Source organism: Jatropha curcas, chromosome 6 (genome assembly GCF_041381405.1).
Source record: "Jatropha curcas cultivar XTBG-Jc1 chromosome 6, XTBG_Jcur_1.0, whole genome shotgun sequence".
NCBI lineage: Eukaryota > Viridiplantae > Streptophyta > Magnoliopsida > Malpighiales > Euphorbiaceae > Jatropha > Jatropha curcas.
The window spans coordinates 21,869,614-21,941,702 of record NC_143156.1 but is presented as its reverse complement, the minus strand read 5'-3'; the positions used below and the strand labels follow the sequence as shown (position 1 = coordinate 21,941,702).

Here is a 72,089-nt window from a genome sequence, read left to right as displayed (position 1 = left end):
TACTTAGAGTTCTCATTCTGAAAAAACTTGCTTTATATGCATGTGGCTACACAGATATCGTTATTTAAGGAAGGGCATTAGCCATTTTCTTAATTAATGCATAGAATATGCAATATTGAATCATAAATAATGAAGATGATCAACATTCTGAACAAAAAATTTTTATTATATTTTTTGTTAATCAAACTCCAACTAGGGATTTAAACTTGCAACCTCATCTAAAGATGACTCAAGGATCACTAAGCCAAAACTCATTAGTGGTAACATAACTATTAACCTACCAACTAGCATGCATTCATTTTAATTTGATATACGAATTCATAATCCAACAACAGTAACTACTACATCATGGAACTATGTGTTTCCATAACCTTATAATTAAAGAAGAAGATTAGAACATACCCTTCTTTCCCAGTAAAGGAAGAAAGCACACAAAATTGTAAACAGGAGTAATAATTGACACCAAGATGACATTAAGTCCAGTAAACACCAAATGTGCTGTAATAGGCCGCGTTCTATGCGGCAACTTTTTTACTTTATGCGTATAGGTTTTTGATCTACAAACAAGATATCAATGGAAAAGTAGCTATACAACAAAAACATGAAATTCTAATTGATTCCACAAAAAAATGAATCGAAAAAGATAGATAAAAACCCCAGCAACAGAAATGCACAATTTTTCTTACAGTGACTGCAGCTGGAAGCAACAAGAGAGAGCTGTACGGAGTCTCAAGCAAGTTAAGAAAGAGAGGTAGAGCTTGAGATTTATGAAGAAAGTAAAAAACCCTTCTTTTATTTGGGCTTTGGGCTTTGATTAAAGTGATGCTAGCTAACCTGCCATTTGTGAGTGTTTGAACCTAAAAGTTAGCAAAAGGTCGACTAGGTCAAAACCGAACTTGATCCAGTCCAAACTGAAAAAAATTGGCATTTTTTGCAATAAAACCCGAACCAATTAAATTTCCAGAATGAACCAACCAAATTGTACCAGTTCAATTCAATTTGGTTTATTTAGTTTTATGATTCTGATTAAAGAGAGTTTTGATTCCAAACGAAGCAGTTTGGCTTGGGATTTTGTTTCTTAATGAATTGGCTAAGCTTACTATATTGTAATTCAATGGAAATAAAAGAACTTTCATTTGCTTCACACCAGTTTGTATGTACACAAATGCTAATGTTGTTATTTAAATAATGAATACAACTCCAACTATAAAAATGAAAAGAGAAAATACAAAAATTGTTCACTTACGAAGACACAGAAACAAATATCTTCAATAAATCTTTAAAAGTGGTTCCTCTTCTCCTATTGGCTTGGGACTTAAGAACAAAGATTGGGCTCTAGTGACTAGGTAAGACAATGTACAGAAGATGACTCTACTTTGACGAGTTAGGACTTCTTTTTCTTGTTTCTTTCCTTTTTTTTTTTTTTTTCCTCACCCCATGAATATTTATTATTTTTAATTTCCTAAAATATATGTATTTTTTTTCTATAAATTTAATAAATAAAGCCATAAATAATATTTTAAATTTTCCGTTACGAGCTTAGAAATTGAGTATGGAAAATTGTGAATTAGCCCTCGTTAGGAGTAAAGCTAAAGTATTTATGTTGGAGTTTTAGGACAATTGTATTAGGATAATGATTATAAAAATCCTACGTAGCCTATCAGTTAGAGCTTAATTAGGAGTCCAATATCTCATTAACGTATTAGTGTATTATTTTTATATAATATATTATCAATAGTTCCCCTTCACTTTTTGTCATTTATGTCCAAAAAGAGGGTTTATTAGGCATCTTTATTATTTTTATTTGTCATTATAATGTCTTGTTAGCGTGAAACTTTTTATTTACTTATATTGTAAAAAGATAGCTCCTTTTGAAGAGAATGAGGTGTCGGTTTGTTTGCCAATGAGTGTTCCAAGGATCTTTTCATTAATTGGTGTGTCTTTCCAGTGTCTCATCCGTCTATATATAGGGGTCTTACTGGACACATTTGCTTCATTCTTTCATTTGCGTTTCTCAGAGCTTCTCTCTAAAAGTTGTTATTTGCAGAGCTTCTCTCTCTACATGCTCTTCTAAGTAAGTCTTTTTACTTCGTTTTTCTCTTTCTTCTCTTATCTATTATTTGAGCGAAGCTATAGGTTTGTCTAGTGACAAGAATGTGCGCATTTTGGTTGATCATTTTGCGGATGAAATTGCGAAAGCAAACAAATTTGGGGTGGGTGAAGCCCAGGGTAAATCGGAGAACGTAAGAGTTGCAGACATCCCTTCTGACATCAACGAAGCCAAGCTGCTTGCCATAATTTCCAAGTATGCATTGCGCCAGAATACCGGTTGGTTCGCCCTGATCTAGATATGCGAATCTACACTTCTTTAGATAATGAGTCTCTCATGATGTACAAGGAGAGTTTTAGCTCTAGTGTTCGATTTCCTTTGTCCGAGCCTTTGATTTAATGAATATGGGATTAGTATCAGCCAGCTTCACCCTAATGGCTGAAGGCTACTGTGTGGGATAACTAAGTTAGCTCACCGCGATGGAACTAATTTAATGGCTCGAGGGATGCGAGAGCTTTATCGTGTGTACCACCAGGTGAATGAGAATCATTGCTTCCTACAGGCGAAGAATGAATGTAATGTTTTTTATAAAGCTTCAAAATTTCTTCTTTGAAGAATTGGAAATAGAAGTATTTTATCGTTCGACGAGCTGGAGGGTTCGGTATTCCAACCCAGTGGTCTAACGATTTTGCAAGACATCTCCCTACTTCGCCTACCCCTGAAGATCTACAATGTGTAGATTTGATAAAGGATAGAGGCTTAAAATCGGTGAGCCTCAAGCAAGTTATTGCAGATGGTTACAGAGTTCATCATCCTTCACCTTCTGGAAAACATTGTCTCTAGATTCCTTAAAAGTTGTCCTTGTACTGACACTTCTTAATTTTTCTTTTCTTTTTCTATTTGTGTAGGACTGGCTTCTAAGAAGGCGAAAGGTTCAACGCTGTCCAAGGTAGCATAGGCAATGAGGAAGAAGTCTGAGGTGGAAAGCAGGGAGAAGAGAACGCCTTCAGTGGTTAGTGACCCTCAAGTCACCGAGCCAGGAGTTCCTTCAGAGCCTCTTGGTGGAGAGCCTACTTCCTTAAGTCCACCTACCAAGCCGACCCGCAAGAGGCAAATGGAAGTGCATGTTCTTGGTCCTCCTCCTCCTACCAAGGTTGGCAAACCTCTAGACATCCGAGCCTACTTTTTAAGCAGATATGGGGTCAACTGCTATCTTCAATCATATGGGCCTAGTCAAGAGATGGATTGCCGTTGTTTTTTTCCTGTGGATGTTCATTTTTTTTTATACTATGGATGACCTAGCGAGGAAAGACTTCATCAATCAGTGCCTGTTTTAAGCTTTGAATGCAAATAACATCAACTTTGGTCGGATAACCAAGTTAAAGGGCAGCTATACAAAGATGTAAGTGAAGAAGAACGAGATGGAAGATGCATTAAAGAGCATGGATGCTGCTATGAGGGAGTAGGGGGCTCAACATAGAGCTGAGATCGCCGCTCGGGACGTCGAGCTTGAGAAGTTGAAGGAGGAGAACTGGGCTTTGCTAGGAAAAAAAATATCTTGAGAGCAGGAATGAGCAGATGAGGGAGGAGTTACAGGAGTTTCAAGACTAGGAGGTATTTATGGCGGAGGACCTGGCCAAGGCATGCCTAAGCCCTAGGACGAACATCTTGTCAGAGTTGAAGACTCGAAAACTAGGAGAGGATTGGAGTTGGGTGAACAAGATATACCCTGATGGGGATGACGAGGAGGTGGATGTATCGGCCCTTGGTGACTCTAAAGTAGGTGATCTGCCTTCTGTTATTGAGGTCACTAAAGAATCCGAGCTCAGGACTCTATAGGCAACTTAAGCATTGATCAACATATGGAGTCCGAGGCACTCGTAGATATTCCTTTTGTGGAGGCGAGCTTCAATTTTGACCTTCCTAGCAACATCGAGTCTTGAGTAGTTTAAGGTTAGTTGAAGTTTGTAACATTTTTGGTGTATGTAGTGAAAGAACCTTTTGTATTTTCTTTTTAACTTCATGAAAAAGGAAAAATTCCTATTTATCTTTTGCATCCTTTAAACTTTCAAATATCTTTCTTTGAGTGGGCTTGTATTCTTTTAATAAGGTGAATGTCTGTTATCTTTATTTTGGCCTTTACTTAGCAAATTAGAGAGAATATTGGGTTCATATCACCTTTAACTTAAAACAATAGCTTATTTTAATATCGAATTGACTAATTGTCCGAGCTTATGGACTTTATGAGTTTGAGTCGAGGGACTATTTAAGTCCGAGCTAGTAGGCCGAAGTGATGGACTTGTAAAAGCTAATGGACTACTTAAATTTGAGCTCTTGAACTACTTAAGTCCGAGCTAGGGGGCTGTCCGAACTAATGGACTTATGATAGGGGATGGGCTGCTTAAGTCTGAGCTTTTGGACCACTTAAGTCCGAGCTAGTGGGCTGTCCAAACTGATGGACTTGTGTGGGGTAATGGACTACTTAAATCTGAGCTCTTGGACTGCTTAAGTTTGGGCTAGGGGGCTATTCGAATTGATGGAGTTGCGATAGGAGATGGCCTACTTAAATTTGAGCTCTTGGACTATTTAAGTCTGAGCTAGGGGGCTGTCCGAACTGATGGACTTGTGTGAGGTGATGGACTACTTAAATCTGAGCTCTTGGACTACTTAAGTTCGAGCTAGTGGGCTGTTCGAACTGATGGACTTGTGATATGAGATAAACTACTTAAGTCTGAGCTTTGGGACTACTTAAGTCTGAGCTGATGGACGATTTATGTCTGAACTGATGGACGATTTAGAGAATGAGGAAAATTTTTTTTTTTTTAAGTAAGATCCTCTAGGAAAAACTTTAAATATCATGTCTTTCTTACCTTGATCATGATCTATTAAGTGAAAAAATCTGAGGTCTTTTTATTATTTCAATTTAGAATTACTTTATATCTTATATGGTGGAAGTACAATATGCTCACTTTAGGTTGTTGCATTCCATGTTCGAGGTAGATCGGCCCCATCAATCTTCTTGAGCTTGTATGGGCCTAGTCGTTTCGTGACTTCATAGGGACTTCCTAACTTTGTCCTAGGTTGCCCACTCCTGCCGAGCCTTTTGTTATCTCTGCTTTTCGCCACACTTTGTCTTCTTTTTTGAGTTTCCTACCTTGAACTTGTTTGTTGAAGCACCTTCTTATTTTTTGCCTATATGCCTTTGGACCGCCGTCTCCTCTCTCTGTTCTTTTGCTAAGTCTAGGTTGATTTTCAGGCTTTCATTGTTACTAGGTTCTTCATGCTCGGTTGTTCTTTTGTTAGGGATGCCTATCTCTATAGGTATCACTGTTTCGGTCTCATATAATAAAGAGAAAGTGATTTTACCTGTTGCTTGTCGAGGTGTGGTCCTGTACGCCCAGAGCACGCTATTTAATTCTTTTGTCCAATTAGCTTCCTCCCCATCTAACCTCTTCTTTAACCCTTGTAGTATGGTCATGTTTATAACTTTAGTGAGGCCATTAGTTTGGAGATAAGTTACATAGGTGAAGTGAAGCCCCACGTGCTAGTCTTCATAAAAGGATTTGAATGCTTCATGGTCTAACTACTTACCATTATCAGTAACAATCTTATGGTATGCAATACCTGAATATTACAATATTCTTAAAGAACGTGATCCTTTGAGCTGGGGTGATGGTACTAAGTGCTTCGGCCTCTACCCATTTAGAGAAGTGGTCAATGGCTACTGCCATGAATTTTCTTTGTCTGGTTGTTAGAGAAAAAGATCCCAGGATATCTATTCCCCATTGAGCAAAACGTCATGTCGAACCTAGAGGTTGTAATTTCAAAGAATGTTTTTAGGCACGCGATCATATTTTTGGCAAGTAATATAGTGCGAACATATTGGCATACTTCTTTCTTCATTATTGGTCAGTAGTAGCCCAAGAGTAGTATATTCCTCAGCATTGCATCTGAGCCTTTATGGCTCCACAGACATCTTCATGGGTTTCTCTTCTGATGTAGTTTCCCTTTTCTTCAGTTAGGCACTTCGCCTAATAATGTGATTTTAATCTCCTATAGAGTTCTCCATCCTTAAGTGCATAAGTCATAGCTTTTCTACAAAGTTTGATCGTTTCTTGCCTATAACTAGGTCGGTCATCATTCTATATGAAGCCAATAATGGGGCTCATTCAATTGCTGCAAGGTTGAGATATGAGGACTTTATTTATATCGTAGCTTGGCTGACTCTGATGTTCAAGCATTACTTCTTTAGGCAATTCCTCTTTTTGAGCTGCAGTCTTGGCCAAGGCATTTGCTTCCTTGTTGTTCGCCCGCTCTATTTGGGTTATTTTCCAAGTACCACCTTCCTCTTCTAGTTTGTGTAAGAGAAATAGTGCTAGAGAGTGGTTTTTGGTTAGGGTCGCCTCTTTAGTGATGAATGCGCTTGTAATTTGATTAACTACAAGTTGTGAGTCTAAGAAGATATGAAGTGCTGGGTTTGTACTTCCAAGGTGAGCTTAAGTCTTATGATTAGACCCTCATATTCGGCACCGTTATTGGTTGCTATGAAATCTAGGCACACGACATATTGTACCTTATTTTCCCTGGCGCTTGTAGTATGATTCCTGCAGTAGCTCCCGAACCTCTCAAACCTCCCAAAGCTTCGTCTATGTGTAAGTGCAAGATGTTACTATTGGGTTTTGGCACTTCGGTCTCCGGTTCACCCTTTTCATGCTCTTTGGAGAATTCGGCCTCAAAATCTGCAAGTATTTGGGCTTTCATAGCAGTTCGAGGTGTATACTTGATGTAAAATTCCCCTAGCCTGATTAACCATTCTACCAATCTCCTAGAGGTTTTTGCTCAGTGTAGAATCTTCTTTAGAGGGTGATTAGTTTGGACAAATATGACATGAGATTGAAAGAAATGACATAACATGTTTGCCAAAGTAAGGATAGCGAAAGCTAGTTTTTCAATGTTTGGGTATCACAGTTTGACACCTTGGAAAACTTTGCCGATGTAATAGATGGGGTATTGTTTGCCCCCTTCTTCTCTAACCAAGACCGACGCCACTATATTTTCAGTAGCCGCTAGACACAAGTATAGAGGATCATCCTTTTTGGATCTGCTCAGGAGAGGAGCTGAGGATAGGAACTCCTTTATCTTTTTAAGGGTGAACTGACATTTGTAGCCCCAGTAGAAACTCTTTAATTGTTTTAGGGTTCGGTAGAAGGGCACGCATCTGTGGGATGGTTGGCAGCCTTTGTACTTTTGACGATCATATCGTCTGTATATACCTCCACTGTTCTCCCTATTTGGCCTCGGAATATGCTTGTAACCAACCTCTGATGTGGCCCCTGCATCCTTGAGATTGAAGGGCATTACCTGATGCAATAAAATTCCCCTGTCTGCAATGAAGCTTGTCTTCTCCTTATCCACCTTGTTCATTCTTATTTGGTGGTATTCGGCTGCTGTGTCTACCAAGTTGTATACCTCGTATCCAATTATTGAGTCTACCAATTGATCTATGCTGGGTTGTGGGTAAGGATCTTTAGGGCACGTCTTATTCAGATCGGTAAAGTCGACATATAACCTCCACTTCCCATTGGACTTAAGCACTAGAACTATGTTTGCTAGCCACTCGTGATCATTAACTTCCCTTATGAATCCTATTTTTAACAATTTATCTACTTCGGCTGCTATGGCTTGCTACCTCTCGAAACCCTGGTTTTGCTTTTTCTATTTCACCGGCTTGTAATCTTGATCAATACTGAGCTTATGGGATATGATGTTAGGGTTAATGCTAATGATGTCCTCCGCAGTCCAGGCGAAGCTGTTAACGTTATCCTATAGAACCATTCTAATGTTGTTCTACACTTCTGTGAATAGCTCAATTCCCAATGTTAGGAGTTTCCCAGGCCCTACTTCCCACGTGATCAACTCGCCCACAGGTGTTGGGCTTGAATTTGAGGTATGCCTAGGTATGTCACAAGGCTGATGATCTTTTAGCATCTTGGACGCTTCCTCTTCTAGCATCCACAAAAATGTAGGGCGAGAGACAACCCTTTCAATGCTACCATATATGCCTCTCGAGCTGTATTTTTGATCTCCCCTTATAGTAGCAACATCATCATCATCCGATCAAAACTTCATATTGAGGTAACTGATGCACGTGGTTGCCTTAAATTCATACAGGGTCAGATTGCCAACTATGGCATTGTATGGGAAGCGAATATCCACTACCATGAACTCTGACTTGAGCTTTCTTGATGCTCCATCATTTTCGAGCTCTAAAATTACATCTATGGATCCAGACACTTGTACAGGCTTCCTTGCTAGCCCAATCAGAGGGATTCGAACAAGTTTCAACTTTGCCTAATCTAACTTCAAAGCTTTAAAGAACTCCATAGTCAACAAATTTACTGCACTGCCTTTATCCATTAAGATTCTCTTCACTAAGATATTTTCCAAGATTCTTCAATTACTAAAGCATCAGTGTGGAACTCATAATACTTGCTCTTATCTTGGTAGCCCGAGGTGTCTTCCTTCATTTTCCTGAGGTAATATACCTGAACCTGGTCCTGCCCTCTTGCCCAAGACAATATCTTTGAGCAAGACCTGTTCAAATGGGTAAACTCTCGGTCTTACTGTAATTTGTCATCTCTTGAATATGGTGGTCTAACAGCCTAGCTGGCTCGCAGGAATCAGAGAGGCTATCTCTCCTGGGCGATCATCTCCTTACTATTCAAATGGATCCACACATGTTATGAATCGAGCCTGGAATGCTATGGTTAACTGGGAGAATGAATGAATAAACCATGTTTTGAGTGTTTGGTACCATTCTTGAACTGCTCCTTTCAGGGTAATTGGGAAGACTTTACACATGAGGTCCTCAGAATTGGTTTGAAGGTACATCATGGAAGGTCGCTAGATGGCTTCGAGGATCAGTGGATCCATTATACAGTTGAAAGGTTGGAATTTTAAACTTTGGGGAAAAAGCTGCACACACAATATTAATTGATAGGGGTGAGTCCTATTAAAGGCCATAGTCCTCGACCTCCCCCATCACTCTACACTCTCTAACTAGTTCTTTGACAATGTTTCTAAGATTAGCTCCTGACTATAAGGGGGATCATACTAAGGTTTGCCTCTGACTCCTCCTCTTGGAGTTGTTTAGATGTTGGGTGGCTGGGTGGCCTGGGAGACGGCGAAGGTGCACTATGCTCTCGGGGGTGATGGTTTGTTGGTCCATCTTGGGGTGTTAGTTCACCATTTAGGTGAGGGGTCTTCAGGAGGCGCTTTAACAAGGTGGCGAATTGTGAGTAAGCTTGGGCCAGGGTAGCCGCTACCTCAGGATTAGTAGTTGAAATACCCCGAATTTTTATTTTCGAAACTTTCGAATTTTTATTAAATCAAAAATCTCGATTTTCAACTATATGGGCTATAAATACCAAACAATTTCAATTCGAGCCCAAGTTTGCGAGTTGGGCCTAAGCCCAAATATATCATCGGAAATTTCCGATTTGAGAACAGTTAAAATTTTCGAGAAATAATTTGAAACTCCAGCAATTTAATCTATTATGAATATATAAAAATTAATTATCCTGAAATCAAATATTGTTACTATTAATATTTTTTTTTTATTCTTATTGAGTTGATGGAGAAAAAGTTACAGAACCTAACTAAAACAATCGAAATAAATCGAACCGAACCCGAAAATCAAATTGATTTTCGAAAACCACACGAATAACTTGAGAACCAGTGGAAAAATCCGAGAATCAAGCGAAAATCAAGCAAAAAGCATCAAATTAGACCAAATCGGTTTGAATCGAACCGGAATGGCCTAGAATTTGCTAGAAACCGACTTTCTTTCTTTCCTTTTTTCTCTCCTTTCTTCTTCTTCCTGCAGCGCGACCTCACCGGGCCATCTCCTCCTCTCGTGTAAATTATTTTCAACCCTATTCAATACATTTCATGAATTTTGATCCTGAATAGGAGAGTTGATATAGAAATGGAAATTCTTAGCTACTGTTATGAAGATTAACTAGGAAATTTTGATAAAAAGAAAATAAATAAATATATATATAAATGGAAGCTATAAATTGAATTCATATATAGAATAGCTAGATTATTGAATCTATTATGAATTTTTGTAAGGAAATGATGATTCGTTAGTATGATAGTAGGTACTTGTGGTCGTTGGTTGAGTTCTTGCTATGTTATGAAGGAAACCTTAACTGTACCATTTCAATTGGACTATAAACTGAAATGGCGAATGAATTGAGAAACTTTTGGTAGTGGCAGCAGCTATTTTCAATTGCTTGATATAGAATATTTGAAATAGTAGATTTAATTCTTGTTAAGAATTAGTTAGTTGGTATATTGTAAGTTGTAAATTGGATTTCTTGGTAAGATGTACTCATTAAATTTTAATTTAATTGAGGCATTTGTTCTTATTGGCTAATTTAAAGTATGATAAAGGTATGAATATGTGATTGTCACCTTTAAGCAAGGATGAAGAAATGAAGGTTTGATAAAGAGTTCTATAATATTTAAAGGCTAGGTAACTATCAAACGAGGATGGCTGAATTTAACTTAATGATACAAGTTTTGTTTATAAATTGTACATTTATTTGATAATTAGTTAGAGAATAATTAATAATGTCGTTGGAACATGCTTGGAGGTTATTATAATTTGTAAATTAATTGGTGCGTGTTGACATGGTTGTTTTGAAAGGAGGATGGGAATTAAGTTGATTGATTGCCCGTCGGATGGGCTGTGTGTATTGATTGATAAATATATAATAGTATTGTGATATTTAAACAGGTGGATAGTCAAATTTTTAGAGGAGATGCTGCCGAAATTTCAATAGAACTTAGACTAGTTTTAAGTAATAACATAATTAATAAGTTTATTTAGATTAACTCTATAACTTAATAACTATTAAATAGAGTGCTCTAATTATTTATTTATTTTCATTATTATTCATTGAATTATTCAGTTATTTATTTATTTTCATTATTATCATTTATTTTAGTGTTTGTTTATTGTTAATACTATTTATTTATTTATTTATCTATTTGCATTGATTTTGGATGTTTAATTGTGCATTACATTACGAGGTCTAATTGATTAATATGTCTGCATTCGATTGCAATGTTTGATTAATTGTGTTGTGATATTGCTGTGCTTTGCTTGTGTGGAATTAGGATGAAGTGGGTCACCATGGGTTTGTGAGACTGTTTCTGTTATACGGATCCTCATTTTGATTTCTGTTATATTCTGATTCTGTTATATGGATCCTGATTCTGTTTCTGTTAGCCGGATAAATGGGAGATTGGCGCCCCCGTGTGCACCTACCGTTACCGTTACCGTTAACCACGGGTTGGCTTCTCGTCATTGCGCACCGGACAGTCTAGATTTGATCGCAGCCCGCAGGGTGGCCTCCTGTTGTGAGCGCTTGATGATCTAGATTGGATGGAGACCACCGGGTTGCCTCCTGTTGGTATGAAAAAGAAAAGAGAGGATAGAAAAACAATGAGAGGGCTGGTCAAGTGAGGATTAGACCAATCGGCCAGTATGGGGGATCGACTCCCTGGTGCACATGTGAGAGGATGAGCCATGTGGGAGGACGGCTCATCGGGGGTTCGGTGACTCCACTGACTAATTTCCATGTGATGTGATTATTTGAAGGTGATATTGTTTGTGAGTGCTGGTGACATGCCATTTGTGTGACTAACTGCGTGAGCATATAACTAGTCGGATGACTAGATTGATATGTTTACACATTTGTGTGACTGCGTGTGTTGTGCAATAATTATTACTCCTTAGAAAATTCACATGTCTTGTTTGATTTTTCAGGAAGTAAGTTTTTCTTTAATCCGATTTATGCTATGGTTCTTCGGCGCAGGGCAATACAGAAATTTTCCTAGTTCCATAATTATTTCACTATGTAATTATGTGTATAAAAAGCTATGTATACCAAGAGTTAGTGACTCCGCAGTTGTAGGATTTACATATATTTAGTCGTGAATTAACATAGACAAAATAATTTTGTAAGCCATATTAGAATGTAATGTATTGTAAACTGGGCCCGAACTATAGAATGCTGTAGAAGATAAACTTGGGCCGAGAACTAATAAAATGTTGAGGTTTATTTTTCATAATCATATGGGCTGAATGTTGAAATTTATACCGAGATAATAGATTCTAGTGTTTCAGGCTTACTACGGGCCTTGGGGGCCTTAAGCTTACCTGGGCCCTAGTGCCGGTCCGGCCCATGGAGTCGGGTCGTGACGAAGTTGGTATCAGAGCTTAGGTTAAGGTTTTAGGACACAACTGCGGAGTATAGGAAATTTCTTTATGTTGGGATCGACCGTAACCAACATGAGGAAGGAAACTTGTGATTTTTCCCCTCTAGGGATGGTGGACGCACTAGACCCTATGATGTGGGAAAACCCACACCTATTGTGTCGATCAATAGACTATAGAAGGAGTAATTCAAGGTTGAAGTGAAAGCAGTAGACAATAAGATAAATCCATCACAATACCTATAAGGGCTAGAGTTGGTACCAACCCTTAAGCTAGGGAATAGAGTAATACCTGATGGTAGTGGATTGGCCTGATCACCCAGTACACTACTTTTCATGTGAACTCTATTCCTATCAGTGAACAGGATAGTGTAGAGAATAAGTAGGTTTTCCAATTGTATGGTGGATTGATGAATTTTGGGTGATTAGGAATCGGTATTTTAGTATTTAGTTCGGCTACTGAATTTCTTTAGAATTTCTTTTTATTGTTTTATTTACTTGATATTTGATATTTAAATTTAAAACCCCATTTTTATTTTGAATTCAAATTGTGTTATGATAAATAAATTGAAAATTGATTATTTATATAGAAAATTATTTTTGAAAGTTGTCTATTTATATCACGGGGCCAGTTAGGTGAAATAACAAGATAAGTTGATCGTGAGTATGGTTAGAACTTAAAAAGAATGTTTTAAGAAGAACACGATAAAAGGTAGTAATGAGAAATGGTGATGTTAATAAGAAGTAAGTAGACAATTAATAGTTGAATTAAGGACATAAATGTTGGAAAAGTTTGAGGAGACAACTTTAGTTTAGAAGCTAGGTTGCAAAATAAATGGAAGGAATAACATTAGGAATGGACTTGAATGGTTTAAGGATATAGAAATGGTATATGTAACAAAGTGTAATATATGTTAGGAGCAAGTGGTAGACAAATCAAAGTAATTTATAAATATCTTACTCGACTTGAATAAGAGAATATTGTTTGATTAAGGACAAAAGAGATAGGTAAGTTAAATATAAAGTTGACTCAAGTTAGTGATAGGTAGACGTATGGCTAATTAAGACTTTTAATTAAATGTTAAGATTATAGTTTAGAAAATTCTAGTCCATGATATGGACAGAAAAGTGAGAAGTTATTAGTATATATGCATTAGGCGATAAAAAGCTAATGAGATTGATTTGATGTGATATTTGGGTGTTAAGATAGCATTAGGTCAGGACTTAAGAAATTTTTATAGAAGACATTAGTCTTTATGTGTATTAGATGAAAGCATATATTTAGAGTAAGTAATAAGTTTTTGAATTTTTGATCAATAAGAGTTTTAGTAAGTATATATGTAAATTAAATGAGATAATTTTTATCACTATATATAAAATCAAATTTCAATTAATCGTTTTTTTGTAAAATTATATGCTTGGTTTTCATGAAGGAATGTTTAAATTTTCAAATGAATCATATAATCTTGAATATATATATATATATACATATAAATGTGCAACTTACTGCTAAACCGGTTTTAAGATAAAATATTATTCAAAGAAAGATTTTCTAAAGATTTCAGTAGCTGTCTGAAACTAGTAATTGGAGATTTGGGTAATAAATTTACGGTTCTTGTAAGTTTTAGCTAGGTGGCACTAAATAGGATGGTTAACGGTAGAATTACAATTAGAATACCTGACCCTTTTCTTTCTTCGGTTCATATCATCCACTCTTGAGCTGTCTCCCTAGTGATGGAAATAATTTCTTATGACCTTGAATTCCCTATGTATCCATTCTTGCTCTCTCCTACTAGATTTCAATTCGAGGACGAATTATCTTAAGGAGGGGAGACTGAAATACCCTGAATTTTTATTTTCGAAACTTTCGAATTTTTATTAAATCAAAAATCTCGATTTTCAACTATATGAGCTATAAATACCAAACAATTTCAATTCGAGCCCAAGTTTGCGATTTGGGCCTAAGCCCAAATAAATCATCGAAAATTTTCGATTTGAGAACAGTTAAAATTTTCGAGAAATAATATGAAACTCCAGCAATTTAATCTATTATGAATATATATAAATTAATTATCCTGAAATCAAATATTGTTACTATTAATATTTTTTTTTATTCTTATTGAGTTGATGGAGAAAAAGTTACGGAACCTAACTAAAACAATCGAAATAAATCGAACCGAACCCGGAAATCGAATTGATTTTCGAAAACCACACGAATAACTTGAGAACCAGTGGAAAAATCCGAGAATCAAGCGAAAATCAAGCAAAAATCATCAAATTAGACCAAATCGGTTTGAATCGAACCGGAATGGCCTAGAATTTGCTAGAAACCAACTTTCTTTCTTTCCTTTTTTCTCTCCTTTCTTCTTCTTCCTGCAGCGCGACCTCACCGGGCCATCTCCTCCTCTCGTTTTTTGATTACCGGAGACCAGCGCCATGCCTTGCCGTCGCCTCCACGCCACAGTGGATTCCGGCCTCCCTTCTCATCTCTCTTTTGTCTCTGGCGTGCGCAGAAGGTGCAGGAGAGCCGCGACATCCTTCGATCGGAAAATCGCGTCGAGCCTCCTCCTGCTTGATTTTCCGGCGGCGTCGATTTCTCTCTTGTCGGTGAAGAAGCTTCGGTCTCTTCTTCACTCTCCCCTTCCTGTTCCGGCTGGCGCAGCAAACCCAGGAGCTGCTCGCAATAGGTACAGTCGCGTTATCTGCTTTTTTTTCGAATTTTCGACTAGTCGGGTAAATTATTTTCAACCCTATTCAATACATTTCATGAATTTTGATCCTGAATAGGAGAGTTGATATAGAAATGGAAATTCTTAGCTACTGTTATGAAGATTAACTAGGAAATTTTGATAAAAAGAAAATAAATAAATATATATATAAATGGAAGCTATAAATTGAATTCATATATAGAATAGCTAGATTATTGAATCTATTATGAATTTTTGTAAGGAAATGATGATTCGTTAGTATGATAGTAGGTACTTGTGGTCGTTGGTTGAGTTCTTGCTATGTTATGAAGGAAACCTTAACTGTACCATTTCAATTGGACTATAAACTGAAATGGCGAATGAATTGAGAAACTTTTGGTAGTGGCAGCAGCTATTTTCAATTGCTTAATATAGAATATTTGAAATAGTAGATTTAATTCTTGTTAAGAATTAGTTAGTTGGTATATTGTAAGTTGTAAATTGGATTTCTTGGTAAGATGTACTCATTAAATTTTAATTTAATTGAGGCATTTGTTCTTATTGGCTAATTTAAAGTATGATAAAGGTATGAATATGTGATTGTCACCTTTAAGCAAGGATGAAGAAATGAAGGTTTGATAAAGAGTTCTATAATATTTAAAGGCTAGGTAACTATCAAACGAGGATGGCTGAATTTAACTTAATGATACAAGTTTTGTTTATAAATTGTACATTTATTTGATAATTAGTTAGAGAATAATTAATAATGTCGTTGGAACATGCTTGGAGGTTATTATAATTTGTAAATTAATTGGTGTGTGTTGACATGGTTGTTTTGAAAGGAGGATGGGAATTAAGTTGATTGATTGCCCGACGGATGGGCTGTGTGTATTGATTGATAAATATATAATAGTATTGTGATATTTAAACAGGTGGATAGTCAAATTTTTAGGGGAGATGCTGCCGAAATTTCAATAGAACTTAGACTAGTTTTAAGTAATAACATAATTAATAAGTTTATTTAGATTAACTCTATAACTTAATAACTATTAAATAGAGTGCTCTAATTATTTATTTATTTTCATTATTATTCATTGAATTATTCAGTTATTTATTTATTTTCATTATTATCATTTATTTTAGTGTTTGTTTATTGTTAATACTATTTATTTATTTATTTATCTATTTGCATTGATTTTGGATGTTTAATTGTGCATTACATTACGAGGTCTAATTGATTAATATGTCTGCATTCGATTGCAATGTTTGATTAATTGTGTTGTGATATTGCTGTGCTTTGCTTGTGTGGAATTAGGATGAAGTGGGTCACCATGGGTTTGTGAGACTGTTTCTGTTATACGGATCCTGATTTTGATTTCTGTTATATTCTGATTCTGTTATATGGATCCTGATTCTGTTTCTGTTAGCTGGGTAAATGGGAGATCGGCGCCCCCGTGTGCACCTACCGTTACCGTTACCGTTAACCACGGGTTGGCTTCTCGTCATTGCGCACCGGACAGTCTAGATTTGATCGCAGCCCGCAGGGTGGCCTCCTGTTGTGAGCGCTTGATGATCTAGATTGGATGGAGACCACCGGGTTGCCTCCTGTTGGTATGAAAAAGAAAAGAGAGGATAGAAAAACAATGAGAGGGCTGGTCAAGTGAGGATTAGACCGGTCGGCCAGTATGGGGGATCGACTCCCTGGTGCACATGTGAGAGGATGAGCCATGTGGGAGGACGGCTCATCGGGGGTTCGGTGACTCCACTGACTAATTTCCACGTGATGTGATTATTTGAAGGTGATATTGTTTGTGAGTGCTGGTGACATGCCATTTGTGTGACTGACTGCGTGAGCATATAACTTGTCGGATGACTAGATTGATATGTTTACACATTTGTGTGACTGCGTGTGTTGTGGAATAATTATTACTCCTTAGAAAACTCACATGTCTTGTTTGATTTTTCAGGAAGTAAGTTTTTCTTTAATCCGATTTAGGCTATGTTTCTTCGGCGCAGGGCAATAGAGAAATTTTCCTAGTTCCGTAATTATTTCACTATGTAATTATGTGTATAAAAAGCTATGTATACCAAGAGTTAGTGACTCCGCAGTTGTAGGATTTACATATATTTAGTCGTGAATTAACATAGACAAAATAATTCTGTAAGTCATATTAGAATGTGATGTATTGTAAACTGGGCCCGAACTATAGAATGCTGTAGAAGATAAACTTGGGCCGAGAACTAATAAAATGTTGAGGTTTATTTTTCATAATCATATGGGCTGAATGTTGAAATTTATACCGAGATAATAGATTCTAGTGTTTCAGGCTTACTACGGGCCTCGGGGGCCTTAAGCTTACCTGGGCCCTAGTGCCGGTCCGGCCCATGGAGTCGGGTCGTGACAGTAGTCGGTGGAGGAGCTAGCATGGGTTGTCCAGTCGCTTCGCCATGGTTGTTGTCTGGCCTTCCATGTTAGGATGTTCAACTACATCGTTCGCCATAGTATTCAAGGTGAAGAAAGATTAAAGGTTGTTTAGGTATGAAGGTATGTTGCACGCTCACAGCACCAATTGTTACGAACTTAGAAATTGAGTATGGAAAATTGTGAATTAGCCCCCATTAAGAGTAAAGCTAAAGTATTTATATTGGAGTTTTAAAGCAATTGTATTAGGATAAGGATTATAAGAATCCTACATGGCCTATTAGTTAAAATTTATTTGGGAGTCCAATATCTCATTAATGTATTAATGTATTATTATTATATAATATATTATCATTTTCATATTAACTTCATTCCACCTATGTATGCCATTGCCTAGCAGAAGAAATACAAAATAGCTGCATCCTATACAGCATACTGTAGGCTAAATGTTTGAGGAGATACTGCGCTAACAATGGCAACACACACCTCAGTTCATGCTCTGATAGTGGCAGCATTGGTAGAAACTAAAGGAAATGATAACAACGCTAATTATAGCGATGGCTATATAGTAGCACAAGCAACAGAAGTGCAATTGAAATGAGGTGAGCACCACCTAATTAATCCAGGTAGAGCTTAAACAGATAGAAAGATGACAGGGATAATGAAGATGATAGATAGAGTTCAGTTCAATCACTCTTCAATTGAATAATTTGCTGCCTAAACTATTGAATTATGACTAACATTAAAGATAACAGTACCATTGAATAGCATGAACAGTTGAGATCATCAAATAATCACTGACTTGATAATATAAACCAGATAGCATTAAAAAATTTAAGGCCTCACCCTAACTTCATGAGAAAAGCCTCATTAAGCAATTTCAGGTTGTGCATACCCAACCCACCAAAATCTTTTGGTTGTGTGATATACTTCCATGGGACTAAAGCAACTTTCCGGTGGTAAGTTGAGCCTCCCCAAATGAAATTTCTACAAGCTTTATCAATTTTGGAGCAAATATGGTTTGGAAGCTTGACATTTTGCATCCCATACTATAGCATATCTGCAATAACAGAACTGGCCAAAGTGATCCTTCCAGCCAGAGAAAGATGCGTGACATTTGACTCCGATAATATTTTGTAGGCATGATCCAAAATATAAGAATAAGAAGCTAGAGATGCTTGACCATGGATAATAGGTATACCCAGATATTTACCCAAGTTATATGTAGTACTGAATCCTAAGGAATAACTCAATTGTCATTTAAGTGCACTCGGGACATTCATAGAATAAAAAACTTGGAATTTTTCCTTCAACTCAGCTTGTAATAAAGCAAAGCTCATTCCGGGATCAACAGCCAATTGAGATTCTAGTTTCTTCTTCACCCACTTTGCTGTTGCATTTGGATTCTTGTTGTTTAATGGCCTCATGCATTTATGCTCAGGTTGGAGGGTTTTACTACAAAAGTGACTAAGTCTGGAGCCACACTAGCATGGAATCTAAATGGGCAACCCTTCCCCTTACATTTTGCTGTCACTCTTTTACTATCATTCTTGATCATCCTTATTATGAATCCTCCCCTAATAGCATAATCCCTTAATGCTTCCCTACAACTATCAACACTTAAGATGCCTAACTCTGAATTCAATATCACCTTCATCTGGTGTTTCAAAAATATTGTCATATATTTTCTTCCAAGGATCTCCTATTTTCTTTCTAACTCTTCTCCTTTCTTGGTTTATCAACCTCCATGTCACTACTACTTGCAGCTGACTGCTCCTTTTCAGTATCTGAGACCATCATCAACATCATTATTGACGTCAATATCCTCTTCTGGATCTGTTTCCACACCCCCCATGTGTCTCAGATTCACTACTCTCATCTTCAGTACCAGAAAAGACAGTCATCATCTGTGGATTGGCTATCAGCAACAGTTTCTGTTTGTCCCCCTTTCCTATCCAGTGGTTGTTCTTGTTGTACCCTATGTCTAAAGCTATAAGAGGTTCCAACTGCAGTTGCTCTTTTCCCCTTACTATTGTCCCTATTCACATTTGCCTGATAAACTTTTGCCCTGCCTCTACATCTCCCTCTCCTCCTCCCTCTGCTCCTGCCTAAACCGTTTACATAGCCTGAATACTCAGTGTCGTCAGCCAACACATTATCCCACATCTGTGATCCTACCAAAATTTTTGCCCCTTCCCCCTACCCCTACCTATACCCTCTTTATTTCCAATCCCACACCCTACATTCTCATGGTCAATAATAATCACATCTCCAAGATCCCCACTTATCTCAATCTGTGACCCGACATTACTTTCTGCCTCCCCAACACCATTACCTGGAACTTCCCTATTCTTAGGCTGCAAATTTTCATGATGGAAACCCATATTATCTGCCACCTGACTCTGGAACACAATTGGCATAACAACACTCGGTTCACCTTGCTTTCTAACCAAATACATTTCAATATAAGCAGTGTCCTTGAATCTTTCAAACATTAAAGTCACTTCTGCATCTTTCTCTATGCTATAATTTTCAGAAGATGTAATATCTACATTCCCATCTTTTATCTTATGAACTTTGCATACATTTTGTAAGAGAACAATGTAGCTTTTAGGCAAAGCCATCAAATTCAAGCTTTCCTACATTGCAATTTAACACATATGTTAAAAATAAGCATTAACGTATGCAAAAACCCCAAATGCATTCTCATTATAGAAATAAGATTCGTAACGATGCTGGAGCATTTCAATATACCAAAAATCATCATCATAAACATCCTCAAAAATATGGGTTTTCAATTTTTTCAAGAACAAACTGAAATGGGTCTCAGTTTTTGGTATTTACCTTAAACACGAAGCTTCAAGATTGTGATTCCACGCAAACGAAGCACTACATGCTACGAGCACTCACTTCGTGTCGTCAACAAACATCATTTTCTGGAAAATTTCTTCAAAACGTGAACTGGCGATCAGCGAGGTGTTTGATTGACAAGTTTTCATTTTGGAGAACTGGCAAAGTGGGTCTGCCTTTTCATTTCCCGCCCTTGGAAGGTCATACTAGTCCACATCAGCGCAGGAGGGGTGTTTTAGTATTTTCGTCTTCCATTAACGGCAAAACACCCCACTTTCAAAAGGAAGGACTTTTTAATTAGATGGAGTTAAAGGTAGGAATGCGTTACATATTATATAAAACGTCGGGGATTACTTAGATAATTATGGCAAACCTCAGGGATCTATAAATAATTTTTCTTATTAAAAACACTACACAACATAGTATTGATCAAATACAATAAAAATTGCTAATCAATACATATGTTTAACATGTATTGTCAAATATGGAAAGGATTCTTATTTAAACATTATTTCTTTTAATTATTCAAATCATGAGAAGGAACATATTGGCATATCCAAAGCCAAAAATTATTGTCTCTATGAGTATTATTAAATATAAAAGATTTAATATCATTATAAACAAATAAACATTAGCAATCAATTTACAAATCAAAGGGTATTAATGTGTCGAGTGTTATACTCTATATATTAGATCAAATCAATCTGTAAGAATTAATTACTTTGAATTTTTAAACTCAATTTAAAGCAACCGTACGTTTAATATATGCACATAAGGAAAGAAAGAATCAAAATTAAAAATTTTATTTCCTTTCACCATAAATTATATTATTTTATAATTAATAATATAATTTTCAAGAACATATAGATAATTACCTTTTGAGTGTAAATAAGTTAAACACACCAATATTAATTTTGAAAGTCGCAAATAACAAGTTATCCTCTCTTTAAGTATTTTGATCAACAAAGTCGTAGAACGAATTCAAAGCAGTAGAATAAAATCGTACTAATAAAGTGTTATAAAATATAATAAATAGAGAATATATATAAACATATAGTAAATAAAATATAGAGAGAAATTGAATCATTGTACTAGAATCTTAGTTACCATGCATAGGATTAAAGAACTATTTATAGGATACAAAATGCAATCTAAAAACTATTTATAGGATACAAAATGCAATCTAAAAGATATAACCTTACTTATTAAAGAATATAATTATTCATCCTAAATGATATAACTCTTTATTCCAAAGGAGATGACTCATGGAGAAGACAAATAATTTCTTTAATAACCTTAATGGATATCCATATTTTAATATAGTATTTCTAACAATTTTCAAAATTTTTAATTAGTTTATTAGCAATCTTAATAAACTTTAAATAAGTTTAATGTCAATATAAACATGCATCTGTAGTAGAAATCACTTTTTAAACTGGGTCAAAAGGTATTTGATGCCAATTATGATATATGTTTTTTTGGTAATTGATTATATAGTCCTTTCCAACCGATTTCATGGATGAGAACTATTTTTTTTTCTATTCAAAAGAAAAAAAAAATATGAAAAAGCAAAGTAACTGTTATTTTGTATATCCTACAGTCAATCAGATGATTGCACGTGCACGTCATATTTTCAATTTTATTTAACTAATAAAAGGCATTATTTATCTTTAATATTCAATTAATGAACCTCCATTAAAGATAAATTTCTTGGGACACTATTTCTTTGCAGAAGAAATTATAATATGGTTGTAATTCTGAGATTCTTATGGCATCAAAAGTAATGTTACTAAATATTTCTAGTCAATGCCATATCAATATTGGATGATGACGAGATGTTCAGACCGGTACATATTATGTTATTTTCTTTATGAAAGGAAATAGTTGTTCTCATAAGTTGAGGTATGTGTGATATCCATAACTAGGGATGGAAGTGGTGCGGGTATTTTAAATTACCCGACCCACTCTGATCCATTTAAAGAGGATATAAATAGTTATAAAAGGGTTTAGGACAGGTACGAATAGTGAAATTACTACCTATTATGCATACGGATAGGGTATGGGTATAGATCGTTGGGTACCCACTACTCGTTACTGGCTATATTAAACGCGTATCTTATCCACTATTAATAAAAATTGTATTTTAAATAAGTTCAGATTTAGATAGTTTAAGATTCGTAGGTATCCTACTCGTATAAGGGTAATTTAAACGGGTTTTGGGCGGATACGAGTAGTAAAAATTTAAACAGGTTCAGATAGGGATACTTAAATGAATATTTAAATGGATTTGGATATTAAAATTTTAAATGGATACGGATATGGATAGCTTAAAACTCGTGGGCATCCGCCCTGCTTCCATTCCTACCCATAACTAATATACAGGTGCTTGTTGTAAGGATAAGTTCAATAAACTAATCCAAACAAGAATTTCATACGGAGAACTACCTATGCCTGTAAAAGACTCAAGTGATGGTTGTGTAAGTAAGCTTTAACTTAAGATTATTAAGTTATCTTATTTAGGGACTACTATGTTTTGATCCATCTACACGTTACTCTATTTAAGATAACAAATGGAAAATAGCAGAAATTGTATAAAGTGACATGAGTGATCAAGATGGGTTCATCATCCTCTGTAAATTAGAGAAAAATTTTCACTTGTTCTCTACTAGTATTGATCATGCAATCCTTGCACAAGATGAAATCAAATTAGTAAATTGGATTTGAAATCTTATTCAATGAATCAATAACTATTGCTAAGAAAATTAATAAAATTTAACTTACTAGACATGTTCCGTACTTAAATGAAATAAATCAAAATATTATTGATGAATAGATTTTAATTATATTGAGAGATCATTCACTAAAAGGTTAAGTCAACCTACTATAGACTTTTCAAATATTTAGATAGTCTTGTTATGTTGCTAGATATCGCAAATATAAATTTAATTAATTATATTTGGAACCTAATGTATCATATGTATAAGGATTGATATGAAATATTAAAAATGAGAAATTAAATCAAGTTGAATTTGATTAAAAATGAGTTTTAAGTAAAATTTTATAAAAATTATAATTTTGATCTAAATTATTAAATAGGGACTCAGAATAAACGTTTCTAAAACTTATTGGGTTTAAATATAAGATATTTTAAAAGGTGAATTAATTATAATTTATTTATTTTAATCAATTTCTAACTAGGATAACTTCCCGCATTCCTCTATATGTAGACTTGACTTTTATAGCCATCAAAATAATATAAGCGTATTTTGAGTTAGAATTCAAAATACTTTTTGCTTTTCAAATTCTCTAAAAATAATTTTATATTTTTTTCATTGTCAATTGGTGAGGATATTGTTAAAGACCATTCAATTAGACGGTTTATGAATTACGACAATCCATTGAATAACAAGTTTCTAACTCTACTTATGAAAGATTTGATAATAGGTATTATTTTAAATTAATTATTTATTACTTTAATCATTTAAATGTAATTCCGTTAATTAAAAATTTTATAATATCGATTCCATTGCACATTTTATTCCATATAAAACCAATAGTAACTCCATTACCAATCTCATGGATGAGATACGTACATTCAAAGAAAAAAAAGAAATAGCAACAAAACGGATAGGGATGGCAATTTTACCTACGTGGTGAAAAAAAAAAAGTAATAAAGCGAAAGATGAATTGGTGCACACTTTGGTTCAGTACCTACGTGGTGAATAGATGTCAATCAATTATTTGTAATCCTCCAATTGATGGAACACAAAAAGCGAAGAACAAAAAGAAAGAAAGAAAGGAAAGAAGAAAAGTGAAAGCTTTTAATTCCAATGAACTTTTCCTTTTTGGTGGGATCATATGCGTCAATAATTGTTATTCCCAAGCACTTGAGCTTACAGCTTTAACGAGTTCGGTTGGAAGAATTACACTACTAAAACACATTACAACTACTTATCCTTCCAAGTTTATTGCATTTAGTGTAAGTTCTTTCTGCACACTAGAGTTTCTTTTAATATTCTTGAATTGCTATTTAGTTGGTTCTTGTGATGTGTATGTGCCTCTTCTTTTTCTCCTCTCTCTTTTATATACTTCTTCCTGTTATTTTCTGCATACAACATTCTTCGGAACACAGGCATCTAAGCCTTTGATTCCATTATTATGTCTAAACTTTGAAGTTTTTGAACTTGTTTATATTAATCTCTGTTTCTAAGCAAAATGTATGTTTTACTCTCAATTGGTTTATCAGTAGGCCTATAGATCCGATCTAGTTATGTCATTCTTATGTTAAACTTACTTAGATCCGGACTATGACTTCATGCACCAAACTAATGAAATGAAAATATAAATTTTTTAAAAAATTGTTCCTTCTTTATGGTCTCACCCATGGATCAAACCAATGAAAATAAGGTAAAAATTGCTCTCCTTAAAAAAAAAAAAAAAAAAAAAACACATTTTTCATTGGTAAAAATTCCATGGGTAGATTCACACGGGTCTAGATAAGTCAATCCGGTTAAAGTTCTTCTGATTTTCTTGAATCGCTATTTACTTAGTCCTTTTCTCCTCTCTCGAATTGCTATTTACTTAGTCCTTTTCTCCTCTCTCTTTATAGAATTCTTGCTGCTGTTAATTTTTTACATACAACATTCTTGGGAACATTGGCATCTAAGCTTGTGATGAGTTTCATTATAATGTCCAAACTTTCAAAAAACTTTTGAGCTTGTTTGTTGTTTACGTTATTCTTTTTCAATACAACATAAAGAGAAGTTTAGGCAAATGTTGTTATTTCCAGTTTGCATTTATCCTCAGGCATTAAACTCAAACCCAAATGAAACCTTAGAAAGTGAATAAGGAAAAGCAATTACTTCACTCTCAATTCAATTTGTTGATTGTTGTTGTTGTTTTGCTATGGGTTTATTTAGAACTAACCTTCAGTGGTTCAACAATTATTTGATCTTCCCACGCTTTCGATGTAAAAGGTTGTCCTTTTTATAATTGACAGTTTGAACATACATCCTAGGATCAAGAGGATAAACATGGCAACAAAGATTGTCCTTCAAGATCTAGATGGAAATAATTACGCAGACTGGAGAATTTGGATGAAGAACTATTTGTTGGCAAATGATCTATGGGATGTTATTGAAGCAAATGAGAAACTGGAAGAGGATGAAGCTGAATTGAAGGCTTGGACAAGGAAAAATGCTGCAGCTTTACATGCAATTCACGTTTCATGTTCGTTGGAGGTATTTTCTCACGTCAGAGAGATTGATTCTGCTAAGTCTTGCTGGGAAACTTTGGCTATAATGAATGAGGTAAAGCCAGCTGTCAGACCTCCAGGTAATGCATTCCTCTTCTACGTCTAAAGACTACGGGTCTCGTTTTTTTTTTTTTTTTTTTTTTAATGAAATCACCGGTATCCAATCCTATTAACAAGGACCGATTAATCTGACTCGGGTGTTTAATCACAGTTCTTGGAGGTGCTACACTACGAGTCTCTTTAATATTATGGTTAAAATTGCTTTTTGAAAAAAACATCATATTACATGCTCTTGGAAAAACAGTTTTAATTTGTAATTTTTTTTGTCATGGTCATCGTCCTCCTCGTGGTCATCATCGTCCAAAATAATTTTAAAATATACTTTATTGTCATCTAAAAAATTACTTTTCTAGTCAGCAGTTCAAATAACAATTTTAATAGGATCAGACTTACTTAAATGTAATCTATATAAATATTTTTCAAAAATTTTTTTACTTTATCCCTTTTTTTCTCCAATGAATGGTAAAAATACTATTGTTTCAACAAAAAATTATTTTTCATTAATTTAGTTCATAGATGGAATCATAGACTGGATTTAGCCAAGTCAATCCCACTCCAACAATTCCCTAATCACCGAAATATTTATTTATCTCATAGAAAACTCAAATTCTTCGGCTGAAAATTTTGTTTTGTGAAACAAAAATATTAGACTTGTACTTTACATTTCTTCTTCCATTGGCATTTCTCATCTTAACTAATGAGTTGATAAAAAATGACAGCAACAGAGGTCGCTGCCTACGTTCAATTTCATCCTTTACGAGAGGCTATAGAGAAAGGGGACTTGAATTCCGTGAAAACCTTCCTTCAGCTTCACCCAGACACATTACACAGAAAGGTTTCAGGTTTTGGTGAAACAGCGCTTCATCTTGCGACAAAGGCTGGGAACATAAAGATTGTGGAGTTTTTGGTGGAGTTAATGTCAGTAGAAGAGTTACAGGCAGTTGATGAAAGTAAAGGGACAGCTCTTCTTTTAGCTGCTGTTATTGGAGCAACAAGAATTGCCGAATGCATGGTGGGAAAGACGATGAATCTGGTTACTATTGCTGCAGACAGTGATCTTCCAGTAATAGTAGCATGTAATAATGGCCATAAGGAAACAACTCGGTATTTATACTCTCTCACTCCTTTTGAAATACTGCTTGAAGATAATGGAGCCTTTGGATCTTTGCTTCTTCATGCTTCAATTTTCAGCGAAATGTTTGGTAAGTAATTAAGAGTGATTGTCATTTTCAAATCTTGCATAATCAGTAATTTGTTTTAGGGTAGATCGATATGGAGCTCATAAATGAATTGAAATTCATTTATAAATTATTTTATTTGTAAACGAACTTTTCAAATTTGTAATAAATTTAAAATTGAAAATAATTTTACTTTTATTTTCTAAAATTAACTTTTTTTAGTAGAATTTGGTTTAGTTATATTCAGATATATAGAATTTAATTTTTCATTTTTTTAGGACCAATACAAAAATTTGAATTTATAAATAGATTCTACGTAATTTTATGGAATTTATTAATTTCAAACAATGGATTAAACTTGATTAATTTTCTTTTAAGTATATAATAAAAAATTTTCAACGACTAAATAATAATTAATTTTACTTTTAAAACTTGATTTAACTCTTGTAATTCTAATTTTGATAATGCTATACAAACACCAGATATATCCTTGGATTTGCTCCAGCGTTGCCCAAGCTTCGCCACAAGACGAACACTTTATGGAAGCACCCCACTTGTCGAATTGGCTTGTTTCAACGATTTATTTCCTAGCAGCAACCGTTATGTCTTCTGGAAACAATGGATCTATTCCTGTCAGTACCTCTTCATCTCCCTCTTCCATTTCTTTTTCCCCTTTGCTTTGTTTATTCTTTCAGATTAATTGCAATAATTTTAAAGATTCTGGATTTCAAAACTAAATTCTGGTTTGGTTTTATATAGAATAACCATTCTTAGGTTTGGTTTAATTTTTGAGAAGTTTTACTAATTAAAATTCCCTTTATTTTGAGGTCATTTTTATAATTTCATTCCATTACACGAAGCATGAAGAAGTTCCTACAAAAATATGAACCCGTGATATGTTTGTTTTGAATTAGGAACAAACATAAAGGAATTGATGACAAAAGGAAAAAATTGTGCACTAAACCATTCTGAATACCCCAAATTATACGAGTTGTTATAATTGCATCCCAAAATGAACTTAACCCTCAGACACTCCAATTTTAAATTTATGTCATAATTGCATCCTAATCGCAAAATTGGTCAAAATTGAGATTTAAAAAATACTCTCTCCGTCATTTTGTTGCATGATTTGACAAAACACGCATATTAAAAATTTAGTGAATAAAAGTTATTTTTTCATTTTTTACCTTTAATTCATTAAGATATTAATGAAAGTCTTTCATTTAATGAACAATCATAAATGTTATTATGAGAAAACTAATTGTTTACATATCTAAATTTAGAAATCTTGTAAATATTTTGAAACATCCAAAAAGGTATAACAAGCAAACAAAATAGAATGGAGTAGTAAATATAGGTCCCACATGAGTTGGCTAACCCAACATGAGTTAGCTACAGTAAAATGCAACTTTTGAAGGAGCTAAGAATTTTCTTTCTTCCTCCACAGACCGAATATGCTATTTTCTTCCTCCATCTTTGTGCAAGCAAATAGATAGATCAAGAATTGTTTGAGTAAAATTCAACTCAAATTAGGGTTTAAGAGAGTATGTAAAAATTAATTAAAGCTTCATACCTTGATTTTACAAAGGGGAAAAAAAAAAACAGCCCTAGAAAATAAAAACACTTTAATATCCAAAAGCGACTGTGATCTACATAATCAGGCCAAAAACATATTTACAGCGAAAACTAAAAGAATCTCTTAATGTCGTATACATATCTCAAGGATCTAAACAATAAAGAAAAAGAAATTAAAAGAAGAAAGTACATGGTCCAATTTAGAAAGGTCAATGAAGATTGGGTTGTTAAGCAGCTTCATACTCACCATGAACCGCTCTATCTCATCACCGACGTACATCGTAACATGACCCTCAAGAACTGGCTTGGTTCCACCAACGTGTCGGCAATCACCGGAGGATTACCTCTGTTTTACAATATCATGGGCACACTTAATCGGGTCAGAGTTTTATAAGATTCAAACCCACTCGATCTCTATACAAGCAGTTGCTCTCTCAACTTTTCTCGATCCCCTTAAGCCACTTCCCTCCTCCACCATTGTCTCCTTCTTGGTTTTGTTAGTAATCATCCATAATATTTTTTTTATTCAATGATTATTAATCCAGTCTGATAATGTCTAAATTGTGTGTTTTGAGTTAGCTAACTGAAGTTGAGTTAGCTAACTCATGTGGGACCCCACATTATTTTTAGTCTCTATTTCGACCAATTTTATAATTAGGGTGTAATTGTGATATAAATTTAAAATTGAAGTGTTTGGAGGATTAGATTCATTTTACGGTGTAATTATAACAATTCTCAAAGTTTGAGGTATTAGGAATGCTTTAGCCAAAATTGTGTTTGTTACTGAATATGAGTTAATGATTTTTATATGGAAGGTATTCATGTCCAACTACCTGCTTTTCCTGGTGATGTTCGAATTGCCATTCTAGAGAATGATCATGTCAAACAAGGTAAGATTTATTTAAGGTCGACATTCCATTATCATTTTTTGTCATTTCAAATTTAATAACTAATCAAACAATTATTTGTATAAAAAACTTTTGTTTTAAACCACTATATTAAATAGTTAACAGGTAACAACTAGTATCAAACAGCAAATAGCTACTATAACAGTTACTATTGTTGAGTAGACCTTAAATAATGAAGTAAAGGAAGCATAGTTAAAAAAAGGCGGCTATGTTGAACATTCTTTATCTAAGCAACAAAATTGAAATATATTCCACCTCCAAGACTCAAGAAACACACACACACACACACACACACACACATATATATATATATATATATAATTAGGTTGTTTTAAAAAACGTTTAACTTAGTTGTTTAATTTTTCAGGGAAGGGTGAAATGCGGAGTTTGAGTTCAAAGGTCCTAGACTTTTTTGGTAATGTTATCTCTAATTTCTCATTTTGTTTTATTAAATGGCATATTACTTTATTACCTAGTGGTAAGACTGCTTGCCACTCTCATAGTGGCCAGAGTTCGAGTACTTCTCTTCTCCCCAAATTTCCCCCCACCCTCTCTCCTATAACATAGCTTTCAAAAGAAAAATAACTTTATTAAAGGGTAACTATTGAGTAACCCATGAATTTTGATGTCATAAACTGCTCAACTATTAAACTTTTAAATAGTAAATTACTATTTAATCCTTCTCTTTTGATAAATATATTAATACATTTTTGTAGTATTTATTTATTGTGTAGTCATTATGTCAGAAACGTGTCAATTTGCCTTTAAATACCGCTACCCATTAACATATATTTATAAATTAAAGAGAAAAATAGTTCTATAAAATTTTAAATAATTAAAAAGGAAAATAATTTTTAAAAATTTTTCTACTCAAATTTCCTCAAAAAAATTATTCTATAATTTTTTAAGGTTGACGTTATTTCCAGAGTACTGATTGTTAATGTTAAAGCAATAACATTCTATACAATATCACTTGATGAAATTGCCCCTTAATGAATTTATGTCAACTGTCCTTCCTTTTTTATACATTTAATTCAATTTTTTTAAAAAAGAAAAAAATATAAAGAAAGAATTAGACAATCTAAATAAATTCAATTTTAATCATCAACATACACTGCATACTAGGGAATTTGCGAAAGGCAGTAGAGTATATTTAGGTGTCCGGTGGTCGTAGCAATGCTCAGATCACCATCACACTCAAAACCAACACCATTTTTTCTAGTCCAAAGCTCTCTTTTGCTTCATAATAACATAACCTTTCTTTATAAATACCATGCTTGGATTAAAAAGGGAAAAATATGTATTAAGGCCTTGTCTTTTCTTATTCTTTTTATCCTTTCATAAATAAATTTGGATCAATATTTGGGAAACAACTCTCTTCTATAAACCAATTGAAATATTACCTTACCGCAATTTTTTATAAATCCATTCTTAACTTGTCAAATTGCATATATTTTTTTTATCAGATAAATTTGCTATTGCAAGAACTTTGTGTGAGAACTAAGTATAGCAACTGAATTGAAAGCATTCATTTCAAAAAAAAAAAAAAAAAAAAAGAATTCAAAACATCAAGTGATAACTGTGTATGCAATTTAATCCTATGGGAGTTCTTACAAAGAAAACGGATATTTAATAAGGGGCAATTTTGTCAAGTAATATTATATAGAATGTTATTAGTCTGGCATTAACAATTAGTGTTCTGGAAATAACAATACCCTGTTTTAATACTAAAAATCCTAAATTTTGGCTTTATTACATAATTAAAACTATTTTTTTGTTAGCTAAATACTCAATTTTGTTCAAGAAATAAAATGTTTTGATATATTTTATATTTCAAAATAATTAAAATAAAATAATTTTTGAAAACGTAAAAACAATATTTTTACTCCAATATTTGTCATTATTTAAATTCCTTAGAGAAAATGAGTGGAAAAATTAAAAATAAACTAACAAATAATTTTTTAATTATTTAAAATGTTTTAAAATTTTGTATCTTAATTGTTGAGTATGCATTAATAGAGATCATATTGGTCTTTTCAAATAACATTAATTAGGGGTTGTGAGTAAAATAACACTTTTTCATATTCTCAAAAAAAAAAGAAAAAAAAATCCTTGCAATTTAAATTAGATTGCTGCAATTCTTCACTTTTGGCTTGGTTTTGCATGTGAAAATAGGACTGAAGCAAATTTACGATAGGAAATTAAGGCATACCTATGCTCTTAAAATTCTAGAGCTGATGGCCAAGCACGTATCTTCTATTGATGACACTAAACTAAAACAAAAAAGAATATATGATGCATTCTTTAAAGCTATCAAATATGGAGTTGTTGAAGTTGTTATTGAGATGATCAAAGCCAATTCTATTCTTTTGACTGTCGCCAACAAAAATTCAAGAGACATGCTTATGAATGCAATCCAATATCGACAAGAAAAAGTTTTTAGCCTTATATATGGGCTTGGTTCCAGGAAGCAACTTCTGATTTCTGGATCCGATGAATTCGAAAACACCATTTTACACATGGCTGCCAAGTTAGCACCTCCTAATAGACTTGCTGACATCTCAGGTGCAGCATTGCAGATGCAAAGAGAGCTACAATGGTATAAGGTGATATTTTTTGACTTGTTTAAATATTTCTGCAACATCATATTAGCGAAGTAAACTGACTAAAAACCTAGAGGATTCACCTACTCTGAAAGTAGGATAAGACTTTCTTTCACCATTCTAATGGAATATTTCTCTTTTCTGAAATATTGAATTTCTTTGGAAAGGCTCTACCTCATCTATAATTAGAAGGAAGGACTGGTTTAGCAACTATTATTCATGGTTGAACACAATGAGGGGTTAAGAATCTGATTCTTGATTTATTGTCAAGATCTCTAAGGACTCTCTTACTGTCCTTATTCCTCACAAAGTAGTGACACTCCCAATCATTTGCAATATAAACAAACAAATGCACTCATATCCCTTGTAGAATTAGTTTTTAAAGTGCAAAGTTTTTAGATGATAAGTTATTTTTTAAGTTATGTTCAATCACATAAATTTTAGTTTTTAATAAAAAATTTCGAATAAATTCAACATTCAAAAGAATGGGGAGAGAAATTATGCTCACAAGTTAGTTTTTTTATATTATAGTTTGACTTATACAATAGCAAAATGTTTTTAATTCAGGAAGTAGAAAGCATTTCGATTCCTTCAAATAAAGAATACATCAACAGTGACAATGAACAAGCTAGTGAGATATTTTCTAAAAGCCATAAAGAGCTAATAAAAGATGGAGAAGAATGGATGAAAGAAACAGCAACGTCCTGTACAGTAGTGGGTGCACTTATTATTACTATAATGTTCACGGCAGCATTTACAGTTCCTGGTGGTAACGTTCAAGAAACTGGTTTTCCTATGTTTGCACATGAAAAATCATTTATGATATTTATAATATCCGATGCCATTTCTCTCTTTGCCTCCTCAACATCAGTGTTAATGTTCTTAGGGGTCCTTACATCACGCTATTCAGAAGATGATTTTCTCAAATCTTTGCCTACAAAGTTGATTATTGGTCTTTCTACTCTCTTCATTTCTATTGCAGCCATGATGGTAGCCTTTTGTGCTACTCTTATGATAATGCTAGAAGGAGAATTGAAACTTGTCCTTCCAATCATTCTTTTGGCTAGCATACCTGTCACCCTTTTTATATTATTGCAATTTCCCCTTCTTGTTGAGATTTTTGTATCTACTTATGGACCAGGCATCTTTGATAGAAAAATGAAGCCATGGTATTGAACTATGCATGTTCAGGAAGCTATATTGGCCTTTCTATTGAATTTTATGTTGCAAAGGCGTTGAGTTGATGTAATAAGCCAATGTGATGCTTTTAGCTAGCATACCTATCACCCTTTTTATATTATTGCAAGTTCCCCTTCTTGTTGAGATTTTTGTATCTACTTGTGGACCAGGCATCTTTGATAGAAAAATGAAGCCTTAGTATTGAACTATGCTTGTTCAGGAAGCAGAATTGGCCTTTTCTATTGAATTTTATATTGCAAACGCATTAAGTTGATGTAATAAGCCAATGAGAGGTGTTTTTCTTTGGGTAACATTGTTTTATGGTTATGAGTTATGATCCACAACAAAAAATGCAAGTTGTGCTTTGGTGGTCATTCACTACTAAACCACCTATGCATTTCACTGGAATACAAATAGTTTTCTCTAATTTGGTTTATTTTTACCATAATCATGATTCATTTGTGGGATTTTTGTAATTATTAGATTGAAAAATAGTCAATTCTGACTTTATTTCAATATTGACTTTTCTCTTTTGCATTATAGATGTACATTACTCTTTTCCATTTCAATGAATGGTGTTATTCTTGGTTCAACACATGTGTGCCGTGATACTTGTGAATGTGAAATGCTCCATGTTTGCATTATTTTTTATGACAAGATGAAGGATCAAGGATGAAGTCGAGCTTTAGAATCCCTTAGTCTAGATGGAACTAGAGTTTTTGGACCTAGAAATTAAGTCCTTTAAGGATAAAAGGGGTGTCAAAGAACCTAACAAATTTCAATTAATGCAACATCATGAAAGTAGATAATATTTTGTTTATGACACATCCTTTATACATTGAGAAAATATTTAGGGTAACCTAGCTAGGATTTGCCATCCTTCAAGAATAGATCCTTTTCAGATTTTGTTGCAACTTGCATTAGATTGTTATGATGGGATACTGGTGCTATAATTGACCAACATATAGTTGGAGACCTCCTTTCTTTTATTGTTACTTTGCTTAGCCATTGCTTTTCTCTTCTACTTTTTGGTTAGTTGGTAGAGTAAGTAACTCCTAGTTTAGTTCCATCTTGTTATTATCTCCAAGGTACTTAATAATCACATACTCAATAATCCAATCTTGTGGTAATGATATCTTATTATTTGTATTATTCATATTATCCCCTAGTTAAGTTCCATCTTGTTATTATCTCCTAGGTACTTATAATCACATACTCTACAACATATTCCTATAACCAAACAAAGGAATTAAACTAGAATTTCTATTCTATCATGCATACCAAACATAGGATTAGAAATTTATTTCCATTCCATTTCATCTTCTATTTTATCCCTTATTTTTATTCCATTTCGCATACCAAACCTAGCCTAAAGGCTTCTTTCTTTTTTTTTTTTGAAATCAAGAAGTTTCACATGATAGGAGCATTTAGCTCCAACTATGCCTACTAAAGCCTTTTTCCTTCATTTCAATTTTTAAAAAATTTCATAATAACAAGAGCAAGTAACTCCAAAAGAGGCCTACTAAACATTGAAATAAAGTCAGCTCACTGTAAAATATATGAAAATAAAGAAAGTGGTCTTTGAGAAGGCCTTTCAGTTACTTTAGTTTTCAAAATAGCTTTGGTGCAACCTGCATTGTCAAATGCCAAATTAGATGATGTCATGTGTCAAAACTCTAAAAATTTTCAAACAATAACCAACACTTACACATTTATCAACACAATACAAGTAATCAAAGTATTGCCCAGTACAGTGCTTTAGCCCAAGTTCTTCTCCTTCTATTCTCTTTATACATGTAAATATTAAGTTGAAAAGCATTTTCCTTTTAGTAACAGTGAAGAAAAATAATAAAGTCCCAATTAAAAGTATTTTCCTTTTATATTAGACCGTTTAATATAAAAGTATTTTACCTCATATTCAATTAAAGGCTTCACACATTTAGGCTTGCAGAAGTCCTCCAGATATTTCTTTTGATCAACAAATTCTTCATCCGCCCTAAATTTAATTAAAATATATAGATATAAATAAACAAATAAGGAAATTTTAGAATTCAAAGAAAAAAGAAGTTTTATATTATATAACAATTTGGATGAGAGTGCTATAAGGTCTACCTTTTATATAAGAATGAAACTATCAGTTGTTAATTTAAAATTTTATCGAGATAAATATAGTTATTATTGATATGTTTGACTTTATATAGTTATTAATTGCAATGACTAACAGATTTATTCTTATAAAGGTCCAACTTATAATAGTCAAAGCTAATAATTTTCAATATTATACGTGACGCCTTATTTAGGAAGGGCTATGCAACCCATCCCCAACTATGATTGATGTTGATATATTAATAACTTAAAACACTTACACCTGTTATATGAGTGGGTTAATCTAATGCAGACATATAGAACAAATGAGGGTATTGCTGAATATTTACTCAAAAAAAAAAGGACAAAAAAAAGTAGGCAAGTAATTTTCATTAATCACATATACCGAAAGTAGGCAAGTAATTTTCATTAATCACACAAAACAAAGTACAATGCTATTAAATGAATAACCTTAACTATAAGAGTAGATAAGCTTACATAGAAGTTAAATTGTATGGTACAAGAATTTACTAAGCCTTCAAAGCTATCTTTCCTGCATAAGAAAAGTACATATTGATCATTTACAATGATTAAGAATATTGATCCACATAGAGGAATTAACAAAAATCATATGAATATAAAAAAATTGCAAAATAACAACTAAATCGTGAGCAAAAAATATGAACCAATATCATAAATTAACAATAAAACTATAGTGAATCAAGAACGACTATTAAAATTTAAATTTATTAATCACCATAATCACACCTTAAGCTGCTCTAATTACTGCGGGTTTCCTATTTTGTCAAAAAAGGGGAAAACAACGTAGATTAACAAAATTAGAGCTTACAAATGGAAATGGAGGATTTGGGGTAGATAAAAAAGCTGCAAAATGGACCATAAAAAAATTTGGAAGTTATGATTTACAAATTACACATATATAAAGGTTAAGAAACCTTGCCTTTATCCTATTGATATGTATCAATGTAACTTTGAGCTTCAACAACGCAACAAATTGGTATAAATTATCTAACAAACTTGGTTATATATAGCATAGAGATGCTTATATGTTGCCTTGAAAGTGTGGATACTCATAACTTTATGACCATTGAACCAGTCAAATACTTGGCACATGATTATTGATACTATAATATTTTATAAACATATTTTGTTTCATATTCATATATTGATACTATATCCCAATTATTTGATATTCAATTAAAAAGACTCAAACCTGATATCTATCACGGATTAGAAATCTCAATCACCACTTGAAGTTATATTATAATTTTATGCTCTATTTAGTTTGTTAAGAATCAACGGTTGACTAATCACTAGGTGGTGTTTCTTCTTATAATTTAAATTAAATATCATGTGGATATCTTTTTGTGTAAACTATATTCCTCCAGTCGAATGTATATATAATAAAATTAAAATGATACTTTTTTGTTATAAAATATAATAAATAGAGAATATATATAGAGATGTAATAGATATAATAGAGAGAGAATAGAGAGAAATTGAATTCTTGTAGTAGAATCTTAGTTATCAATCCATAGGATTAAAGAACTATTTATAGGATACAAAATACAATCTAAGACATAACCTTATACACTAAAGGACATAACCTTACACATTAAAGGATACAACTATTCATCCTAAAGGACATAAACCTTTATTCCAAAGGACATGACTTATGGAGAAGATAAATAATTTCTTTAATAAACTTAATGGACATCTATTATATAATATAATATGCATAATATCTCCCCTTCGATGTCCATTACACAAAGAATATATCTCGTTAAAATTTTACTAGGAAAAAATCAAGTGGGAAAAAATCCTAGTGAAGGAAAAAGAGTATAATATTCTGTCATGACCCATTTCCGCGGGCCAGACCGGCACTAGGACCTAGGTGAGCTTAAGGCCCCCGGAGCCCATAGTAAGCCTATATTTTTAACACTCATATTCTATTCATAATTGTGGATTCAAGCCCAATAAGTTATTTCACATACGTATCAAAAATACAGTTCATATATTTAATATAGACTCTTATTATTCATTTACAACCCAATTGGAATACAATTGCGGAACTCTACCTTTACATTTACACCGTTATTTCTATCATTAACAGTCTTCTATAATTAATGTTTCAACTCCATAGGGGCTTTTCTTCGTTTCTATTACCTGAAAAAAATAGTAGGCAAGGGTGAGCGCCAAACTCAATGAGTAGGGTTAGATAACCCTCTCACCCTACACAATTACACATATGCTATCATAAATCATTTTAGTCCTCCCACTAGTTATATGATCATGCAGTTTATCACACAAATGACAATACAACAGCAATCACAATTATTATCATCTTCATGTAATCACATCACGTGAAAATTAGTCAGTGGCGTCACCGAAACCTCCGACGAGTCGTACTCTCACATGGCCCGTCCTCTCAAACGTGTGTACCCGGGGAGCCAATCCCCCATACTTGGTCGACTGGTCTAATCCTCACATGACCAGTCCTTTCATTGTTTTTCCATTCTCTCTTTTCTTTTCCATACCAACAGGAGGCAACCCGATGGTCTCCGTCAAATCTATATCATCAGGTGCACACAACAGGAGGCCACCCTGTGGGCTTCCATGACATCCAGATTATCAGGTGCACACGATAGGAGGCCACCTATGGTTTCTATATAATCCATGGTATCAGGTGCACACGGGGCACCGATCTCCCATTTTCCCGGCCGACGGTGCAATTTCATAATTTCATCATAATCAGGATCTATGCTTTATCGACCATCCTCACAAACCCATGGTAACCCACTTCATCCCAATTTCACACAAACAAGGCACAGCAATATCACAACACAGGTAATCAAGCAAATTTTAATCGCAACAATAGTGCAGCACAATATAGCCATTCAACAAATGAATGTAACATTTAGCCGTAAATGCATGAATGCAAAGATGCAGACGGATGATGCGAATTATCTACCACTACTCACAGTTCTTCATTGTCCTTTAAAGGACTATGTAACGTCCCATTTTTCTATTGAATCGGGTCGTTGCTTAGAGTCGAGTCGGGCTGATCCAAAACCCGGTTCGATCCATTAGATTCTAGAGTGGGCTAGAATGGGATGTAATTGAAATAAGGAAAAGAAGTGGACCTACTTGAAGGAAACAAAAAGATCAAAGTATAAGGATTAGGACTTGATTTCACTAAAGTGTAAAGTTGAGGTATTGAGTTGTATCATTTTGACACTTGAGGTACCATTTGGTAATTTTCATATAAAAATCAATGACATTCTAGAGACTACCCGTGGATTCCATTTCATTTTCATTTCTTCATCCTTATCTTCATCTTCTTCCTCTACTTTTCTCTTATACTTTCTTTTCTCCATCACGTTTAATGGTGGGGAAGATTTTAATGGGAGCTAAGCATTAATTCAACTTCTATTCTATCCAAGTAAGTAAACCTTCTTGAATTTCATACTTGACTCATTTGGTGATCCTGTTAGATAATTTATAAGAATTTTATTGTATAGGAGAGGTGAGCCAAAGGTAGAAGGAAGCTAAAAGAAGAGCTTAAGCTTATTGGCGTAAAGGTGTGCTATCTCTTTTAGTTTAATCAATATCTTTGCATGAGAAATTGTGTGGTGTGTTGTTAATGAGATAATATTGCTTCATGTTGAGTGGGAGGACTGGTAATGGTGAGAAAACAGGGGATGGAATGAGTTTATGCTGAACCAGAGGTTGCTGGAAATTTTACTAGCAACTTCATCTTGATTTTGACCCCATTTAATGATGGAACTAGGAATTGTCATAGAAGAGTTATTTGTTCCTCTATGTGTTATCTTTACGTGGGCTTTTGAATCATTCAATTTGGAGTTGTATATTGAGAGTTATGGCCAAAAGAATACAGACTGCACAGAATCACGTCGCGCGCTCGCGCATGCTGGAAAGCACGTCGCGCTCGCGACTTCCCATTGCGCACTCGCGACTTGAGTCAGGTAGCTCTCTGACTCTCAATTGCACAACTCGCGCTCGCGAGGATCACATGCGCGGTCGCGACTTCAGCCAGAAACGCACTGACTCTCAGGATGCACAAGTCGCGCTCGCGACTTTCACATACGCGGTCGCGACTTGTGCTGTGACACTCTTTTGCTTTTCATTTGCTATGTAATCACATTCCTTTGCTCAACATGCATGCATCCAATCATTTTACAACAAAAATACAACATAAGAACATGGATTAAAACAACATACAAGCATTCATATGATATGAAATCAAATCAATATGATGAACGATGACGTTGTGAAACCAATTATGTGCTATTGTGTTACATTGTTGACATGCTAATCTTAAGCTCCATTGAGGTTAGGTAGAAACCATGTAGATAAGGCTATGTCGCGACATAGAATAGCAGATCTGCGCCCCATACAGTTTGGAACTCCGGCTACAGGCCGTTGAGTGGATATGATTAAACCGTGCGGTGCAAATCCGGTTAGGGGCACCAAAACGGACAATATTGGCATAGGCGAATCCGGTTCGGGGCCTATCGCCTATAGCATACATTTTCATCCAGTTTCATACAGTTTATCTTATCACTTAGGTTTCACTATAACCTTATGGAGCTATACAGTTATATCGACTACAAATTGCATAATCATACAGTATACTAAACAGCAAGAAAGATCATTAAGGGAAAATGAAAGTATCATGATATGTGTGCTTACATTCCATATGTGAGTAAATGTTTAGTTCTACATATGTATGTGCTTATATGTTTCTTCATTCATTGTGATATTCACTGAGTTTAATCAAAGTTGCAGAGTTCATACAACATAAAGAACATCAGGTAAGATTATGAAAGTATCATGTTATATATGCTTACAAATTTATTTATTTAATTCTTAATGAGCCATACAGTTATGAAATGTTGTTAATCATACCTTATATGCTGTGACTAAAGTGCATCAGTCATACAACATAATGAACAGCAAGTAAGAAAATGGAAATATAATGTTATGTATTCATACATATTTATTGATTTCATGCAGACAACACAATGAACAGCAGGTAAGACCATGATAGTATCATAATGTGTAATATAAGGTTCATGTAAAGGAGTTATGAGAGAAGTAGATTAATTATGTTTATGAGTTAGAAATTTATTCGTTGCTATAAAGAGACATTTATGTTGAAATTTATTGATTCTATGAGTATCAATGCTTTATAAAATTGGTATTTGAAGTTAGTTGCCATCGCACTTTGTTTAGTATGTGAATTATGAGCACCACTGAGTTTTATACTCAGCGCGTCGATTTTCATCACGCGCAGGTTGAAGATCGTGGTTGCTACTTGAAGACTTGAGGAGTCCTATCAAAGCAGAAGTGCTTAATTTGGTCATAATAGATTGAGAGATGTAGAATTAAGATTTATGGCATGTATTAAGAGTTATGGCATGTATAATTCTTTTATTGTTAGAGCTTATGTGATTGTAAATATAAGTGAAACATGTAATTATTTTGGTGTAAGTAGTTGGTGATAAGAATAATATTTATGAAATGATTGAAGATGAAATAGTTTACTATAGTTGATATGATTAGGTCATGAAAACTTGATATAGATTCTGAATGAAATTAATTGCTAGATATTAAATGCTTTTGAGGATTTATATAATTATGTAAAGATATTTATATAAAGGGTTATTGTGTTATGATGATTCTTGGAGATGTTGGAAGTTTAGAGTGTAATTGGGAGTGTTTATATTCATATTTTGCATACAGTATGCTGTCAGCATGACAAGATATAAGTGCAACCAGATTGTAGCGTCTCGGCTCGGTTCATTCGGGTTAACGGGTGGACCGGGAAGGGGTGTTACAGACTATCTCTACTACTGCACGCTTCCAGCTTTTGTCTTCACATTTCAGAACTTTATAAATATCTAAAATAAAAAGAAAATTCTAAATGAGTTATAATTCGAGAAATGTATTTCACGTTCATTTATTAGTTTTGGTTACTAGTCGCTTGATTAACTTATCAAACTAAACTATGTATATATATATATATATATATATATATATATATATATATATATATATATATATATATATAATGTTCACTTATTTATTCTCATTTATAACTTTTTACTAAAACTTCTAATTATGCGGTAAGTAATAATAATAATAATACTAAAAGTTTTAGTCGTTACTACCTATTAAGGATATAACTAATTTAATTCTTTATTAAATGTTTCGCTGAAAATTCAGCAGCATTTCCTCTATAAACTGTACTACCCAATTTTATATTTTTTCTGCATGTCAATACACAGCCCATCTATCAAGCAATTCACATTAACCGATCCCATCCGCCATAACCATCATTCATTCGTTCATTCAATTCACACAGTCCATTCATCAGGCACATTCTTAATCAAGCTAAATTCCCATTATAATTAATTGTTCTATAACTATTTACTTGTTTATACTAATACTTAATAAAATTCCTAAAATTTACTTACAATATTATTAGCTAGGAATTCATATTTCAATATCAACCTTGTAGTTATAATTAATATTCATGGAATATATTTAGCAATTTTCAATTTAATTTACTTAAATACCCAATTAAATTCATTAATTAGTTAATTCGAGATTTATACAAAAATTGCGAATTGAGTCTTAGAGTGTACCGGTTGAGAATCGGACAACGAATCCACAGTCTACACGAGGAGAGGAGAATTCTGCCTCTTGGTGCCTCGCCGGATGCTCGCCGGCTGGTCACTGGACCGTCGCTGTGGACGGTGGTCGGAAAAGCCAAATGACCCAGAATAGTGCAACACCTACACCAAAGTGCTCGGAATCACTTGTAGAAGCTGAATTTGGTGTCGTTTTAAGGAGGTAGTGGTTTGTTTGGGCGGATCGACCGCCATAGTCACCTTCAGGCTGCCACTCATGGTGGTTTCAGTTCCCGCCATTGTTTCCGTCGATTCTTTGATGGAAAACGTTCGCGTGGAGAAGCTGAGTCGATCGAGACTCACCTTGCAGCTCCACGTCGCCGGAGTCGCCTGTTATTACCGGAAAATGAAGAATAAGAATTGTCGATGAAGATAGTCTCGTTTCGCGCCTCTAGAGGTTCTACTAGTGTGGAGGGAGGTTGGAATCATGTCCGCCGATGCCAGACGAACCGATCGCCACCTCGCTCTGGTCGAGCGGTGGCCGGAAATGGAACGAGAGGGAGAGAATGGCGCTGCCTAGCGCTCGCGAAGGAGAGAAGACAAAAGGGAAAAAGATGCGGTCTTGAATTTTCTAGGCCATTGCAGTTCGATTCGAATCGATTTTGTCCAAATCAGCGATTCAACTCAATTTTTATCTGATTTACTGGTTTTTTGCGTGGTTTTCGAAAAATCAAAACTGATTTACGAGTCCAGTTTAATAATAATAAAATATTTTCCGTTGATTTCATTGGTTGGATTTTATGATATATTTTAAATGAAAAATTTTTGAAACTAATTTTTCTGGGTCATTTCATATTCTTTGTGTTTTAAAAATTTATTTCTCCCCTTGATGAAGACATCATTACTTGTATTTTCCTTTAATATATCATTCCTTCAGGCAATATATAATATTTTAATATTATCTCCTACAATATATGGAGCTTGTTTTCTATGCAAGCAGATTATATTTACTTCGTACGTATCAAAATATCAATTTCAATCAAACACATTACTGGCTTGCTTCATAAATTGTGATGTCTTTCATAAATAAAGAAATGTAAATCATATATCTATCATTATGAGTATAATGATCCTTAATATATATACTCAATATGATACTATGATACTATGATACTTCAGGACATAGTATTTCATTATTGCAAAAAAATATAATACTTCAGGACTAAAGAGCTCTTTATCATTTGGAGGTTGAAATTAGTTCTTTGTCTTAGTAAATGACCTCACAATTATCAGTTTCACTAATGAATTAGTTTTATCCATATACAATCATTTCGATCCTTTGGATTATATGTATTAATTAATGGACATAAATTCCATTTATAAAATTTTCGCTCTTCAAGACGAGAAAAAATTTTGTATTTTCAAGTTCTTTCATCTCAAATTTCTCCTTTGGAAAAACTATAATCTTTAGAAAGCTCTTCAAGAGTTTTAATAATTTTCATAAATCAAAATAATGGTACATTATATTTAATTCTCTTATGAATATATTCTATCAATAAATATTCACTAATTAATTTACTCCTAAGTAGAATAGCATATAAAACAAATATCAATACTTTATCAAAGAAGAGTGGAAACATGATAGAATTAATTTACCTTATGAATATATTCTATCAATAAATATTCACTAATTAATTTATCTCTAAGTAGAATAGCATATAAAACAAATATCAATATTTTGTCAAAAAAGTGTGGAAACATGATAGAATTACATCATATATTTTTTTTCTACTATAGCCATTTCATTAAGGCGATTATACCATCTTTGCGGCAGATTTTCTTAATTTGTATAGAAATCTTTATAATTTACTTGAATATATTTTCAGAGTTTCAATTTGCATGCTCTAAGCATGTTTTAATCTTTCAAGGATTATTATTATCAAGTAATCTATATAGAGCTCTACATAATTTCTTGAGAATTTGATTTTTGTTCTTCAAGCAACTTAAATCTTTTAGGGATTTTCACACAGATATCTATATCAAATGAGCCATATAAATAGGGAATCACTATTTATAATCAATGCTAGTACTTTGTGAAAATTTTATACAACAAGTTTTAATGTTTGGATTACAAATCCAAAAACTTTACTTTTCAAATAAATTATATTTCAATTGTACTGCTCCTTTTTGGCCAATCATCATATGTCTATATTTAATACATTTATAATCAAGATCCTCATCATTTTTCACAATGTTAAGTGCTATAGTATACGAAAAAATACAATCCATATTTATTTTATATCGATTTCATCTTTCCTTGACATGACATAACTTATCGAGATTTCATTATTTTCATCGAATTCATTGATTTCGGGTAATTGATTTTCTTCTTGAAATTTATCAGTCATGTCTAAGGTCTCTTCTAGATTTTATTCTTCAAAAGTTTTTCTTTTTAGAATTTGCACATATAACATATTTGCTCATTTTCATTTTGAATGATTCTTGTCCTTGGAATTGATTAATCTACCATGCTTCTGGCGTGCAATAGATTTATTAACATAGGCAGTTTATTATTCAAGGACTTTAATTGTAATAAGATTCTAGCAATTGATTTACAATAGTTTGAAAAATATCTATCTTTAGAACTTCTAGTTCACACAACCTTGTGAGATGATCAAATTTTGAAAATAATAATTATTTTCAGTAATTAGTATTTTCAGCTGCTTATTTTCTCCCCTTAATGCCGAGATCCATAAATTCTAAAATAGATCCATAATCAAAAGAGGAAAACTTATAATAACTTATTGGTTTGATGCGAATAATTATTATTATACATAATAGCAATATCTCTATATATAAACAAGGAGTTCTGTTCTCAAAAAAATTGCTTTGAGAACACAAACATTAAAATTCATTAGATTTGAAGAAATTTCTGGTTCTTTAATAAATATCCATATAAGGATAAATTTCCTTTTTCACATCATTATTAATCAGTATGGTCCAATCAATCATGCCAAATAATAAAGTGCTTGGATTTGTAAACTTCTTGTTTACAACCATATTTATTTCAATCTTTATCTTCATATGATATCCAATTTAATCAATATCTTTGGAACTCAATGCATTATACATAATTTTATTTGCCTTTCAATATTTTGGTGTACAATAAGTAATAACCAATATCCATGTATGTCACATTATTTATACCACTTATGGTGGTAATATTTATTTATATGGCTACATAATTGCAAAGATTATTATTTCAACTATGATCTCATTAATATTCTCAATGACAAGTCTATCTTTGTCATTATTCACATAAATGTCCAATATCATATAATATCGCATTCACTTCAGGGAATGCATCAAATCTAATTGGGTGAATTTCATTATTTCAACACCTAATATTATATGTTATTCCATTCACTTTAGAAAATGGAGCAAAATCTAGTTGGTTGGTCTCATGATCTTTATTAAGATTTCTTTATTTTGCTTAATGATATAAAGGATATGAAAATTCAAAACATATCTTAAAATTTTTTCTCTTGATATTGCTACTTCAGGAGCATATTCGAGGTATAAATATCAAAAACGAAAATAGGCTCCAAAATAATAATAATAGTAATATCATTCGTAAAGAAATCTGTCAAATCTCAAAATTTATACCATGTGAATATATATACCAATATATAATAATAATTATAATAACTTACAATTTTATGATCTTGTAACGATAAATGCATCTATCAATGATAAGCTTTTGATTGCATACTTTTCTATCAAACCATTTCAAAGAATATACAGATAAAATATTCAATAGAAGAAAATTACTTACTTGATGCATTTTATCTTAGATTTTTTATTTCTAATTTTGATTTGTCTCTAAGACTTATAGCATCCATATGTATTTCAACGTCACTTATTCATGGTATACAATTCTTGCTTGTAATATAAAAGGGCTAGAAATTCGAAGTTTCTATAATTTAACACAATAATAAATATTAATATAAAATAAAATAATTATAGTAACCAAACAACACATGACAATTTGGAATTAGTATAATTATGAATTAATAGTATCAAAATATAAAATATAAAACACATCAATTAAAGTAAAAAGAAAAATTGATTCATGTTAAAAACAAATGACCAATTATGATATTAAAAACGGGAAAATTATTATTTATTCTCTTGAGTTTTCCATAATTATCTAAGTAATCCACGACGTTTTATATAATATATAGCTAGTCCCTGAGCTTTAACTCTGTCTAACTAAAAGGTCCTTCCGTCTGAAAATGGGATTTTTTGCCGTTAAAATGACTTAAAAACAAAGAAAGAGATGAAATGATAAATTTAAAAGGACACATAATACCCTTATTGAACTGTCCATAAAAGAGAGGGGGTTTGACCATATTAGATTGTCACGACCCGTATCCGTGGGCCGGACCGGCACTAGGGCCCAGGTAAGCTTAAGGCCCCCGAGGCCCGTAGTAAGCCTGAAACACTAAAAATTTACCAGCTCAATATAATATTAAACATTTAGCCCACATAATTATATTGTCTATGTTAATACACGACTAATTGTATACAATTTCTACAACTGCGGAGTCACTAACTAATAGATATACATAGATTTTTATACATCTAGATACATAGCAAAATATTTATTGTCTAAGAAAATTTTTCTTTCTAGCTCTGCGACGAAGGAATATAACTTAACCGAATTAAAGAGAAACTTACTTCCTGAAAAAAAAAGATTAAACAAGATATGTGAGCTTTCTAAGGAGTAACTATTATTGCACAACACACACATTCACACAAATGTATAAATATATATATCAATCTAGTCATCCGACTAGTTATATGCTCACGCAGCTAGTCACACAAATGGCATGTCACCAGCACTCACAAACAATATCACCTTCAAATAATCACATCACGTGGAAATTAGTCAGTGGAGTCACCGAACCCCCGATGAGCCGTCCTCCCACATGGCTCATCCTCTCACGTGTGCACCAGGGAGCCGATCCCCCATACTGGCCGACCGGTCTAATCCTCACTTGACCAGCCCTCTCATTGTTTTTCCATTCTCTCTTTTCTTTTCCATACCAACAGGAGGTAACCCGGTCGTCTCCATCAAATCTAGATCATCAGGCGCTCACAACAGGAGGCCACCCTGCGGGCTGCGATCAAATCTAGATTATCAGGTGCGCCCAATAAAGAAACCAACCTGTGGTTTTCCATATCACACAGATCATAGCAGTAGGTGCACACGGGGGCGCCGATCTCCCATTTACCCGGCCAAATTTCATATCATATTCAGGATCCATATCACATATACCATTCTCACAAACCCATGGTGACCCACTTCATCCCAATTCCACACAAGCAAAGCACGGCAATATCACAACATAATTAATCAAACATTGCAATTAAATGCAAACATATTGATCAGTTGAACATCATAATGAAAGGCACAATTAAACATTCATGCTCAAATGCAATTAAATAATTAAATAAATAATACTATCAATAAACAATAACGATAAAATAAACACTAATAATAATAATAATAATAATAATAATAATAATAATAATAATAATAATAATAATAATAAACAATGATAATGAAAATAAATACATAATTACATAATAAGAATAATGATAAAGTAATTAATGCACTATATTTATTTTGCATCATATTATAGAAATCATCTAAATAAACTTATTTATTATGTTATTTATTAAAACTAGTCTAGGTTCTACCGAAATTTCGGCAGCACCTCCCCTAAAAATTGGACTATCTACCTGCTCAAATATCACAATATTATCATATATATATCAATCAATGCATATAGTCCATCCGTCGGGCAATCAGTCAGCTATATTCCCATCCTCCTTTCAAAACAACCATATCAACATTCACCAATTAATTTACAATTTATAATAACCTCCAGACATATTCCAACAATATTATTAACTGTTCTTTAACTAATTATCAAATAAATGTACAGTATCAATAAGTTAAATCCAACCATTAATTTTTACAAGCTTACAGTGATCTTTAGTCATATTCCAAAGATATCATTAATTAGTCTTTGCTTCGCATATACATAATTAGCCTCTCTAGCTTATTTTCACAAAATGAAATATTTTATACATATGCATATAAACAAAGCTCACATCACTAAATGATTTCAATTACTTTCATTTAATAGGTTCTTAGCCTCTAACTACAAATAAGCTCCTTATCAAACCTTTGTCTCATCATCTTTGGTCGAGGTATAAACCGCATATTTACAACTTTATTAAAATTCTATACTTGCTACTAAGAACCAACAGTTAAATTTGAACTTAATGACTAAATCTATTAAGCAAATCAATCCACAACCTAAGCAAGTTTCAACTAAAACTCATAAATTCTTACCGTATTCGAGTACAAAAAAAATAAAGAATAATCCAAAAAAAATGAACTCAATCATATTTGCCCAAAACTCATGTCTCCCTCCCTCCTCAACAACACAAAACTAAAAGTTCCATAATTTAGCTTATTATTCCTTAAATTACTATCAATATTAAGCAATAATATAATTAATGACCTCACTTTAACTTGTTGAGAATTCAAATACATTCATGACCAATATTAATTAATCCGAAACTCAGTTTACAACATAATAAACTTCTTATCAAGATAACAGCTCATATCAACAATTAAAGTAATTGCTGCCATACCAAAATGTCTTTATCTTTCTTTATTAAGATCCATGATAAATTAAATAATCTATTTGTTTTTTTTTTTTTTGTATGGTGTTCCAATTATACTTAAATTAATAATTCAATCCAAGGATTCCTTCCAGTTCTTCATAAAAATGGTACCTGATATCTAGCTAGCTGTTGTCATGCAAGAGAAATCCAGGTTTTCTTGTTTAAACTCATACACTATATACCAATTACCTCACTTCCCAATATAAACTAGATTATTCACAAGAAAACTAAAATATCCTAAGATTTTCGATTAATTGCAAAATAAGCAAACAAATGATTTATAAAGGAATTAGAAGGGATAGTCAGCCGACCTCGTTGGTGTCAGTCACCGGAATCGTTCGAGTGGCCGGAGTTGATTATCGCAAGCTCTCTGTCTCCTTTCCTCTTTCTGTCGTGCGAGAAGTAGGTCAAGAGCATGGAATGGGTCGGATAGTTGTAATGGTAGGGACTAGAGGCGAGATTCAGGTGGCGCGGAGGGCGTTCCTTGCCGTTGATCGGTCTGAAAATGCGGGAGGAGGGGCTGAGGGTGCTGCGATCGCAGCTTCCTGCGATAGCCGCACTAGCTACGCTAGCCTGAGACAACAGAGGTGATGGCGATGGAGAGCGGCATGGGAACGGCAGCGGGAGGCGAGAGAAACGGCACTGGCTTCAGGTGACCGGAAAGGCAAAAGGGAAAAGGGGGAGGGGGTGGAGGTCGCGCACACGGCGCTGGCGCAAGGAAGGAGAAGGAAAAGAAAAAAGAAAAAAAAAGAAAAAGAAAAAAAAAAGAAAAGAAAGAAAAATCTTGGCTTCTAGACCATCCCGGTTCGATTCGAACCGGTTTGGTCTAATTTAATGATTTGGCTCAATTTGCTTGGTTTTCGAGTTTTTCACTTGGTTTTCGAAAAATCGAATTGGTTTACGGGTCCAGTTTAGCAATAATAAAATACTAGCAGGTATAATTTCATTGGTTGAAATAAAAAATTTAGTTTTTAAATGAAAATTCTACGAAATTAAATTTTCGGGTCGTTTCAATCTCCCCCCCTTATAAAAATTCGTCCTCGAATTTTAGAAATGAGTAAGAAATAGGAATGCAATTAGAAAAGAAAGCATGTAAGGATATTTAACAAATAAATTATCATTTGATTGTCATCCAAGAATAATGAATGAATGGTTTCATTATAACTCAAACCCCTTAAACTAGCAAACAAGGTTCCATCCAAATATCACATCGAATCAATCTCATTAACTCCTTAGAGTCTGATTTAAATATGCTATTAACTTCTTTACTCTTTTGTCCATATTCTCCTAGATTACAATTTCAAACCATAATGCCAACATTTTAATTAGTCTCATTTAACCAAGTATTAGGTACCATATGTGGAACTATTAACTTAGCATCTATCTATCGCTAACTTATATCAAATTCAAATTCAACTCACCTGTCTCACCAATCTTTAACTTCATGTTTGACTTCAGAATTTTCAACCAATCTAGTAAGGGATTCATAAATTCCTCTCATTTTTATCTTCCACTTGCTCCTCATATATATATTACAACTCGTTATATATATATATATCATTTCTATACCCTTAAATCATTCAAGTCCATTCCTGATGTTATTTCTTCCATTTATTACATCAAACAATCCTATACTCCAAATCTAAGTGCCACTTAACTCTATACCAAATCGGCTACCCGATATTTCCAGCGTTCATGTTCTCAATTTGTCTACTAAGTGCCTACTTATTTATTATTATCACCACCATTTGTCTTATTCTTCTTTTCAAAACTTTCCTTTAGATTCTAATTACACCCATGATCACCTCACTTTGTTGTTTTATTCAATTGGCCCCGTGATATAAATAGACAACTTTCAAAAAATAATTTTCTATATAAATAATCAATTTCAAATTATTTATCATAACGCAATTTAAATTCAAAATAAAAATGAAGTTTTAAATTTTAAATATCAAATATCAAGTAAATAAAACAATTAAAAAGATTATCTTTTAAATAAATTCTAAAGAAATTCGATAGCCGAGCTGAATACTAAAATGCTGATTCCTAATCACCCAAAGTTCATCAATCCGCCATTCAAATGAAAAACCTATTTATTCTCTACACTATCCTATTCACTGTAGGAATAGAGCTCACATGAAAAGTAGTGTACTGGGTGATCAGGCCAATCCACTACCATCAGGTATTACTCTATTCCCTATCTTAAGGGTTGATAATTGCTTTAGCCCCTACAGATATTGTGATGGGTTCATCCTACTATCCATTACTCTCACTCTAATCCTCAATTAGTTCTTCTATAGTTAATAGATTTTTACACAATAGGTGCGGGTTTTCCCACCTCATAGGGTCTAGTGCGTCCACCATCCCTAGAGAGGGGAATCACAAAGTTTCCTTCCTTATGTTGGTTACGGCCGATCCCAACATAAAGAAATTTCCTATACTCCGCAATTATGTCCTAGAATCCTAACCTAAGCTCTGATACCACCTTTGTCACGACCCGTATCCGTGGGCCGGACCGGCACTAGGGCCCAGGTAAGCTTAAGGCCCCCGAGGCCCGTAGTAAGCCTGAAACACTAAAAATTTACCAGCTCAATATAATATTAAACATTTAGCCCACATAATTATATTGTCTATGTTAATACACGACTAATTGTATACAATTTCTACAACTGCGGAGTCACTAACTAATAGATATACATAGATTTTTATACATCTAGATACATAGCAAAATATTTATTGTCTAAGAAAATTTTTCTTTCTAGCTCTGCGACGAAGGAATATAACTTAACCGAATTAAAGAGAAACTTACTTCCTGAAAAAAAAAGATTAAACAAGATATGTGAGCTTTCTAAGGAGTAACTATTATTGCACAACACACACATTCACACAAATGTATAAATATATATATCAATCTAGTCATCCGACTAGTTATATGCTCACGCAGCTAGTCACACAAATGGCATGTCACCAGCACTCACAAACAATATCACCTTCAAATAATCACATCACGTGGAAATTAGTCAGTGGAGTCACCGAACCCCCGATGAGCCGTCCTCCCACATGGCTCATCCTCTCACGTGTGCACCAGGGAGCCGATCCCCCATACTGGCCGACCGGTCTAATCCTCACTTGACCAGCCCTCTCATTGTTTTTCCATTCTCTCTTTTCTTTTCCATACCAACAGGAGGTAACCCGGTCGTCTCCATCAAATCTAGATCATCAGGCGCTCACAACAGGAGGCCACCCTGCGGGCTGCGATCAAATCTAGATTATCAGGTGCGCCCAATAAAGAAACCAACCTGTGGTTTTCCATATCACACAGATCATAGCAGTAGGTGCACACGGGGGCGCCGATCTCCCATTTACCCGGCCAAATTTCATATCATATTCAGGATCCATATCACATATACCATTCTCACAAACCCATGGTGACCCACTTCATCCCAATTCCACACAAGCAAAGCACGGCAATATCACAACATAATTAATCAAACATTGCAATTAAATGCAAACATATTGATCAGTTGAACATCATAATGAAAGGCACAATTAAACATTCATGCTCAAATGCAATTAAATAATTAAATAAATAATACTATCAATAAACAATAACGATAAAATAAACACTAATAATAATAATAATAATAATAATAATAATAATAATAATAATAATAATAATAATAATAAACAATGATAATGAAAATAAATACATAATTACATAATAAGAATAATGATAAAGTAATTAATGCACTATATTTATTTTGCATCATATTATAGAAATCATCTAAATAAACTTATTTATTATGTTATTTATTAAAACTAGTCTAGGTTCTACCGAAATTTCGGCAGCACCTCCCCTAAAAATTGGACTATCTACCTGCTCAAATATCACAATATTATCATATATATATCAATCAATGCATATAGTCCATCCGTCGGGCAATCAGTCAGCTATATTCCCATCCTCCTTTCAAAACAACCATATCAACATTCACCAATTAATTTACAATTTATAATAACCTCCAGACATATTCCAACAATATTATTAACTGTTCTTTAACTAATTATCAAATAAATGTACAGTATCAATAAGTTAAATCCAACCATTAATTTTTACAAGCTTACAGTGATCTTTAGTCATATTCCAAAGATATCATTAATTAGTCTTTGCTTCGCATATACATAATTAGCCTCTCTAGCTTATTTTCACAAAATGAAATATTTTATACATATGCATATAAACAAAGCTCACATCACTAAATGATTTCAATTACTTTCATTTAATAGGTTCTTAGCCTCTAACTACAAATAAGCTCCTTATCAAACCTTTGTCTCATCATCTTTGGTCGAGGTATAAACCGCATATTTACAACTTTATTAAAATTCTATACTTGCTACTAAGAACCAACAGTTAAATTTGAACTTAATGACTAAATCTATTAAGCAAATCAATCCACAACCTAAGCAAGTTTCAACTAAAACTCATAAATTCTTACCGTATTCGAGTACAAAAAAAATAAAGAATAATCCAAAAAAAATGAACTCAATCATATTTGCCCAAAACTCATGTCTCCCTCCCTCCTCAACAACACAAAACTAAAAGTTCCATAATTTAGCTTATTATTCCTTAAATTACTATCAATATTAAGCAATAATATAATTAATGACCTCACTTTAACTTGTTGAGAATTCAAATACATTCATGACCAATATTAATTAATCCGAAACTCAGTTTACAACATAATAAACTTCTTATCAAGATAACAGCTCATATCAACAATTAAAGTAATTGCTGCCATACCAAAATGTCTTTATCTTTCTTTATTAAGATCCATGATAAATTAAATAATCTATTTGTTTTTTTTTTTTTTTGTATGGTGTTCCAATTATACTTAAATTAATAATTCAATCCAAGGATTCCTTCCAGTTCTTCATAAAAATGGTACCTGATATCTAGCTAGCTGTTGTCATGCAAGAGAAATCCAGGTTTTCTTGTTTAAACTCATACACTATATACCAATTACCTCACTTCCCAATATAAACTAGATTATTCACAAGAAAACTAAAATATCCTAAGATTTTCGATTAATTGCAAAATAAGCAAACAAATGATTTATAAAGGAATTAGAAGGGATAGTCAGCCGACCTCGTTGGTGTCAGTCACCGGAATCGTTCGAGTGGCCGGAGTTGATTATCGCAAGCTCTCTGTCTCCTTTCCTCTTTCTGTCGTGCGAGAAGTAGGTCAAGAGCATGGAATGGGTCGGATAGTTGTAATGGTAGGGACTAGAGGCGAGATTCAGGTGGCGCGGAGGGCGTTCCTTGCCGTTGATCGGTCTGAAAATGCGGGAGGAGGGGCTGAGGGTGCTGCGATCGCAGCTTCCTGCGATAGCCGCACTAGCTACGCTAGCCTGAGACAACAGAGGTGATGGCGATGGAGAGCGGCACGGGAACGGCAGCGGGAGGCGAGAGAAACGGCACTGGCTTCAGGTGACCGGAAAGGCAAAAGGGAAAAGGGGGAGGGGGTGGAGGTCGCGCACACGGCGCTGGCGCAAGGAAGGAGAAGGAAAAGAAAAAAGAAAAAAAAAGAAAAAGAAAAAAAAAAAGAAAAGAAAGAAAAATCTTGGCTTCTAGACCATCCCGGTTCGATTCGAACCGGTTTGGTCTAATTTAATGATTTGGCTCAATTTGCTTGGTTTTCGAGTTTTTCACTTGGTTTTCGAAAAATCGAATTGGTTTACGGGTCCAGTTTAGCAATAATAAAATACTAGCAGGTATAATTTCATTGGTTGAAATAAAAAATTTAGTTTTTAAATGAAAATTCTACGAAATTAAATTTTCGGGTCGTTTCATAGATAGCAAAGAAAATTAGAAAATGCAAGAAAAGTGAAATCACTCAAATTTGCAGGTCACTAGAGAAGAGACAACTGACTATGTCTTGTTCAAGCGCACCTGATGGAGCATGGGAAGGAAGGTTTGTGAATATGTATTGCAAGTGTGGGAAAAAAGCAGGCGTTAGGATCTCAGAGACACAAAAAAAATAGAAATCGGCTCTATTATTACTGTATTGATAATGCATGCGGGTCTTTCCTTGGATGGTGTCAAGCTATGGATTCATTAGATCAATCTCAAGGAAGCGATTTGGAAGTGAGGCAAAGAACTGTAGGTACTGACATGTTTGAATTGAAGGAAGAGACGTTGTATCTGAAGAGGGAGCTGATGAAAATGTACACTGAGATTGTGACGATTAGAGGAAAAAGGGAGTGCTTAAGTCGGATATTGGCAGCTTGAAGAAGTTGATTTTCATATGCATGATGGCTATCATGATGCTTTTTACATTACTTGTAATTTTACTCTATAAGGGCAACTGAGGATTGTGATTTCTGTGTCTTTTTTGTTTTGTTTTTTTTTTTTTTTTTTTTTTTTTGTATTTTGGGTACTTGGTAGTTTTTGTAATGGGATTTTTAATGTGATGGGTTAGTTGTTGAATGTTATTAACTCAGATGAGCATGGTCAATTTGCAGATGAATTGAATGTAATATACCTTTTGGAAGAAATGTATCCTTATTAACTCTAAACTCATTTAGTGGTAAGCATCAGAAATGGCGAGCCAAAAAAATATTGAAAAATATATACAAATAGTTCTATTCTCATTAGTCAAATGTTTCCAATCTACAAAAGACAAAATCAACCTGTTTACATAATATGCATTACAAAAAGAACTCAAATCAAACTTGGTTCACATGCACTAGAGTGTTTCCTATAACACAATTGCATGTTTGCTGTCAAGAAAAAGACAAACATAAAGAGAAAAAAAAAATAGTGACACATTTGTTCCTGTGCTTGCTAGAAAATCAAAAGATTCCTTATTCTCCCTTTCTTAATATCTTCACACCAGCAGCACCTCTTCCCACAAAATACACATAGCAGGACCTCCATATGCAGCATACTAACAACTCCAAAATATCTTCTGCAACATATGCATCAGAAAATATCATCTGCAACACCTCAACAACCCAAAATACCATCTGCATCATATGAATACACAAAAAACCATCTTCAACATATCAAGAAAAAAACCAAGTCTACAACACATCAACACAGAACAAAAAAAGGGCTATTCAAGACACAAGAGCTCCTCTCCCTGCAGAAACACCTCTCCCTCTTGAAGCAGCAACACCTCTCCCTCTTGAACTAGCAACACCTCTCCCTTTTGAACTAATAACACCTCTTCCCATGGTGCCAATAGCACCTCTTCCCACAGTAGCAGCACATCCAGATGCTGTTCTCCTCCTCTTTACACAAGTTATTTTTTCCTCTAATAAAACAAGTGGTATATACATTAAAAACAGCATACTATAAAACAACATACTAAATACTCAAATTGCAATAAGTGAATCTAACTTGAGAATTGGTTGGTGGGGCTTGCTCGCATGTTCTTTTATTATGGCCTAGTTTCTTGCATGTCAAACACCTAACTGTGCAAGATCTTTTTGCTGTGCTTGGATTAGCTTCTCCCTCTTGAAGTATTCTCCTTTCTTTTGGTCTACCAGGCTTCCTCTTAACTTTTGGAGGCTTTAGGACTGGAAATTCAGTTTTTGGTGGGATGTTGTAATTTGGGATTGGATGAATGACTCATTTGTAAGCTTTCATATACTTCTCTACTGTGAAATACTCATGACAAAAGTCTTCAAGATTGAGTCTCATATGTCCAAGTGCAATGCAAGCATGTTTACATGGAAGACCTGAAATGTCCCAATAATTGCAAGTGCATGTCTTTTTCCTAATGTCAACAATAAAAGCCACAGGCCCCTCTCTCACCTCAAACTCATTATTGTTACTTGGTAGTATCTTGCATTATCTAGATTCTTTTATCAATCTGTTTAATGCACTCATGCATTTTGGAGTCACTCTCCCTTCCCAAGTAGTCGCCATTGCAAACCTTTTGTGAAGCCTAACCATGGATTTCTGCCTAATAGAATCTATTAGCTCAACGATTGGTTTGTTCCTCAAGTTTCCAATCCAGCTGTTGAAACTTTCTATCATGTTATTTGTCACATCAATACTTTTAGCTACCGGATGAAAGGCATGTTTAGTCCAATGTGAAAAAGGAATATCTAGTAACCAATTTGTAGTCTCTCCCTCATTCTTAGCCTCAACATTCTTCATATGATGCTTAAATGCATAACTATGGCTAGACTTAGTTGTCATCCAAAATTCCTTCCTCAACATCACCCTTGGAGATTGCTTCTTGAAGTTCATTAACAAATGTTGACAGCAATATCTGTGGATTGAACCTTCAAAATGTGTCCTCACAGCCTCAAGCAATGCCTATGTTCAAAAAGAATTCAACATCATTAGCTAAATAGGTGAAAGTGAATTATAAAATACTTTAGAGGAAGTTACCTTTTGTCTGTCTGAAATGAATGTCCATGGCTTTGAATCACACCGAGGTCCAATGCACTATCTAAGACAGTCAAGGAAGAAGGTACATGTTGCAGTGCTTTCATTTTGAATAATTGCAAATGCTAGTAGGAACACCCCCTATTCCCATCTAGTGTAACAACACTCAGAAAACATCCTCCAAAAGGACCCTTGAGGAAGCATCCATCCAATCCAATGAGAGGCCTACATCCCTAAAAAAATCCCACTTTCATTGCTTCAAAACATATGAAAATGGAGCTAAAGAGAAGTGGCTAATCCAAACTGTTTCTTGGCATTGATTCAAATTTTATGAAAGTTCCAGGGTTTGACATTTGAAGATGTGCAATGTATTCATGCAACTTATTGTAGCTCTCCTCGTGTGAACCTACAACTTGCTCTTTAGCAGGCATCCTTGCCTTATGAAGCTGCCAATATTCAGTTTATTTCATAACATTGACCTTCTGACCTGAGGCCATGCAAAATCATCCAACAGCCCTTTGATGACTGCCACTTGATTAGTTGAGGCTTCCGCAAGAAGAATAAGATCATCTGTAAAGAACAGATGCGAAAGGGACAGGCCCCCCTCGAAAGCTTAACCGGCTTCCATCTCCTTTGGTGAACAGCCTGTAAAATCGCATAAGAAAGTCTCTCTAAGCACAAGACAAACAAATAAGGGCCTAGAGGATCCCTTTGTCTAAGGCCACGGGATGGAAAAAACTTCTCCGAAAGATTCCCGTTGCAGGCAACTTGCATATTACAATATGTAATACAATTTATAATCGCATAAATATAAGAAGCAGGAAAGACAATATCTTTGAGAGTATCATGTAAGTACTGCCAACTAATGCGGTCATAGGCTTTCTCTAGATCCACCTTGATGACCATAAGCTTCTTACCACTCCGCCTGTTTCTCATAGTATGAACCACTTCCTGGGCAACGATAATATTATCGGTAAAGTGTCTGCTAGGAATAAAGCTGGTTTAAAATGGATTAATAAGCTGAGGCAAAATAGTTTTCAACCTATTAGCTAGAATTTTTGTAATAATTTTGTAAATCACATTACACAGGCTAACAGGCCAAAAATGCAAAAACGAAGAAGGACTCGCAATCTTAGGGATTAAAACCGAGAGAGTAGCATTAAGCTCTACAAGCAAAGGATCACTACTCCAAATTTTCTTAATATCCTGAAAAAATGATCTGCCCACTGATTCCCATTGATGTTGAAAGAACCCCGCACGGAGCCCATCAGGACCTAGGTATTTCCATGGCTTCATTTCAAAAAGAGCCTTTCTAACTTCTGCAAAGAAAATATTAAACTTAAAAAATCTAACTGAGCATTAGAGGTGACAGGAAAGGAACCTCTCAACTGAGCCCCTAGCTGAGCATTCACATCCTCGGTATACAAGGAAGAGAAAAAATCCACTGCCATATGCCTCAACTCATTCTGATCATCAACTAAGTTTTCCAAAGGGTCCCGCAACATGTTGACTCTATTAACTTTTCGATGTTGCACTGCCCAAAGGTGGAAATAAACCGTATTCCGATCCCCACTAGCGATCCATTATGCCCGAGATTTCTAGTGCCATGTCAACTCTTCACGACACAATACCACTTCTAAATCTTTCTGAAGCTTGACTTCTAAACTTAGTAGGAAAGGGTTATGACAATTCTCTAAAGCCCATTGAATACCTCCCAATCTGACCAGCATGGACTTTTTTTGTTAAAAAGCATTACCAAATACTTCTTTATTCCACTTAGTAAGAGAATCAATAAAAGCAGCAATGGGAAGAAAGACAGATTTAATAGGCAAAATCTAATAAGTTTAGATTTAATATAAATACTATAGTTTTGAGCTATTTGGCACCACATAACTTATCAAACAAAGATAAGAAAAAAAAAAAGGGAAGAGAGAAATTTCAAAAGAAGAAAAAGATAAAGTGCCCATGGGAAGTTAAAGTTAGTAACCAATGCAACTAGTTCTCTGACAAGTATTCAAATCTAAGATTTTCAATAATATTAAACTTCATATCTAAAAGATGAATCTCCCAATGCGACAGTGAAAAAGCCAATCGCCTCATCATAAATATATTAAATACTTCTACAATAAATTAGATAAGTAATTGGTGGCCATGAATGACTGCTAATTATGAGAGAAGGAAGACAATCTGAGTCTGATCAAAGAAGAAGAATGAAGTAGGTTTTGATTTTAGTGATGACAGCAATATGGTTGAGGGAGTGGCGATGTTAGGAAGAAGAGAGGAGAGAGAAGATAGTAATGAGAGAGAAAAGAAATTAGTGTTTTTAGCTTATTAAGGAGGTTGATGTGCTTTAAGTCCCATTTTATTAATATTGAATCCTGCCACATTATCTTTCCGATTGAATTTGTGTTTGAACCTAGTTAGGTTCAATTTAGTGCTATAAAATTGAAGTTTGGAGAATTTCAAGTAACAAAATTAAAAGCACTAATATGATAAAATGAGAACTCTAACTTGGAATAGATTGGATGAAACTAAAGCCAACATACATATCCTTTAGAGGGTAAGACTACTGTTTATAAATGAGAAATTTTGTGTAGATGCAAAAAGTATTTATTTTTCATTAGATTTAAACTACCTAAATGTGGGTCATTGGATGCCTTATATTAATTTAGTGAAATGCAAAAAAAAAAAAAAAAAAAAAAAAAAAAAAAAAAAAAAAAAACATGATCATGAAAAGATCACTGCATTTTAGGCAAAAAAAAAAAAAAAAAAAAGATTTTCTAAAGTCCTAAAAATAAAAGAAAATTAAGAATATAACCGCATGACCTGCCTAAGCACATTAGCATATCCTAATGGTATGCAAAGAGAGTTTTAGTGTTTATGCAGAATTTTTGTATTGTACACGATAGTAAAAATTTGTAGAATTTTAAGGGACAAATTAAATCATTCATATGAAAAATGAGACCCCTAAATTGTGGAGTTCTTCGCAACATATTAGCGGGTTGGGTTGCTAGGTTCATTTGTAACATTGGCCCATATTCAATTCCGTGCTCTGAATTGTGAAGCCTTTATGAAGGCCTTCGATTAGCTGGTGGTTTTGCTATTCCTAAGATGTTAGTGCAGTGTGATAATGTTTTGGTTGTTGCTGCTATAAATGGCAAGGAGGAGGTTTCTAGTGAAGGTTTGTCATTAGTCTCGATCATCTATTCGTAATATCATGTACTTGGGATGGGATTGTGCTCTTTCTCATGTCGATAGAGAAGTAAATGTGAGTGCTGATTTTTTTATCAAAGCTCAATCCTATCTTTTGGATGTTCATCAACTCACCGAGTTGCTTGCTGGTCTTCAAGATTGTTTATTTTATGATGCTTTTGATATTGCTCAATCAAGACTTTGTAGCTTGTATTTAAAGCTTGGCTCTCTTCTTTTATCTTCTTCATTTAGAATTAAAAAATGTGCCTCTTTATATAAATCTTAAACCTTATTTATATCCATAATCCATTTTCAGCTCTGAAATTTTATTATTTTAAAAATTAATTGAGGATAATACAAATAACAATTATTTATTAAACTAATAGTTCAGTAAGTACATATTTTGGAAAAAAGTTCAATAATTAAATAGAAAACATTGATGTTGTTTATTTACGTTTAAGACAAAAATCGCTAGAAGGAGGACTTGAACCTCCGACCTTGTGGTTAACAGCCACACGCTCTAACCAACTGAGCTATTCCAGCTTGTTATTTAAAATTTAATTTCAATTATACTTCTCTTTTTAAAGCCCTCGAAGTTTTTCATCATTATGATATTTATCTGAATTTTTTTTAAGACTAAGATTTATACGGTTGGAATATGAGAATTTTATTTATATGCTCTTTCATTGTTACCCTAACTTGTAACCTTCTAATGAAGTATTGCTTTCTTCAAAAAAAAAAAAAAGACCTATAACATTCTAAAATATTACATATTAGTTTTCAATTCATTCTATAGTCGAAATAAACACTATGGATAAAATTAATTAGTCATTTCTTTGAAATTTACTATGAATATCCAACAGGAAAAACATATTTCATTTTATTTTAAATATTTTAAACCTAAATAAATCCAAATAATAGGAATAATTGTTTAATTCAAAAAATATATATGTGTTTTTCGTTTTCTCTGCAGATTTGCCTTAATATTTCTAACAATATATTAACGAATATCAAATTAATTATATTTCATTGGATGACATGTACAGTTGTTAAAAAAAAAAAAAATGCACATGACTGGTACAAATAAATTTGTTTACCAGAAACTACTCAATGTGGCAAATGGCATGTTACCGATTACATCAGATGAACAAAAACCACTAAAACCAGAATATTTTAGGTAGATTCCATAATTGTGTTAATGTCTTCTTATATAATTATTAAAAGCAAAGCAAAAAGTGAGAAAAAGCAAAGAAAGGGAAACAAATAAAATTTGTGCTTTGAAGTATATGCTTTAGAAGATCCTCTCTTCATCATTTCTATTCCTACAAAACAAAACCCACATATCACACCAAGTTTTCACCCTCCACTCCTTTGGAGGGATCAAGAGATTGGATCCTCCCTACAACATAAACATCCCCCCAATATATTCTCATTTTCTTCTATCCTATGTATTGGTATGGGTGGTCGGAGGTGGCTGCCGCCGGTGCCAGGGAGCCAAGGTGACAATTGAAGCAGGGAAGATGAGGATGAAGAGGGATGTGGAGAGTAATTAAGGTCATGATGGTTTTTAAACCATTAGGGCAACTATGATCCTTTGGCAATATGTATTATTATGAACGTTGCTGAACACATTTATGTTACCATGTTATTATAATGGGGAATATATATATGGGTTTTGCTTTTATTTTACTAAGATGTGTTTTCCTTGTTTTCAGTTATTTGAGAGACAAGAGGAGATCATTTTTTTTTAGGTTTAATTTTACTCTTCGTTGTGTTTCCTTAATGGTCAATATGTCAAGAATGTGTTCTTATATATAAAGAAATCTACAAGTCAGTCTTAAGAGGGTTTTCTCTGTTTCTTCCTCTTTCATTTCATTTTTTTTTTTTTTTTTTATAGGACGAGCACAAACAGTGACAAAAGAAATTTTTTCTTTTTAATTAGGGAGAAGGCAGGGTTGGTGGAATACCTTTTTAATTTTTTTCTTTTTCTAACTTTGTCCACCTAATTTTGAAAATTTTTTTCAGTCCCTATAATATTGAAAGTCCTACCTAGCAAAAAAGCGACAAAACAACTGACCCACAAAAAAAAAAAAAAAAAAAAAAAAAAAAAAAAAAAAAAACAAACAAACAAACAAAAAAACAAAAGAAAAACAAAATTATATATAATTATATCCCATGTTCCCAATTTTTTTTTTTTTTTTTGTCCATTTATGTTATGGACGCATCTTTTGAAAAGATCATATATACAATGGCACATAAGCTATTTCAAATTTTCTTTGCATTTATCTTATAGACATCCAGCAGTTATTTGACAAAGATTTCTATCCTTATAAAACGTTCATTTAATTCACTTAAAATTGTTATTTGCCTGCGCTATCATAAGACAAGCTCAACTATTAAATTGCTCAGGTAATTATAGTTCCATTTTTATATGAAGTCTATATAAACTTTTTCCGATCTATAACCACCGGTATCTGGTAGTCCAATAGACTTTGACCAGCTCGAGTATAGAGCAGTGAAGGACAACTTTTTCAGCATGGTAATTCCCTGAGTATGACTCTTTTTCCAAAGCTCAAACTCAACACCTTAGTTAGAGAAAAGAATGCCCAACCACTGTATCCCGGTCAATATTATCAACATAATTCAAAGTGTGAAAAGCCCATATCAATTGTTCCAGTGTCATAAAAACTATTTAAATCCCTAAAATATTTAACGTCATTTAGTCATGTACTTAATAGATACTTTTATCACTCGGTCATGGAAATTCCTGTTTGTCTGATAGACAAGAATTAGAAATCTACGAAGCGTGAACTAAAAATATGATTACATTCACTTCTTATAGATTTGATCGATGATTGAATGGATTATTAGATTCTACACTCTATATTTGTTTGATGTCAACTTTCTCTCAATTCAACAAAGGGTAAACTGTTCTCCAATCTACATGCTGCCTATTTGACATTCCATTCGAGCTGCTTCAGCAAATTACAACAATAATAAGATGCAAGCTACCAGAAAATGAAATGCAAAATCTTCAATTCATAACAAGTTAAAAAAAAGCAGCACTAGCTTTTGTAGAAAGCATAAATCAGACGAAGCACATGGCTAATCCTATGGCAAACAAGTTCAAAGGCACAACCAAAACTCTCGGAAGCAGAATAATTTTTCTCTAAAGTGAAAAAAACAAAAGCTGAGCCTAGTAAAAGAATCCAAGCACTTTGCCACCAACATTCTTTCTTCTCGCCTCTTCATGATCCATAATGCCAGCAGAGGTAGTCAACACAATATAACCAAACTGCAATTTTAAATCGATGTTAGGTGTCAAGACTGAAATCCATATGTATCACATAAAACTCAAAGAATGCACCTATTGCACAACATCAAGCTTTCATGCATGTCACTTCATGTAAGATTAAGTACTTAAATGCCAAAATGTAAATAGAAGTTAATACAAACTTAACTGAAGCATAAATGGGTTATTTTCTTGTTTGTTACAGCATAATTAGCTTGATCCTAATAGAGTAACTCTTATTTGCATCCTCCCAACAACTTGATATTAACAGTGAAGAAAAAATAAAACTGAACTTAGACATATTTGTTTGTTTACCTGTCTTGATGGAAGAAGCCTTGCAGTCCATCCTTCAATTTCTTTGACACCGATATCAAAACGAGGGCTGATAACTCCACACTTGTTCAACCTCCCATTCAATTCAACCACAATTTTACCAGCTCTATGATCATCAACATACTCAAACTCGCCAATGTATCCTTCATAACAGAACCAAAGAGATAACAATCATAAACCAGCACAAATTTCCAAATTTTCCATAAAATATTAAAGAAATGAATAGGGTGAAAATGAACAGATACCATGCTTTTGCATCACCAGCAGAAATTTGATGATCACTTTTGAGGAAGGCCTGATCATAACCTGGCGCTTCCCACGCTTTTCAGCATTGTACATGCTCTTCAAAGCATCATTCAAAACACTAACTCTCACCATGGTTGCTGCAACACATATTAGAGGAAATGTCAAAAATTGCAGAGAACTTTATATATATATATATATATATATATATATATATATATATATATATATATATATATATATATATAATGAAAGAATTTAGATCAATAGTTAAAACAAAATATTTTCATTTCATAACAGCAAGATATTACCAGCCAAAATACATAATTTTTTTCTTCAAGATCAAAAGGGAACGAAGAAATATTAATTCATAATCTAATAGACCAATTGAAATACCATTTTCTAAGAATGTAATAACAAAGCATAAAACTCTATTCTAGCTGGTTATGGGCACAAGTCGCGAATCAAACATCTGTCAATTTCAACAACAGATTTATCCCTAGAAGCTCATAATTGCAACTGTAACAACAATGATTCGCCAAGAAGAATAAGATAAATCACATATACAATCGCTAAAAGTTTTCCTACGATACTATTGGTAGTCGTCAACATCTCGTAGCACAGAAAGAATAATCCATTGAGAAATTTGAAAAAAAAAAAAAAAAAAAAAAAAAACATAAACAAAAGATTTTAACGATTGATTAAACAAATATACAAACAACAGAGACATATATAAGATAAGGAATAACACAGAGTACTTACCGGATGCAGAAAGCAGAGAAAGAGAGGCGCCTCCCTCCAAGCAGAATGAAGAGAGTTAGGGTTTTGAGAGAGATTATAAAACGCAGAAGAAAACTATTTAATGAGCAGGTTATTTGAAGCCATGGGCTTGACCTAAATATAAGCCCAATTAGAGTCTGTTCTTCAAGACTGTCCTTCAATTAGAGTCTGTCCTTCATAATTTATTAACAAAATTATGAGAAAGTACATAGTTAAATACTTATAGAATAATTTTCATAGTTTTCAAACAGTATTTTATTTTAAATTGACGATTTCAATACATATATAATCAGTAGTTTAAATTTATAACTTTTTGTTTATATTATATTTTTAAAATTTATTTGATACTATTTAATTAATTTTTCTTATAAAAAGATTATTCAGATTTTTAATTTTTGTAACTAATAAGTACATTTTAAACACTTAGGCAAGACATTAAAAAACAAAAATATAAAATATATAAAAAAAAATTGCTAGACCTCCAACCATTCAAATGGTCTTTTGTTACTGTGTAAGCCGAAAAAAATCAAAAATGGTTAATTATAGTACATCTTTACAAAGCAATGTAGATACAGTTTTCAGAAGTCTCATTTGGCTTATAATCTAAGGTTAAATTGTCAAAAGAAGTCAAAATTTACCGTTAATGTTGATTTTCATTTTAGTATATATATAATTTAAAAAAAAAAACCACCCACGAGACAGATAAGTATAAAAATTATTAACCTTCATAGTAAATTTGTTTGCTAGAAATTCAAATCTATGCTCTTGCTTATACAGAACAAAGTCTAATTACCACCTCCGTTAATATATTATTTATTAAATAATAATATATTTAGAGGGATGAAAATATTTCCCGAGACAAGTGATAAATCACGGCTGCACTGAACTGCATCAAATCTTGACTAATTAATAAAAAATTGCATTTTTCTTCCTTAAACCTTACAAATTTATTTTATAGTATGCATTGATTGGCTATCTCCATTAGGTTAATAATTTATTAGTTAAATGCGCTCGTGGAGCTAGAAATTCATTTTAAAAAATGTTTGGTCATATGGGATCTGATAAAACCATGATTTTTCATAATTATCAAGTGATTTCTTTATAATAATAATAATATTATTATTATTATTAACATGATACAAATTTGAACCCTTATATTAAAAATTATACTAAAAATTACATAATATTGGAATTCGTTAAATTAGTCTAGAGATACACAAATTAGAAAAACTTCACGGGCTTAAAGATCATTATAAGAGTTCGTGAACATGTCTTGATTAGGATGACAGTTTTATGCACCTCGTTTTATACTCACTGAACTTGATTCAAATGGATTAAAGTAAACTCTGTTCATTTAAAGGTGGGTGGATATGAATTTTAAAAAGTAAAACCCTATTCATAACCATTTCATTTTTTTTAACTAAGCCTGTACTTTCTTTTTTTTTTCATAATCTATCTCTCGTGATTTATCTCCTCAGTCAGACATGATTGGTTTATTGAATCGCCGATTTTGATTCACTATCGATTCGAACTAAACCGGTGGCTATATTTATTCATCACACTTCTATTTGGCCGTGGAATGACAAACATGTATTTTATTCTCCAGAGCGGTAAAAAATTAGAAAACCTATCCCATAGTGATTCATTGCCATCCCCAACTCTTGATTTGATGCAAGTTATTTCACCTTCCCAATCGGTGCGAATTTTGTACATATAGGTATTTAGTACGAATATTAAAATTTGGCCAAAATAATGTCTAAGTGATTTGGAAAACACAGTTCACCGATTTATGGTGCTGTGAAGTGCTTTCAAATTACAATAATGGAATTACAAATAATGGATGTAAAAATTTATGTTTCATTTATTTCCATAAAATAACTTGTATTCAAAATAATTTACTGAAAAATATTTTTTATGAAAAACATTTTCTTAGAAAAATATTTTTTAAATGACTTATTTTCCGTTGTTTAGTTATAATATTAAAAATTAGTTAAAAATATTAAACTGTTCCTCTCGTAAGACCATACAAAATATTAATAATAATAGAAATTTTATAATTTAAAATTTTTATTGTTCAATATGAGAAGAATGAAAAAAAAAATGTAAATTATAAAAGCCACTGGTGGCAAGTGGTAGTGGTAAATAGTCATTAGTGGTGATAGTGACTACGATGATTAATAAATTAAAAAAAAAATATGAATTTATAAAGTTTATCAATATCCAGAAAATATTTTACTCTTTTAAAAATGAATAGTTATTTTTCTTAAAAAATGATTTAATTTTCTTTTAACCAGGAAAATATTTTTCATTGACTTATTTTCCTGAACGCCACAAACAACAGAAAATTGTAGAAGACATTTTCCTACAAATTATTTTACTTTACAGAAACCAATGGAGCCTTAGATGGAAAAAAAAAAAAAAAATACAAGTCCAGATGATAAAAAAAATAAAATATATATATAAAAAAAAAAAAAAAAAGAAAAAAGGAAAAGTATCTCAACTTTATTAATGAGCTTTGACACAACACAGTGGTATTAAAGTGTTCCCAAGATAATGATGCTATATGAACTCTAATCGCAGCCAAAGTAACCCAGAAAAAGAAATTAATTTTCATCGGAGCACAGGGTATAATAATAACATTAACCAGCAGTTCCTGTATCATTCTTTACCCACTGGTAGAAACAATAATAATTTCAAGTAACGAACAGAGCGCATCAACAGTCTTCAGCTGAGGCAATTCGTCTATCTTTGTCACTCAGGTCGCATTCCAATTCCTCAATTGATTTTCCTCCCGAGTTTGTTGAATCCTACAAAGTCAAACAAGGTGCCATTAGACATGCCACTCAAGCAAATTGTCCGCAGGATGTTATTCTGATACATGCTTTTACTAATCCCACAAGAACGGTACAATCATGCAAATACATAGCATGACAGATAAAATTGAACAAATTGCTCCATCTCAACAACTGACAACAGAATATAGAAGCATGTTTCCATCAATAATAGTTTCAGTTCCCATTAGAAGGGTATTTTTCAGACCATAGCTCTGGTAATGTTCCAGGTGAAAAATGGTTTTGCAATGCCAAAGGATCTGTTGCAATTTTTGAGTAATTCAACTACAAAAATTTACAATTTATCATGGAGACGGCTCATACAAAGTTGCACACTCCTATCCTCTCCAATGAATGCCCAAGAAAAAGAGCAAAGGAATTTGCGGCCCTATAAATGGATATGAGTTGATTTAAAACTAATCATCATACAATTCTGACCTCAAAGACCTGTCCCTTTTCATGTAGAACCCTTTGTTAAAGTGCCTTCACGTTCTTGGCGGCGGCGTTCTCTCTGAGATACATCAAACACAGGCTATTAACAAGATAGATGAAATAACCAAACATTAGGTTTAATCAGTCAAAGGAGATATATTTATGGACTATTTCTCAGACATCTCGAGACCTCAACAAAATGCACTAATTCCAGATATACAGATTTACAAGATGGAGACTTCTCTTGATTATTCTTTTTATATGTGAAAATCTTGGTAAAATACTCACAATTCAAACTGTATAGGTTCCATTCATGTAAGTAGTTCTCTTTGTTGCTAGTGGTAGTGATCCACTTTATTAGTGAAGAGGCACCATAATCATGTTACTTGCAGAATAAATACATCAACCACGAAAATATATGATAACTGACAACTCTGGAGACCACAGGCAAAATAAATCTACTTCATTGAAAAACATATTCGGTGGGCAAAAGGAAATTTTTGGGATCACTACCAAATGGCTATGCGATACATGTGCTGCAAGTCAGTAGAATAGACTATAGAGCACCTAATCCGTGGAAGAAAAAACCAACACGACAATTTCTTTTGTGTATTTGTATGTGTGTGCTTTCATTATGTTCCTTCTATTTGATATTGGTAATGGCACTAAGGCAAAGTTTTGAAAGGCAATGATTCCTTGTGTGATATTAAATTCAACTTTTGCACAATTCTTTGCCCTTAGAAAAGACCATCATGAACCACATATCCAATCCTTGGTCACCTAATTCATTCCCAGCAGCTAACCAACCTCATATATTTCTTCCTGATTAGAAATTAACATCAACCTTCTAAGAACACACACATCAAGAAGAGTGATGTTCATAAAAAATGTAAAACCATAAATTGTGCGACCACGGTATTTAAAAACTTAACATTGAAAGCATGATTTACTTACACTTGAGGCTTATTTGGTTCATCTTGGAATTGGAATAAAAATGAAATTGTATATGTATTCAAAGATCACAATCCAAGAACTAATAGAATTTATTGGTTAGATTAAAATTATACTTAAAAATTATATCATTTCAATATAAATTGCATTTATTCAAACATCAAATTATGAAAAAAATTTGGATTGCTCGTGAACCAAATTAAAAAAAAAAAAAAGTTAATCCTATCTCAAGAAGAGCATTTCATTCTAATTCCAGAGCGAACCAAACATAGGCTTAAGGAATCGTAATGCCAACAAACTTCTAAATCAAGCTAAGCATAGTGGTAATCAACATAGAAACTGCGAGGCTTCTGCTAAACTAGCAGTGAACAAAGATAAATTACTTAAAGTTCTCATTCTGAAAAACCTTGCTTTATATGCAGGTGTCTACACAGATATTGTTATTCAAGGAAGGGCATTAGCCATTTTCTTAATTAATGCATAGAATATGCAATATTGAATCATAAATACTGATGATGATCAACATTCTGCTGAGGTAAACAAAAAATTTTATTATATTTTTTGTTAATCAAACTCCAACTAGGGATTCAAACTTCAAACCTCAACTAAAGATGACTCAAGGATCACTAAGCCAAAACTCATTAGTGGTAACATAGCTATTAACCTACCAACTAGCATGCATTCATTTTAATTTGATATACAAATTCATAATCCAACAACAGTAACTGCTACATCATGCAACTATGTGTTTCCATAACCTTATAATTAAAGAAAAAAGATTAGAACATACCCTTCTTTCCCAGTAAGGAAGAAAGCAAACAAAATCGTAAACAGGAGTAATAGTTGACACCAAGACGACATTGAGTCCAGTAAACACCAAAAGTGCTGTCATAGGCCGTGTTCTATGCGGCATCTTTTTTTCTTTATGTGTATAGGTTTTTGATCTACAAACAAGATATCAATAGAAAAGTAGCTATACAACAAAAATATGAAATTGTAATTGACACCACAAAAAATTGAATCGACAAAGATAGATAAAAACCCCAGCAACAGAAATGCCAAATTTTACTTACAGTGACTGCAGCTGGAAGCAACAAGAGAGAGCTGTACGGAGTCTCAAGCGAGTTAAGAAAGCGAGGTGCAGAGCTTGAGATTTATGAAGAAAGTAGAAACCCTTCTTTTATTTGGCTTTGGGCTTTGATTAAAGTGATGCTAGCTAACCCGCCATTTGTACGTGTTTGAACCTAGAGGTTAGCAAAAGATCGACTAGGTCAAAAACCAAACTTGATCCAATCCAAACTGAAAAAATTGACATTTTTTGCAGTAAAAACCAAACCAAACAAGAATGAACAAACCAAACTGAACCAGTTCAGTTCAGTTTGGTTTATTTAGTTTTATGATTCTGATTAAAGAGAGTTTTGATCCCAATGAAGCAATTTGGCTTGGGATTTTGTTTCTTAATGAATTGGCAAGGCTTACTACATTGTAATTCAATGGAAATAAAAGAACTTTCATTTGCTTCACACTAGTTTGTATGTTACACAAATACTAATGTTATTATTCAATGAATACAACTCCAACTATAAAAATGAAAAGAGAAAACACAAAAATTGTTCACTTAGGAAGACAAATATCTACAATAAATCTTTAAAAATGGTTCCTCTTCTCATATTGGCTTGGGACTTAATAATAAAGATTGGGCTCTAGTGACTAGGTAATACAATGTACAGAAGATGACTCCACTTTGACATGTTAGGAATTCTTTTTCTTGTTTCTTTCCCTTTTTTTTCTCACCCCATGAATATTTATTATTTTTAATTTCCTAAAATATATGTATTTTTCTATAAATTTAATAAATAAAGGCACAAATAATATTTTTAATTTTCATATTAACTTCATTCCACCTATGTATGCCACTGCCTAGCAGAAAAAATGCAAAATAGATACATCCTATAAAGCAGACTACAGGCTAAATGTTCGAGGAGATACTGCTCTAACAGTGGCCTCACACACCTCAGTTCATGCCCTGATAGTGGCGGCATTGGTAGAAACAAAAGGAAATGATAACAGCGCTAATTATAGAGATGGCTAATAGTAGCACAGGCAACAGAAGTGCAACTGAGATGAGGTGAACACCACCTAATCGATCCAGCCAGAGCTCAAACAGATAAAAAGATTACAGGGATAATGAAGATGATAAATAGAGTTCAGTTCAATCACTCTTCAATTGAATAATCTGCTGCCTAAACTATTAAATTATGACTAACATTAAAGATAACAGTACCATTGAATAGCATGAACAGTTGAGATCATCAAATAATCACTGACTTGATAATATAAACCAGATAGCATTAAAAAATTTACTGCAAGGGAAATGAAATCCACATCTCTCCAAGGGAAATAGAGCAGGCAACACAAACCCAAGAGCACAAAACACACTTCTTCCTACCAAAGACAAGAAATCTGCAAAATTAGGCACCAATAGAGCCATCAAACTTACAGCCAAAACAACCACCCATCTCAGCCATAAACAATACCTAAAATTGCACAATCACCTGTCAGCCACCTCATAAACTGGGCTCATCATCAAAGAGAAAGTAAAGAACAGATTCAAAGTTTCAAACATAAACCAAATGGAACCAACTAGCTAACAGACCCAGGCCTCAAATTGGTATAACTCAGGCTATTACAATGTTTCATGAGCAATCTACTCTTCATTCTTTAATCTTTATCACTAAATTTCAGCTGATGTGCAATATTTCCACCATGATAGGCTCAATGCCTTAATTTATCATTCCTAAACAAATACTAGTATCAAATCCACCATGATGAATCAAGCTCAATTACTCCTCTTTTTTTCAGCAACAGATCACGAAGAGAAGTATACAATATGGAATAAAAAATGGATACAGAGCATAAATTATTAGGAACTACACATCCAAGTATTGAGAGGTATTAGATTTGAATCTAGCAAGAACCTGTGGGCTGGAATGTTATCCTCTCCCCATACAAGTGTTATTTCGACAAAAAGAAGTGGAAAGCAAGAGTAATAAAC

The 72,089-nt window shown here is 33.4% G+C and overlaps 2 protein-coding genes, 1 long non-coding RNA gene and 2 other non-coding genes across 14 annotated transcripts in view; 1 reads left to right on the top strand and 4 right to left on the bottom strand.

Moving 5' to 3' along the window:
• The first annotated feature begins 24,124 nt into the window (after window positions 1-24,124).
• LOC105641595 (uncharacterized) lies at window positions 24,125-33,364 on the top strand. 5 transcript variants are annotated; one of them, XR_016321350.1, is made up of 8 exons: window positions 24,125-24,275; window positions 25,296-25,630; window positions 26,336-26,812; window positions 27,271-27,420; window positions 29,179-29,253; window positions 29,639-29,686; window positions 31,447-31,877; window positions 32,442-33,364. It is a non-coding gene; the product is annotated as an uncharacterized LOC105641595 (transcript). The 5 variants fall into 5 exon arrangements; XR_016321351.1 differs by having other exon boundaries at window positions 26,330-26,812; window positions 31,837-31,877; XR_016321347.1 differs by having other exon boundaries at window positions 26,330-26,812.
• A 1,192-nt stretch (window positions 33,365-34,556) lies between these two features.
• LOC105641594 (uncharacterized) lies at window positions 34,557-36,161 on the bottom strand. Of its 3 annotated transcripts, none has more exons than XR_016321352.1 (5): window positions 36,095-36,161; window positions 35,637-35,686; window positions 34,965-35,049; window positions 34,762-34,839; window positions 34,557-34,684 (listed from the first exon to the last, which is right to left on the bottom strand). It is a non-coding gene; the product is annotated as an uncharacterized LOC105641594 (long non-coding RNA). The 3 variants fall into 3 exon arrangements; XR_002285305.3 differs by having other exon boundaries at window positions 35,637-35,691; window positions 35,989-36,116; XR_002285304.3 differs by lacking the exon at window positions 36,095-36,161 and adding an exon at window positions 35,907-36,059 and having other exon boundaries at window positions 35,637-35,691.
• A 24,480-nt stretch (window positions 36,162-60,641) lies between these two features.
• Window positions 60,642-60,715, bottom strand: TRNAN-GUU (transfer RNA asparagine (anticodon GUU)). The gene has a single exon. It is a non-coding gene; the product is annotated as a tRNA-Asn (tRNA).
• Window positions 60,716-63,181: 2,466 nt separating this feature from the next.
• LOC105641593 (small ribosomal subunit protein uS8z/uS8w) lies at window positions 63,182-64,940 on the bottom strand. Its single transcript, XM_020682298.3, has 4 exons — window positions 64,803-64,940; window positions 64,043-64,180; window positions 63,780-63,940; window positions 63,182-63,467 (listed from the first exon to the last, which is right to left on the bottom strand). Exons 2-4 carry the CDS (start codon window positions 64,173-64,175, stop codon window positions 63,369-63,371), a joined length of 393 nt encoding a protein of 130 aa, XP_020537957.2. The 5' UTR covers window positions 64,176-64,180; window positions 64,803-64,940; the 3' UTR covers window positions 63,182-63,368.
• A 2,358-nt stretch (window positions 64,941-67,298) lies between these two features.
• The window catches only part of LOC105641572 (uncharacterized), a 7,891-nt gene continuing 3,100 nt past the window's right edge, over window positions 67,299-72,089 (bottom strand). For 2 of the 4 annotated variants that reach the window (XM_012226157.4, XM_089723354.1), the window contains 4 exons: window positions 70,108-70,278; window positions 69,825-69,978; window positions 68,090-68,162; window positions 67,299-67,627 (listed from right to left, as the gene is read on the bottom strand). In XM_012226157.4, coding sequence (XP_012081547.1) covers window positions 68,109-68,162; window positions 69,825-69,947 — 177 coding nt within the window. In that variant the 5' untranslated portion in view covers window positions 69,948-69,978; window positions 70,108-70,278 and the 3' untranslated portion in view covers window positions 67,299-67,627; window positions 68,090-68,108. Of the gene's footprint in view, window positions 67,628-68,089; window positions 68,163-69,824; window positions 69,979-70,107; window positions 70,279-71,318; window positions 71,339-71,398; window positions 71,498-72,089 lie in introns of those variants that run through there. The other 2 variants (XM_089723352.1, XM_089723353.1) reach the window with 2 other exon arrangements.

Excerpts from the sequence above, each read along its gene's own strand:
- LOC105641593 (XM_020682298.3), bottom strand. The coding sequence starts at position 64,175 with ATGGTGAGAGTTAGTGTTTTGAATGATGCTTTGAAGAGCATGTACAAT. Across the intron at positions 63,941-64,042 it reads GCTGGTGATGCAAAAGCATG|GATACATTGGCGAGTTTGAG; the intron begins GTATCTGTTCAT and ends TCTGTTATGAAG. Across the intron at positions 63,468-63,779 it reads GGCTTCTTCCATCAAGACAG|TTTGGTTATATTGTGTTGAC; the intron begins GTAAACAAACAA and ends TTAAAATTGCAG.